This window comes from Carcharhinus amblyrhynchos, chromosome 11, assembly GCF_965287045.1.
Source record: "Carcharhinus amblyrhynchos chromosome 11, sCarAmb.v2.hapA, whole genome shotgun sequence".
NCBI lineage: Eukaryota > Metazoa > Chordata > Chondrichthyes > Carcharhiniformes > Carcharhinidae > Carcharhinus > Carcharhinus amblyrhynchos.
Genome location: NC_137334.1, coordinates 58,253,484 through 58,325,572, shown reverse-complemented (window position 1 = coordinate 58,325,572; position 72,089 = coordinate 58,253,484). Strand labels below are relative to the sequence as shown.

Here is a 72,089-nt window from a genome sequence, read left to right as displayed (position 1 = left end):
ATTAAAGTTTCCATAGATAATTTGTAGATCCAATAGGTGTTGTTTCTCATCAGCAATGAGAATAAAACGTGATAAGAATTCCAGATAATGCAAATGAAATCACTTGAAAATTAAATAAAAGAGGGGAACAATGTTCCCAATCTCCACTGCGTGAGAATGGGGCGGAAGTGTTCCTGAAATTATGGTGCTCAATTTATCACCTTACTTTCAATCCTAGGGAGGGAAGTTAATGGCCTAGAGGTATTATCGCTAGACTATTAATCCAGAAACCCAACTAATGTTCCGTGGACCCGAGTTTGAATCCCGCCACAGCAGATGGTGGAATTTGAATTCAATAAAAAATATCTGGAATAAAGAACTTACTGATGACCATAAAACCATTGTTGATTGTCGGAAAAACCATTTGGTTCGCTAATGTCCTTTAGGGAAGGAAATCTGCCTAGTTCCGGCCTACATTGGACTCCAGAGCCACAGCAATGTGATTGTGTCTCAGCTCCCTCAGGCAACTAGGGATGGGCAATAAATGCTGGTCAGCCAGCAACGCCATGTCCCACGAATGAATAAAAAGTGTTACGATAGCCAACATCTTCAGCCGGTCCTTGAAAGGGGCAGCCAGAGCACCTACCTGTTTCAGACATGACACTTAAGACATGCAAACCAGGGTCCTCTGATATATGTAGGATCCCAACACAATTTTCAGAGCCCACAAGTAGAACATGTGTTGCACACACTCTGCCCTTTGGTACCAGGCCTGCTATGCCCTTGAAGGAATTGATGGAGGCCTCTAGCTTCCAAAATCACAGCAATAAAATTTCAAAAAGATTTTCATTGGAGCGGGGAGGAGCATGAATAAAGCTTTTCAAATTTTTATGTGGCTTACCCCTTACCAAAATTCAATGGAAGATATAAAAGGAGGTCTCTTGTAATCATTGTATTAAATAAAGCAGGCAGAGGGAGACTTACCTGAAATTCCAGATGCAATGCTGAGTGACTTCCACCTCAGCTCTGAGCAAACATTAATCAGAGGAAATTCACACTCGAGAGTGTTCAAAATTTTGTAAAACAGAAACTGGTTGGCTGGGAAGTTTGATGAACAGATCTAAAAAATCCAGGAAATTTTTGCCCTGTAACTCACTTACAAACAGAATCCTGTCATCTTCTGTCCCAACAGTTGAGTTGTGACCAGGTTTCCTGCATACTTCGGCATTAATGTGAAAAGCATTTCCAGATCCTTAACTGGCAAGTATATCTAAATATGTAAATATTAATATAACATGTTTTCCACCGCAGTTTTTGCTACAAAGGCAACATAACTTACAAGCATAATCTCAAAGAGCTATGTGTAGCATTTTACTGGGAGGTGAGCATCACTGATAAAATCTTGAGGATCCATGTTGGATCAGCTCCCAAATGTTAGTCATAAGTAAGGCTTACATTGAAACTGCAATGAAGTTACTGTGAAATTCCGCTAGTCCTGCCATTGGGGAATTTTACCAAGGGCAGACAAGAATGTGATAACCCACCTGCCCCAAGAGGACAAGCTCCCAATTTAAATATTTAAAGACCCAATTATGGACCATCTTCCTATGCCATCAGCACTTTGCTGAAGTTAATCAACTGGACTGCTGGACTAAAACGTTACCAGCTAAATGTAGATGGACTCCCATTGGTGGTCTTTGTATGTATGGGGAGGGGTGGCGGCGAGGGGGAGATTTTTAAAGCAAACAGGGAGCTGCAGGCAAGGAAGGTGCCAAGGCCCCGGAATTAGAAAAAAAACACTTCCTTGCCGACCTTCTGTAAGCTGAAGGGTTCCCACCAGCTTCAGTGATGGCCACCATTCCTGATGTTGCTGCTGACATTGCAGTGAACATAAAAACTAGGAGCAGGAGTAGGTCATTTGGCCCCTCAAGTCTGCTCTGCCATTCAATAAGATCATGGCTCATCTTTTTGTGGACTCAGCTCCACTTACCTGCCTGCTCACCAAAACCCTTAATTCCTTTATTGTTCAAAAATTTATTTATCCTTGCCTTAAGAGCATTCAACAAGGTAACGTCAACTGCTTCACTGGGCAGGGAATTCCATAGAATCACAACCCTTTGTGTGAATAAGTTCCTCCTCAACTCAGTCCTAAATCTGCTTCCCCTTATTTTGAGGCTCTGCCCCCTAATTCTAGTTTCACCCGTCAGTGTAAACAATTACTTCCCTGTTTCTATCTTATCTATTTCCTTCATAATCTTATATGTTTCTATAAGAACTCTCCTCATTCTTCTGAATTCCAGTGAGTATAGTCCGAGTCTATTCAGTCTTTCGTCATAAGCCAGCCCTCTCAACTCCGGAATCAACTGACTGAATCTCTTCTGCACGCCCTCCAGTGCCACTATATCCTTTCTCAAGTAAGGAGACCAAAACTGTACACAATGTTCTAGGTGTGGCTTCACCTGCACCTTACATAGCTGCAATATAACATCGCTGTTTATAAATTCCAGTAATGAAGGACAAAATTCCAGTTGTCTTTTTAATTATCTGCTGCATCTGCAAGCTAATTTTTTTGTGATCCATGCACAAGGACACCCAGATCCCTCTGCACAGCAGCATGCTACAATTTTTTACCATTTCAATAATAGTCCATTCCTACCAAAATGGATGACCTCACCTTTACCAATATTGTACTCCATCTGCCAGATCCTTGCCGACTCAATTAGACTGTCTCTATCCCTTTGCAGACTTTCAGCATCCTCTGCACACTTTGCTCTGCCACTCATCTTAGTGTCATCTGCAAATTTTGACACACAATTCTTGGTCCCAACTCCAAATCATCGATGTAAATTGTAAACAACTGCAGTTTCAACACTGATCCCTGAGGCGCACCACTAGTCACTGATCAACTAGGAAAACACCCATTTACTCTCATTCTTTGCTTTCTATTCATTAACCAATCGTCTATCTGGGCTAATACATTACCCGTAACACTGTGCATTTTTGTCTTATGCAGCAGCCGTGGGTGTGGCACCTTGTCAAATTCAGATACACCACATCCACAGGTTCTTCATTGTCCACTGTGCATGTGATGTTCTCAAAGAATCCCACCAAATTAGTCAAATATGACCTGCCCTTCATGAACCCATGCTGTTCTTTCCAATGGGACAATTTATATCCATATGTCTCGCTATTTCTTCCTTGATGATAGATTCAAGCATTTTCCCTATTACAGAAATTAAGCTAACCAGCCTACAGTTACCCGCCTTTTGTCTACCTCCTTTTTCAAATAGTGGCGTCATATTTGTTGTTTTCTAAACTGCGTGAAGTACCCCAGAGTCCAGCAAGTTTTGGTAAATTACCACTAGTGCATTTGCTATTTCCCTCACCATCTCTTTTAGTAGCCTGAGTTACATTCCATCACAGCCAAGAGACATGTTTATCTTTAGCCCCATTAGCTTGCCCAACACTACCTGTTTCATGATAATGATAGTTTCTAGGTGCTCACCTGCCATAACCTGCTTGTCATCAATTTTTGGCATGTTATTTGCGCCTTCCACTGTGAAGGCTGATACAAAATACCTGTTCAATGCCTTAACCATTTAGTCATTTCCAGTTATTACATCCGTCTTCTCATCCTCTAAAAGACCAATGTTTACTTTAGCCATTCTTTCTCGTTTTAAATATTTGAAGAAACTTTTGCTATCTGTTTTTATATTCTGAGGTAGTTTATCCTCATAATTCATCTGCTAGCCTTCTGCGGATGCGCGGCCATTCTGAATCGGACAATACCCCAGTGGCCTAAGGCAGCTACCTATGAAATCCTTTCACGGGCACCATCAAGGCCTTCTGTGCCCATTGGGCCCTTCAGGAGCTGGGGTGCATTATTGCGTTTTAGGTTGATGCATTAAGTTGCCTTTACACTTTGGTTTGGGCGTTTTTGTTCGTTTTGCTGGCTGCCCTTCTTGCTTTGTCCCTGAGTTTGATTGATTTAGCTTATTGGTTTTGCACTAAAAGAAATGTTATGAAATCTGGAGGGAAGGCTTACCAGCTTCCCTGCATGCCAGTGACGCACACATCTCGCCAACATCGGGCTGTCCACCTGATGCGTAAAATTCTGGGATGTTCTTTTGGTGTAAAATGTATACCAACATTTTGCAGTATCTATTCCCTTCTTTTTGATCCCATGACATCACCTACCATTCTCTTGCTGAAGGAGAGGACAGACAACCAACTGCCATGGCTCTACCAGTGTTATCAGTGAGAGTCCACCAGGAGGTGTATGAGAATGAGTGTAGGAGATTTGTCAGGGCCTTACCCTCTTCTCAGTGTTTCTCTGACAGCCTGTCTACGGGCAGGTACTCCATACGAGGGGAATCGTAGATTGGAATCAATCCACAGAAGTTTGTGAGGCTATTTCTGATTAAAACTCTCCATATTCAGTGTTTAAAAGTTTGTTTTCCTTTAATGCCAAATCCTAGTTAATAATTTTGTTTGTGTAAAAGCAGATTGTGCAGCCTTTGGCAAATGGACACTCTGGAATTGGTCAGAATAACATTGTGAAGGAAACCTGGAATTGAATATTATAAAATTCAGAACTTTTACTTTTGCAGCTTTAGGATTACATAAACTCGCTTACCTGATGTTCTGCAGCTGCATCCCTTTTCCTTCTAGGACATAGAACAGTACAGCACAGGAACAGGCCCTTCAGCCCACGATGTTGTGCCAACATGATGCCAAATTAAACTAATCCCTTCTGCCTGCCCTAGGTCCATATTCCTCTATCCTTGCATATTCATGTGCTGATCTAAAAGCCCCTTAAACGCCCCTATTCTATCTGCCTGCACCACCACAATTGGCAGCGCATTTCAGACATCTATCACTCTCTGTGTAAAAAACTTGCCCCTCACATCTCCTTTGAACTTTCTTCCTCTCACCTTCAGTGCATATTCCCTTTTCTTCCCAGTCTTCTAAACTGTATTTCTTTGCACGCTTCTTTTTAAGCCTCCCCCTCTCCTTCACAATCATCTTCCCTTTCTTCTCCATTGTCAGTCTCCTTTTCTGATTTCACTCTAAGTTTCTGTTTTCCAGCCTTTCATTTAACTGTTGTTTTACAGTTGCTGTGCACTTTCTTGTATTTCCAACCATGAGCCACACTCTGTCTATGAGATCTCGCAGCTTCACACATGTCCTTCCTCCCTACTTGGAGCCCAGGCTCTCCGATGCTGACCTTTACACCCAAATATTCTCTTTGCTCATCTCTAATGTCACTGCTGCAGTTCAGTCTTCCCGGGGTCCTAAAGGCTTCACCATATGACCAAAACTCAGAGGAGCACAGAAGCCTTCCTCACAGTTAATTACCGCTAACTGATTAGAAGTGCTAAATATTTGATCTGCATCTGTGAAGACTTTACTCACATTAACAGAGTAATTTGCATAGCACTGTAGTTATGGTGTGAGAAGGCAGGCAGATAATTTGATCTTAAATGACCATCGACTAAAATTATACGATGAAATATTTTCCTTGAATTGGATCTCTTTCATAAAGCTAATTTAATAACTTGTCCATATTGTATGTAATTGGAATTAGTTTCCATATCAAAAATATTTTGGACTATTAATTTGAGTCCCTGGAAATGAAGAATACTGCTGGACAGTGGGATGACATGATCTTTTGCTGGCCAACTAATTAATTATGCATTTGCTAGGAGCTCAGCGGTAATGGCAAAGCGGGCAGGAAGTTGCTCCCCATCCCCTTCCCCACCTGCTGTCACCTCATGGGGTCGAAGGTCACGCTACCATATTGAAAAGGCACGTTGACAGACATTCACTCAATGTAGGCCAAGGGCTCTGCATTGCTCCACCAGACTCCTTGCAGCTGTAGCTTGTACTGGAGAAGCTGGCAGATGTGAATAACCACATGCTGGGATATATGAGGTTGTCTCTGGCATTGCCTTTGATGATGTGGAGATGCCGGCGTTGGACTGGGGTAAACACAGTATGAAGTCTGACAACACCAGGTTTAAGTCCAACCGATTTATTTGATAGTAAACTCGCAAACTTTCACTCATTGCCTTTCACTCATCTCTAGATAAGAGTGCTGGCGATACGCCCAATATTTGCCATTGCAGTGGTCCATGTTTGTCAGCATCTTGACGTTTTGGAGGCTCCTCTGTCTCTTGCTGCTCAGGCCCTTGCTCCTTCTGGCTCTGTGGCATTTGCAATCAGCCCCCCTTCTCCTGGGTGGGAATTATTACCAAGGTAGGGTTGCCTGCAGTGTGCATCAACAACATCTCAGTGAACATGTGAACCAATTGAAGTAAGCGTGTCCTTTACAGATTTCCTTCCGTCTCATAGTCAGCAGGCCAGTCGGCCAGCCTTTGCCTGGCCACTATCTAGAAATGGCATTCCTGCCTCATCTCTCCCAGGTAAAGGGCATCCTGGAGTGTGAGAGATGGTTGTTCCTCTGTTCTTGCATGACTATGTATGGAGACATTGCTTCTCTTCGACCAAGGTGATGAATGCTACGTACTAGAAGCCTGCCTCTGATGGAATTCCGCTTGCCTCCTCTACTCTTGAGACTCTATAGCGAGACCATTGCCATGGCAGCATAGAAAGATTAATCAGCCATAACATTCACCCAGGAGAATAGCGGTTGTGACCAGCAACCATGTCCTTAAGGCATCCTCCTCCCCATCCTGCCTCTGACAGCAGTCAATGGAAAATTTCACAGTATAAACAGCAATTCCACATCTTTCTGGAATCTCAAAGTTATAAGGTACATGAGTCAGGAACAAACCTGCTGCAGTGTGGGCTTCACCAGAGAGAGAACAAAAAGAAGCATGGTCATATCCAGCTGCCTTATAATTATTAGGATGTCCCTTTACTCCTTGAACTGCATCCACTTGAAAAAAGCCTCCTCCCACTTCGAGGGGGTCTCACTGACTGACTAACACTGCGCTCAAGGCCAGTTTGCTTTCTTTCTGCCTCCCTGTTACCCACTGATTTTGTCCTATCATAGTTGGCCCAGTTAGAATCACCATTCCTCTCCCCTCTGTCATGTTTGAACCTCCCCCATAACTCTGGACCCTATCACTATCTGCCTCCTCATGTCTTCCCTCTCCTTACAGCCAACACCCATGACCAACCTTGTCCAGATCCTGCTCCCTCATGTTATCCTAGCCACTTGTCCCACTCAGTAACCCCATATGCTCCTGAGACCTTCATCTACCAGACCCTCACCCTGGACTTGTTATCTGACTCCTTCCTCTGACTGCAACAGTTCCTTCCTAACACCACTGACACTACCCTCTAAGAGAGCACCCCCCTCCCCCTCCCCCACCCCCACTCCCCTCCATGGTAAGTCTGCTTTCTGGCTGTTCAGTTTTCACTTCATCTTTCTGCCCTATCTGACCCACAACCTTGGCACAGTGTTTGCTACCAGCAGCCAGAAGAATTTAGTTGAAGGCCCCAAGAAGGCGAAAGCAACATTCACTGACTTCAAGATTGTGGAAGAAGCGATGGTCACCAGGGGCGAGGCACTAATACATAATCATAAAACTGAACATTTTAAATTCTTGCTGGAGGGAAACTATATTTGGGATTAAGACTCTATGGCCTTTCAATTAGCATGCAGGAGATGCTACCGAATGCTGATGGGATTCCTAAAATTGTTCATTGGGCAACTTGACCCACCTTTAATCTGCCAAAGTTGGGAGAACAGACTTCCAAACTAATTTTCCAGTGGTGGGCAATGGGCTTTTTAATAGTGCCGAATCAAGTACTCCCGCCCACCACAATTCCCAGCATTGGCAGGAGGAGAAAACTGCTCCTGATATTTTTAAGAACCAGCTTCATGTGATGTGATAAATCCCAATATTTGCAAGGCAGCAAAATGTTTTCCACTTGAAAATGTAACTGGTCATTATTTTATTCACCGTAAGTTATGGAATCACAGAATCTGTACAGTGCAGTGGCTGCACCGACTTGTTGAAAGAACATTCTACCTAATCCCACCCCATTGCCTTATCCCCATAACATTGCACATTATTTCTTTTCAGATAGAAATCCAATTCCCTTTTGAACGCCTCAATCAAACCTGCCTCCACCACCCTCTCAAGGAAGTTTGTTTCAGACTCTTCCACCCTCTGGGTGAAAAAATATCCTTCACATCACTTTTACTCCTTTTGCCCATTACGTTGAATCTGTGCCCTCTAGTTCTTGATGCTCTCTTGAGTCGGAACAGTTTCTTACTATTTATCCTGGTCATATCCCTTAGCATCTTGAATACCTCTATGGAGTCTCCTCTCAGCCTTCTTTGCTTTAAGGAAAACAGACCCGATTTATCCTCATAGCTGCAGTTGTTTATCCCTGGAATAACTGTTTATCGTTAAATTGTCATTTTTTTATAATGGCAGTACATACATGTATACTAAAAAACCCAACTGTAGGATAGTAGTTCTCATCAGAACTACATAAATTCCTGAACTACTTTTCTGACAGTTATACCCATCACATTTAGATCCAGAGGACTTTAAATAAAGATTCCACACAATATATTTCTTACATTTATTGCCCCAGAATTAACGGAATAATTTATATTTTCTTTGCGGTTTCTAATAGATGTATTTTTTTTCCTTTTAGCTGCACGATTGCTAAAATAAATTCCCTTTAGTGTGATATAATGGTTAGCATTTTGTCCTGCCAAGATATATAGTAGGATTTTAAATTCATCTGCTCATTTTCCACGAATGAATGAAACCTACTGCCCACTAAAAGATCAGTGTAGTGGCATGCCTTGTCTTTAACAATGACATGATTCATCAAAAAAAGTGTGAGTGCTTTACTACCGCTCTGTGAATACACAACAAGAGGCAACCAGTGACAAAAATGCTTGGATTTATTTAAAACAACATATTAAAATGACTTCCCTCCGTTTTGGACTGAAACCCTATAGCCAAAAATGATAGCAGCAGTGACCATTTGGGGACTGCCAAACGAATAAAGAAAGTATTGCCTGTTGTTATTGTTTTTCCTACTGTACTGTCTAAAGAAAGCTAAGTTATCATAATTAACACATGTTAATTGAGGTTATGTTTATTAGTAATTAGATTTTGGGAGCAATTTTAATTCCTGTTTATGCTGACCGCATAGGCATTTGACCTGCAGTAAACAGCATACGAAGGTTCTTATTCTGCAGAATATCTTTTCCATCAAACCGTATGAAGGGGTTACTTCGCCAATTTGCTGTCATGCATTGGCTGCTTCAGCGCTTGTGGTTTTTCTATCGAGTGCAGTGAGAAAGGCTCTGGTTTGCAGCAGTCTTTAATGTAGAAGAACCTTTGCACTAATGAGTGGTTTGTCTAGTGTTCTTAACCTTATCAGCAGCGCCTGAAGTGATAAAGGCCTCACCATTATGTGCTGAAAGATGTTGATAATTCTCAATCTCGATATAGGAAGAGAGTTTTTTTTTACCACCATTCAGAATACATGGTTAAACTAAGCAAGACTGCTCGCAATTACTATGCCAGTCTCTGTTCTATGAAGTGGACAGCTACAGGCAATATAGAGAAGTAGGCAGGCGGGGGCCTCTTGTCATGACAAGAATTATTGCCTGGTGCCTAACAGAATAAGGGCCACTTACAGTGTCACGACTTCTGTCCTGAAAAATGGAAAAATCTAAGAATTGACAGGAAAGAAAGGAATGACTCTTCTGGTGTCTCACAGCTAATAACGACCACATGAAGTAGACTTGCATGTTGGAATGTGAAATGAAGGAGTTTGCATCTCTTCCTGAAGGAGACAGGGGGGAAAAGTGGCCAAGACAACAGGGCACTCCGAGTGCTGGTCTCAACAGGGTTATGGAATGAGGAACAGTGGACATCATTGTCCCTGTGTGCCAGAAGCAGATCCAAAGGCAGCAATAAAAATGATCAGCTGAATGGTTAAAGATGGCCGAGTGTTTGAAGAGATGAAGATGTAATTTTGTCCCAGTTCCCAGAGGATCTGAATTAAATATGACTACAGGGCTTAATCAAATAGCTAGCCACCAAACAACAGCCGAGGCTGCATTTTTTATTCCTAGCATGCTTTCTCCAGTTACATTACTTATGCAGAGGTTTGTCAGCAGCGTGCATTATTAGTGCTTTAGAGATAAAACTTTAAGTGTGCTCCCAATTAGCACAACAGTGACCATGTACAGTGCCTGTGCTTAATGCCTGCTCTCAGAGAGAAGCTAGTTATGAAGGTCTGAGAAAATGAAACAGCTTAAGCATTCATTTTGAGTGGAGAGACAGCTCCTATTAACATTTAACAGCATTTGTGCAACTCTGTGCGGAGGTTATGATGCAAATGAGGAAGAATTAAAAGTGGCCAGGGGTTTGTCATTGATGGATTGCAGTCTGGCGGTGTTCACACTTCTGTTGTGTCCATCATAAGCGATTACTGTGTAATTAAACCTTATTTCTCTACTCTCCAGTGCATAATTACTTTGTGAATGTAACCATCATCTAAAAGCTACCAAAATGCTTTAGCATTTAGTCTTGCAGTCATTTCTACCCAGTGTCAGATATAGCCATCAGACAGTGCAAAGGAACTGTCACTTTTAATAAGAGGCAAAAAATTAAATGAAACAGTATGCTTATTACAGAAAAATTAGGCTTTCAAGTGGTAGAGTCCTTTTGTAATTTGCATAATTTATTCTTTTTTGCAGCAGCAAGCTTCGGGCAATTTTCCTCACATTTAAATAGATCGCACATTTAAGGCTACTTAAGTAAAATTATCACTTTGCATATTTTAATTGTTGAGAAGAAAGTGAATAGAAAGGTCTGCGGCATGGACTTTGAGTCGGTCAGATGAACGGCTGTCTGATTTCTGAGCTCAGCGCTGTTCCACTACAGATAACCCTGCAGTTCACAGACATCCACATGCATTTCATCAGCATGCAAATACAGCTTGAAGGAGTGTAACAAGTGGATCTTTGATATTTACAAACTAGCCACTAATAACCGGAATGTAATTTGCCTGACACAAGCACAGATTCTGTTATCTCAGCTCCGTGGACGCCCATAGGTGCTTTAATTTTTTTTTAGATTGCACCTTCCCGTGAATACTGTGGCTGCCTGAAAGTAATACTGTGTGTGTGTATACATTTTACGAGAATTCCTTACAGCTGAGTATGCTGCTTGTGAGCATGGCCTGAAGGCCAGGAATTCCAGGCCTCTGAAGCTGCGAGTAGCCTTGCTTTCAGCTAGGACTAAAGGAGCAGGAAGTGTGGAGGTTCCAGAAAGGGAGCAGAGGAAAAATACGTGGCTTCTCATCAGCAGGACAGGAAAAGAAATACAGATGTCCCTGATTTTGATGATAACAGAGCAGTCAACATTGCAAGGCCAATAATGCGCCTTTCCGAACTGCAAAATGACTAACTAGACTTTGCATAAAATTGTTTGCCGATTAAGAAATGCGCCAATAAATACTGGAGTATGCAAACGGTTTTTGACGTGGGGTTTTTTTGTGAGTGCCAGACAGTGCTGTTGGGCAGTTTTTTAAAAAAAAAACCTGCAGCAAATCATTAATTAATTACAATTTAATGAACCCGAAACAGCCACTGAAAGAACCTTCAGAAGTTTATCAAAAATGAAGTGCATGTTAATGGCCTGAGCACCAGCCAAAGACTCAATTGTGTCTTAGTAATGTCACATGCTGATGCGTGCCCTCACACCAGAAAATTATCACCCTATTATACAACTGAATCTAGATCTAATCCTGTATTTCTGGTTTATTGTGAATCAGATTTTTATTTTTTTAAATGCCTTCTGACGACTGGAAGACTTTTCATTTTCCAGCAGCGATGCTGTTCTTTCACTGTACTTCAGATTGAATGAAGCTTGGAAGAGTGTGATTCTGTTCCTGACATAACGTAATAAGTATTCTGGGACGTAAATTCAGAATTCCAGAGGATTTGCCTTAGGAAGAAACAGGGGTCACGAAAATGAAGGTATTTGTAGAGCCAAATCTAAAATAAAATCAAATGCTGATTCCACCGGCCAACAGAGCAGTCTCCCTGCCTCACCAGGGAATACAGACACATACTCACCTCTACACTGGCAGGGATCAGATGCAGACACATTCCCCCCTCCCCCAGGCTGATCAGCATTCCAATGTCACCAGGGAACATGGATGCATGCTTGCCACTAGATTTCCAGGGACTGAATGCACACAAGATGTCCTGGGAAAACTTGTGTATTTTTGTCACTGGATTTTCAAGAATTAAATACTCTCCTGGATACCCAGTGCCCTTGAAAGACATTTATGCTTTAGCTTGAAAGCCTGAAACCGCTATCTCAGTGGGCTAAAACAAAAAGACACTATTAATGGAAATAAACATTTGTTTATAAACTAAAATAATAAGTGAACTTTGCTGCATTTGGATCTGGACATGAAACAGCAGCTGCTCATCCATCATTTGTCCTACTAAGTAGGAATCTAATGGTTGGACACACAGAAGGATGCCCATCTGTACATGTGCCATACCATTTATTAAAGGGATAGGCTAACTAAACACAAATGAGCTGAGCATATGGGTCATTTCAGGGTTCGAATTTGGTTCACCTCTCATTCACTTTAAAGTAAGTTTCAGATCATATGAAACAGGGTTCGAGAGCTACCGTACTGTCTGCCAATAGCAATCCGTGGATGTGTAAGTACACAAACAAGTGAACACTCTTCCTTTAGAAATAAATGTGAAGTCAGGTGACAAGAGGGAACACAAAAATGATCTGAGGAAATGCAAACCTTTAGATATATTTGGAAAAGGTGGAGAAAGTTGTTCAGTCTTCCAAAGGGCTAACTCTTCTCATTTTCATTGCATCACGCTGTCTTTTGTGTGTGCGCAAAGTAAATTGAATTCCACAACCTTTCATAGTCAGAATTTTATTTGAGGTATGCTTGTTCTTTTCTGTTTCCATATTTAGTAGCATAGCCATATACAACAAATTGTACAATAGAGAAAACTTTTCATAAAAATATCTGCCTTGAACCACAAATTTTCTTTTAATGGTAACTACTTAAACTAGTTATTCTATATGAAAATTTACTCCAATAATTTCCCTGTGGTAGCAAGTAATTATGAAAAGAAAGATTCTATGTGGCTAGATAATATAATAGGATTCAGCACTGAATTTCCAGACTACAGTGCCTTACTACTTCCTAGGACTGAGATGCAGAGGTTTACAATGATACTGCACCAATGAGGACAAAATGCATTGCAACAATTTCAGGAACTCAGTCAAGACCTCCAATGTAATTGTAAAGGAGTTTCCAATGCACATACATTCAACCATATAATGATCCCATCACATCAGCAACTGAAAAAACAGTTTAAACCAGAAATGTTTCATTTACACAAATAATGTTCACAAACGATGTGAATTTATCATTGATCTTTTCTTCTTCATTAATGATATTGTGCAGCCTAAAAGATGGGAACGTCTTTACAATGTAGTAAAGACAAATTTGGTTTCAGCAGACAGAAAATAATATATGCATATATTTTAAAACCTGCTGAAAATATTTATACTTTATGATACTGTATAGGACTTTTATGTCAATACAAGTTTTTTTTTAAATGTTAATCTGTGGATCAAGTTCTCATTAAATTTTAGTACAATCCTTAATTGTTCATTTGTTGGGCCAGAATTAAATAATGACACTAATTATTTGTAGCATTTATTGCTACATAAAAAGGCGTATACAGTAACAAACAACCTACAGAAATGGTCTGGTCATGAGTAACATTTTCCAGTCCAACAATATCACCAGTAGGTGTGCATTATCTACACGGCCACACTTTCCTAATGCTTCTATCATTTAAGTTGATAATACTGTTCAGTGTAATGACAGTCTTTCTGAGGTAGACTGTTCCAAGTTCAAGGACAAGTCTTTTTATTTTACAAATGCATGACATTCAAAAAGGACATAAAATAATAAATACTACATGTACAATATGTAGCAATGAGGTAGAAATGGTTACAAAGAATGCAACAATGTTTGAATTTACAACAGATGTAGGATAAAAGAAAATTCTGAGTGGCTAAAACTGCAAATAATTTTTTTAAGCTCTTTCACAATAGTAGCTTTATGATGTTAAAACAGGAATGATTGTGCTCAAAACACTCGAGTAGGACCATTTTAAATGCTGAACATTCTGTTCTATCATTTCATTTTTCTCAGTCCCGCAGCATGGCTGACCCAAACTGCCTACATTGTAGCTATCATAAGGACTCAGATGTGCCATCCTTCCATTTTAAATTGAACTGCCTTTAACAATGCTGTGTATTGTGCTACACTACTAGTGTTACATTTAAGAACGGGGAAGAATTTAGAATGACAGGCAATGACTGTGTGCTGTAACAGAAACAGCTGATTAGGATTGGGGAAGGAGGTAGAATGTGCCATTGTAATTAAATGCTGCCTATCTCTGTGCTATAAGGTGTTTGTGTAAAATTTAACAATGACTCAAAAAACATAATACAGACTTTCGTTGCCTGACACACTCCAGCATCTCTGGCTGAATGACCTCCAGCACAACATTAAACCTATTTACACTTCAAGAGCATGAGTGCTGACTAAAGAGCTTTCACAAATAAAACTAATTTCGCTTTCTGTTAATTAGTTTAGACGGTCAGAATTTAAATTACTGTTAGAAATACTGGGCTGTTAAGAAAATTCTGGAAACAAATAAATTCTACCCACGTAAGCTGGCCCTTTATTGCTCATAAATCAAAAAAAAGAATGTTTGAAACAAGATAAAATATGAAATTTATTTTGGGGCAAAACAAATTATATTTTCCACCAACAAGCCACAAACTTTGGTTTCCATGTTGCATTCACAACAAATGATAAGTACAGATGTGGAAAACCCAAATGGTAATTTTATCTTTTTAATAGCTGCAGTCTGATGGCATGCATTGGTTGAAATGCTGTGAAATGTTTAATTTTTAAAGCCTATTTTGACACAACATGGATGCACAATGTCACATTTAGGTGGCACATTAGGGTGGAATGACCCACAGCGCTGATGTCTGTAATTACACTTCACTCCAAAATAATCCAAGTTAAAGAAAATATTACAACCCATTATTGGTCTTCCAATTGATGGGTTAGCTGGAATTATTGAATTAAGTTTCACTTCATCATTTCCAATAAATGCATCAAGATTGAAATAAAAATCCAGTTTGAAAGCAGACACCAAAATTAATGGCTAACCTAAAGACAACAAAAAGGGTCAGCACAGTGCATTGGCAAACTTTAAGAGAAATATTGATTTTAGACTGTAGCTTGTTAAAAAAAACCGTGAGAAGGATACTCCAAAATTCTAATTAAAATGAGCTTTCTCCACAAAAATAATACATGGGGCAAAACCTAACTTCTTTATCTTCTAGTTTGGCGTTTTCAGTGCAGATTATTTTTTTAAAAAAATGCTTTTAAACTTACATTATTTAATGGCAACACAAAGTACCAGTGCTTTGCAACAGTTCTTTAACTGTATAAAATAAAGAATTGGAAAAAAAACAATACATTCAGCAGCGAGCGAGACTGTTTTGCTCATGCAGTCACAAGCTTTGGGGCAGCTGCAGCCTAAGCTACTCCTGTTCAGAGACATTACCCAACATCAATCAGCTGTCAAAAACAAAAAGTTGCACATAAAGCATTAAAGGATAAAAAGAAAGACAACACAGGAGGGGTGATAAAAATGCCACACATGCCAGCTAATAGTTGTTCCAGAAAGAACACTCCACAGAATGTATGGCTGAAGGAGGGAAAAAACGTGAAGCTCACTTGAGGGAAAATTAGCAGCTCACAGAAACTTGTTCTGCAGGTTAGCATACCAAAGTGTAATCTGACTTCAAAAAACCCTCTAATAATCTGCTTTCAGAGAGAATATAACAAAACTGAGGTAGAACAGAAAGCAGGACACACTTCCTCCTTGGGCACATCTATGAGGAATGGTAGTTAAATTAATCTGAGACTGAACACAAAAAAAAGTTTTTTTTCAGTGTATTGAAAATCTTGCACTCATTTCCATGCTTAGCTACTGCTTATCCAGCAGCTAGCCAACTGCCTGCCACATGTAGTAGCTCTGTGACCCATGACCTTCCAACTTTGACATATAATGAACCCTTCCCCACCCCCATCTCAATAACCTAGAAGCTACAACTGTAACCAGTCGGCAGTGGCTTGAAGGTCAACAGTCATAGTTCACAGCTAAGTGTGCCTTTCAGATAGTAGTGAACCACCAAATAAAGAATATGAAAAATTATTTCCCCAAATACTTAATTATTAAAGTGGCTTTCAATTGACATGTGCACCTCCTGACTGGGTACTGCAGCTACTGTAAGATCACAAACATTATTGTCAGTTGCTAAAGTTCACTACGATAAAGAGGAGCTTGGGCTGAATTTACCCCCAAGTTGGAAAGCAAACACTTTCACAATAAGGATTCATCCTTCTGTTTAAGCCTGAAACAGCTAAACAGTGTAAAAGGTTCTGACGGACCACTTCAGAATAAACCTGGATACATTCAAAGTCATCTCCTCGCTATTTTTTTTTGAGGTAAACATACAGTAATATTAGTAATGAGAAACCCAGCCTATGACTCTCAGCAGTACATAGTGCTTTCAACACATTCCTTTGAGGTACAAATCACAATCACTTTCCTGAGTATTTGCGGACAGAACATTAAAAGAACTGAACTGCTAAAATTAAGGTCCAGATTATCAATACCCTGCTTTAACTGTTCCCAGGTGATACTGCAGAACAGACAGGATTGAGGAATACTGTTGTCCTAAGAATGGCAAAAGCTGGCTAGCCACCTCCTATTACAACCGTTCATTTCTCAATAAACATTTAGTTCAAAACTGTTTAAAGTTAAAGCTCTTGTATTAGCACATGCCACCTACTGAATTGTGAGGCAAACAAAAAAATAAAGCACCACTTCAGGCACTTGACAGCAACTGAATCTCAAGAACAGCAGAATGGAATCAACACAGAGGGTTCCTGTCCTTTGAAAACAACCCACTTTTCTCTGCACCTTGGTGAGCGTCGTCTTGTTTGAGCAGAACTAAGCATCAACATAAGCTTTTCCATATACAGCTTACGTTTGAGTAGCTCTGACATTTTGCGCTCTTCCTTCAAGTTTACCCTGACTCTCAGTCATATGCCAAGGTCACTGTTGTCTCCTTAGTACCTTTTTCAACTGTAATACTACTGAAAAAGGGGTTTCTAATCCCTATGTACCACATTACTGTGACCAATGATCACTGCGTATTCACAGGTTTATCATTGGCTGCAGCCAAACATTTTGTTCCATTCAACATACACGTCCAGCTCTTTCTGGGAAATGCTCGGCTGGATCTTGCAAAAAGCATTATCGAAGTCCTGGTAAGTGATTGGCCTTAACTGATTAGGCATGATGGCTGAAAGGTCTGTGCCCTGCATGGCATGGAGAGGGCCTACTACTGCTTCCTGACACAGTCGAACCACATCCAAGCCAGAGAAGCTCTCAGTACGCTGCACAATCAGTGCAATCTCCTTGTCACTGAGGCAGTAGTTGTGCTGTGAGAGCAAGTGTATTACCATCTGGTGCCTTGCTGTACTGTCAGGTAATGGGATTAAAAGTCGTTTCATAAAGTATCTGCGGCCCGCTTCATCTATTTCTTCTGGTTTACTGGTGGCGCAAATTACCACAACCTGATCCTCCACAGAGGTCACCGAAGTGTCCAGCTGCATGAGGAGCTCTGTTTTAATACGACTGATGGGACTGGGCTCTTCATTCACTTGTGACGAAAGAAGCAAATCAACTTCGCTGATGAAAATGACCGAGGGCTGACGACAGCGCGCCACAAGGAAAGAAGCCTGAATGATTTTGTCCCCTTCCCCCAGCCACTTTGAAATAAGTGCTGAGCCATTGATTCTGAAGAAGGTGGCGCCCAGTTGACTAGCTATGCACCTGCCCAGTAGCGTTTTGCCTGTTCCTCGAGGACCAAAGAAAAGGATGCTTCTAGGTAGAGCGTTGAGTCCGGTGAAAACATCAGGCCTCAGTATGGGCCATAAAACCTCCTCCTTTATAGCTGCCTTGGCCATTTCAAGGCCCGCTATGTCACTCCAGTCTATTGGAGGCCCTTGGTTGATAATTTCATTGGTTACAAGTTCTATGAGGTGTGAGTCAGTGTTCTTTAGCTGTTCATCAGCCGGCCGGTTAGACGAGGTAGCTGCACGAATGCCTGGGCCTTGGATTGGATGTGGGAGGAGCTGTCTATGCTCATCACTACGTTCATTCATTACCGGCGAGGTGAATTTGCCAAAAGATTCGGTGGATCTTGATGGTCCCAAGGAATTTTTACTAGCACTGTATGAAGGTGGTGTGAGGGCCCTGTTTGACTGGCTGCTGAATTTTCTTTGCTGGTCAGTGACTATCAGCTGCTTTGTTGGTTTAAATGCTAGAGATGCCGACTCAGCACTCCTGTCAAAGCCATTTCCTCTGTTTGAGTTTGAAATGCTATTATCTGGCATTCTGTACATAGGGCTCTGCGCAGTCCGCTGTTGTCCATAACTGTAATTTCCATAGCTCGGGTCCATTTCACCCTGCCCGGCCATGTAGAAAGCTTTTCTTTTCAGGGAATTGGCTGAACTGTTACTAAGTGGCGATGGGGCGATGGGTGGCAAGCCATGGGTCTGATAACTGTAACCTGCCACAGTGGTCGGAGGGAGAGGAGTTGGAGCAGCAATGCCTGACGGCAGATAAGCAGAGGGAGGTGGGGCTGCACCAGGGCTGTACCCGGGGCCGACGGGTGTCTGGGGGGGGTAGCCGGCCGAAGGATAATTATACACAGTGCCAGAAATGTTGGAGGAGCCGGTACTATAGCCTGGGACTAAGGAAGGAGGCGGGGGAGGTGGGGGAGGAGGTGGTGGGGGCTGCAGAAGGCCAGAACTGTGCAAAGGTGATGGATGAGGTGATGGAAGTGCTGGAGCTGGCTGGCTGCTGTAACTCGAATGCAGATAAGAGCCGTTGTAAGCTGTGGCATATTCCTGAGATGCACCGACCGGTGGGAGCCCAGAATGGAGGCTACCACAGGTACTGCTGGAATAACTTGGTTCTGGCAGGTTGCTGGCTACCCCAGGAGAGCTCCCTATGTTGCCAGAAGCATCTGTCGGTGGAAGGGTCGTGGTCACCCCTGATTTGCTTGCAGTAATGACATCCGGAACACAGCTCATAGCGTACACACCTTCAGAGTTCACTGACGATTGCCAAGGCTCGCCTTCATTTTTCCGTCCATTCACCAGTCCCGGCGGACCCTCTGAGTAGCTGCTTAAGATGGATCGCTCACTGGGACCTTCCAAAATTCCAGAGTATTTCTCTGCATACTTTTTCAGCAGGTTCGAGGCAGTCAGTGCAGAGATATCATCGTTGGCCCAGGCGTACTGATAGGTGCGTTGCAGATGGCCTCTGAACACGTCGGCTTTGTGGGCTGGCGAACGCGTGGTGGAGGAGATGTCAAAGTGCTGTTCCGGCCACTGGCTCAGAGGCTGGGCATGCTCCGGCGTCCACTGCATCTTCAAGCCTGCAAAAGATAATATTGTAATCTATTAAAAACCGACACCTTGAACACCGGATAACCTCGCGTGGCACTGAATGTTTTACATGAATTTCACACCGCGACTTAATGGAGCTGATTTTGTCAACAATAATGCCTCGCTAAGAATTTGAATTTTTATTTATCTTAAATCTTATTTACTTAAGCTAAAGCTTAGTAATCACATTTCTGCATGCACGGCAAAACCACAGAGGAGGTCTAACTGGGAGAAACTTCTTTCTAAGCACCATCCACCTTGCAACGAAGACTAAAAATCAAGAGCGTCCAGTCATGCCACCGGCTTCCATCCTTCACCACAGGCTCGATGATTGGCAGGTACTTGGAGATGAAGGTCAGCAGTACAAGTACACGAACTGCGTGACTGAAACCAAATCTCAATTGAAAAAAAAGTTACATCTCTTCAGGAGGGATTTAACAAAGGAATAAAATATTTTTATGGTAACCTTCATCAACTTCTGCCTAGACGGGAAGGAATTATATGACGGAACTGGGTGGGGACTAGCGCACCTTTTAATTTCACCTAGCTTTAGATTATTTTGTGCCTGCACAAACCACCTTCATCTATTTTTTTTGTGATACATTTAAACCACAGCACTACAGGTATCATTAGCCAATGATTTTTGTGTTGTCCAAGTTAATCGTGATCATTCTAATAAAAACACATAACCCTTTGTGGCACGCTGCAATGCAAGGCTAACGTTATATTTGTCTTTTTAATTTATATTAAAAAAAACACATTACTCCATCTTACAACGGTCTCTGTTACTGAACAGCAATCAGAGATGCTGCATTTGCTGCTTGCTTCTCAATACAGTTTCCGTTTTCTTTTTAATATAAAATATGAGACACAGCTGACATATTACTTCTAGGATACCTTTCTGATTTTATACTGAACACCTAGTTAGCGTGGTATAATGCACCCTGTGCAGAACAATATGACACAGACATTTCAGGTCATTCTATAATCCAACTCTCATCTGAGTGGTCTGAGACAGTTTCAAATCTGCTTCACAGAGTGCAGCAAAGCAATCTCCCAGGCAGCGCTCCATCGCTTTCATCACACAAAGCCTACAACTCGGCATGAATTACAACTGGCCCTTTTGCTTCTTAGTCCTGTTGTCGAAGCTCTGAAAAAACAAGCGTCACTTGTCTGCCAGTCCTCTTTCTTTAGCAGCCTTCAGGGTACAAAAGGCACTGGGCAGCCTAATCCTGCCGTTCTCACACAAATTCAAACACTATTTATCAAGCTGAGCAGAGATATTTAAAGTTACATTATATCTTGTGGCAATCTGCAGCATGGTGTATGCCTCATTCTCCCAAATCTTCAAATACATAGACAGAGACTACCAAAAGCATCAGCTAACTCTGTCCAAGTCTTACCTGAGCATGGTACACATTAGTGTTACGGTGCAGCTGTATCAACAGGCTCCCTTAATCTCGATCATATTACAAAAAGTGATTTTTCACAAACACTCCAGTGCCCTCTGGCACAGATTCTGTGATAAGGGGGAGGCCCAGTTGAATTGAAGCATCTGTGGCACTGTTCCACTCTGAATTATTACTGTCTTTTTTTTAAACAGCTCCCACCCCCTTCCTCATCTCCTCCCCCTCTTTAGCTGTTCACAGCCTGGATGAGGCATCAGATGCGGCTGCTGTAGCCTTGCTCTACTAAACAAATGCAACATACTGTTTGCCTGGTAACAGAACAGCATGTCGATTCCCATCTGACACCCTCTTCGGCATTAGCAAACCATTGCACCAGACACTGGGAGCTAATTAACAGGATGATGCTTTACTAATTGTGTTAATTTACAGGGTTTAATTCAAAGAAAATCACAATATAGTTGGCACCTTTTGTCATGGTTCCAACTCCGCACTGAAGAAATGTATGAAAATGCAAAGACTGAAAATGCACGGAGCAGTAGGGAGGAAATAAAAGACCAGCAATTCAGGGAAGCAGGGTTGAAACAATATCAAAGCTGGCCATTAAAGTTACAGAAAGAAACATCCTGAAAATAAGGCATCCAAGTCAACATTTAACGTTTTCAACATAACCAATTTCATTTTATTCTCATCTTGAGGCTCAACAATTAAGGAAAAATTATTTACTTATGAGCTTGTCAGCAAAATTTGATATAAAATAATTTGTCAGCAACGTTCCTTGGACTTTAACGTGCGGCGGCCAAGGTTGGGGCGGGGGTGGGGGGACCTTTCCTGAAACAAATGTATAAACAAAGCTTCAATTTCAATTTTTGTCAAAATCTCTTGCACTTTCTCTGCAATTAGTACTTGTAATTAGATAATTAGAAACAGTCACAGTTCACTATTAGCCATGTTGCCTGACAAAATTTACTTTGGGATTCCTGTGGGCCACATCTCTTCAATAGATTGTCATTTTATCTTGTGGACTGACAAGCTTCTTTAAGTTTAATTCTGAATATTTAATAAATACCCACTTGGTTGGGTGTCTTGATTTTGGTTTATATAAGTGGGGGCTGCAGGATTTGGGTGAAGTATGTTTGCTAATAACTAATCAAAATTAAAGGTAGAGACACCCCCGCTCTTCTTCTTGCGCTGAAAATCACAGTATAGTTGACACCTTTGTCATAATCAGACTGAAGAAATGTACAAAAATGCACCTATTAATAGGGAGGAAATAACAGACTAGCATTTCAGAGAAGCAGGGCTGAAACAAGATCAATTTCCTGAAGGAAAGTGCTTGGCACCAAACCATATCAAAGTGTCAACATTTCTTCTGTGGCTAGGCTGAGCAGACAGGCCCCAAACCCACCTCACCCAGAGTGGGGATCAAACCCTGTGCTGTTGGCACTAATCTGATTTACACACTAGCCATGTAACCAACTGAGCTAACAGACCCCCAAGCCCACCTATACCTCAACTTTAATGAAGGATAACGTAACTGGAAAGTGCGTTCCTAGACTAATAGATTCTAATTTAAATTCAGGCAAAAGAGCTTTCTTTTTAAAAATCACACATTCACACCTTGCATTTGCAGATTACATTGCATCTTGGAGCAAATTACTTAATTTCGATTCTGTTTCATTTGCATAAAGAGGCCCCTCCAAGAATCACTGAAGCCTTTCCCTGTAAATGCGTGTTTATAGCAGGTACAGTTGCAATCCCACAACATCAAATGCTAAATGAAATGGAAACAGAAAATTAAAATGAAGCACAATGACTGACTTGAAACTATTCAACCAGAGCTTGAACCGTGGCTGACAGGCTTTGCCCATTCTCTGCGGATATGGACAAAGCACAACTGTTTGCAAGTCTGGCTTCACGGCAAACATTTCAAGTTATGGACACAAGTATTACCCATGTGCAAAAATTCTCTCCTCCACATCAGTGCGACTATAAACATTTAAACAAATAAAGGGGTAGCCAAGTGGTCTGTGGTGGAGGCACTGGTGGATTATTAATTTAGTGTCAGACTCTATTCTTGTCGCGTGCATACTCCCAAATCATCCCAAGACAGTCAACTGTTAGAATTGATTTCTGAGCTTCTGGCAGCATTAGAGCAGCCTCTCAGCTCATGTAAAAGAATCCAGAAACTAACTACTCATGTTGTGCTGCCTTCCGCACAGGAGGAGCAAAGTTCACACTGCAGCAGAAAAAAAATCTGAGGTTCGTTATCAGAAAGAGAACCCTAGTTATTGGTAGATTAGAGGGGGGATGGAGTGGGGGGTGGTGGGAAGTGGAGGTCCGAGTGAAACATCTGATCTTGCATTGAAAAAGAAACTGTCACCTCCATGTGCACCAGTCAACAGTAAGCAGGCTGTTTGTCCTTACTGCCTGAAACCGCTGAGGTTCCTTTTACAGCATATTACCAGCAATATCAAACACATGAACGTGCACAACAACAACAACAAAAAAAAAATCACATTTCAGTTGTTAGTTTGCAAGAGAACTGTGCTGAAAGTCTGCAGCAACATTTTTGCCACAGTTTTATTACGCAACATCCCAATAATGAAATAGTTTCTGACTGGCTCGAGGGCCTCGGCTCACATTCCACTGATTAGCACCTCAAAAGAGTCACAAAGAATGCACTTTTGTATAATTTAACAGCGCTTGGTGGTCGAGCCTACTGCACAATGATAAAAACCTACAACATTTTACAGCACATTCTTTATGCTTTGTATATGCCTATCTCCAGCAAAGCATGCAAAAAAATTAGCCACATAAAGTTAGCTTTTTTTTATCCTTTTCACTGTGATGGGCGATAAGAATTTTCTGAATTTGAGTAAGCAATGTTTAGAATTATTTTCTAGGATTAACAAGCCTCTTTCTTGCAAACTGAGAGTAATATTTTCACCACCCTGGCTCAGAGAGCAAACAACACAAAGCTGACCTTATTTAGTACTATTAATCTCTGTATTCTTTGCTGTTTTTAAGCAAACATGACTGTGCCTCCAGTATGTCCATCCAATTTCCCACCACGTAAATTGGACTGCCGTTTGCACAATTCGCTATTCATTATGGAACAGCTGAAAGGAAACACAGAGGTGGCTGTTCTCGTGATGCCTTGTAGCTGGATTCCACCACATCAAAAAAGAATTTTATGCTAGGGGAGCACTGTAATTGAAATTCATTCTCATCAGACTCATTACTGTTCTCATCGATTTACAATACTAAAGATGCTTATTAAGTAACTATGTCCAATAAACCACCATGCTAAAAAAAATGTAACAAGTTCTTAACAACCAATTTGCTCCATGATTATAAATGTTAAGCTGCTATGTAACCAACAGATTACAAAACAATGCTGCCACAAAACTGGAGATTCGTTCTCTGGGTTCACCTTTTAAATACTAAACCACACTTATTATGGAATCAGCACTGTTAGTTAAAAAGTGGAGATAATTGAGAATAGTACAAATAATTTAAAATATACTACAGCATAGATAAATTTAAAATAACATGTACTGGGTACGTACAGGAAAGTACAATATTGTTGTTTGAAACCAATATCCAACTTAGCCACTGCCTGCATAAGCACCCCAAGTGACCACCATCTTGGAAATATTAAAAGCAGTAATAATTATACTCTCCGCACTCTGATAGTGCGCAGATAAATAGGTCCAATCTGACCGAGCTAGGACAGACATCGGTCACATTCCAGCCACATTTTCCCACCAGTTGGGAAGTTTGTGTTTTAGATTGTGGGGCTTATAAATGGAGTTTCTCACGAGTGGAGGTAGAAATGACAGTGGCTCTGATGCAGCAATTAAATTGAAGTTATTGGTCAATCTGGCACAATTAATATCAAAACCACACAACACTGCATTTTGCTCGACATCTTCCACTTCATTTCATTGAATACAAGTTGCCCACTTTGAGCACAGTCTCAATAATGTGCGTTGAGCATGGTAAAATATCAAAATGACTGATTAATCCAAGCTTAACAAGGGAAACAGCCTGCATCCATCCTTAAGCACTCCTTTGCCAAAAAGAAACATTCACAAATTCACTGTACTTTGTGAGATTTTGTGTCAGATGTAAACTCGGTCAAGGTCCAGATTCACATGCATTTCTGCTGTGTGCATTGTTGGATGGAACTGGAATGGCCCCACAATGCATAGCCTTCTTGTACAGTAAGACTTTGAATACATCCAAATGAGCCCAACAGGCAAGCAGAGAAAACAGACAAACCTTTAGGACAAAAGAAGAAATGAAAAGAAACAAAATAATCACTTACTCTCACAAAACATTGGCACATTGCCGCTGTATTTATTGCACAGACAGATAGAATCATATTTCTACTGGATACTCTGGTAGGTACGGCTCATGCTAGATTCTGCTAATAAATCCACCGTCACAGGCACTCGGGAAGACAGCAGTGTGATGACCTCACGTTACCACACTGGCATCCCATGCTGCCTTGAGACATGCAGCATAGATCAAAGAAAGATTATGTTGTGATATGTTGAAACCGCATGTTACATTGCAGTGTGAAATCTGCAATTATTAAAATAATACAGGAAAGAGTATGGTGGATGGAGAGCAATAGTTTCAGCAGAATTAGGGAAAGGAAAGAACGTGACAATAATCCAAGGAGGCGCAGCATAACGAGCCTTAAAGAATGTTTATTCGTTATCTCAGGAAATTGTAACTCCTACTGGGATACAGTTTTATAGATGTCAGCAACATCCATTGCTTTGCCCAAGCAGTTATTCTTGATGTGCGATCGTGAACAGCAAATGTCACAAACTATTCAACCATAAAGGCCCCACAGCTAAACCTAATCCTGTCCTCACATGCACATTTTTTTCAGCACGGATCCCTGAGTAGCAATCAGGAACACTAGCTGATTTTTCCTTCTCTAGCCCAAGGATATTGAATCCAATTGCAGCACCTTAATGTCATCCCTGCTGAGATCAGCTAACTTAGCATATATCAGGAGACATGAGAAAGGATGACCAAAGTTTGTTCAAAGAGACAGGTGACGAAGACGCTCTTGATGATCAATATTTCTTCATTATAAGTTCACTAACTTCCAACCCACTTCTGATTCCATTCCATCCTCCCAGTTATTATGTTGTAATCTGATTTGACAATGCCACCTCTGTACCTGTACTCAAGGTATGTCTTCTCGCCACTGCAGTTGACAGGGTCCTTGTCAGTGTTCATTCTATCTTCTGTATGTCTACACCTAACCCATCCTAAAACTATAATGCGATTTCTCTTGTCCCTCACCTCCTATGCCGCCAACCTCACAGGTAATGAAAGGGATCTTCTGCCATATCCAATGTGATGCCACTAGCAAATATATCTTCCCCTTGCCTTCAACATTCTGAAAGAACTATTCAGTCACTCTTAAACACCCCTCCCCTTCCTTTCCGTACCAGTGCAGGGAAGGCCACATCTATCCTTTTACTTTTTATGAATTTTTTTTCATAGAATGTGGTGTTGTTAGCAGGGCCAGCCCTTGTTGCCCCTCTGCCAATTGCCCTTGAACTGAGTGGCTTGCTTGGCCATTTCATAGGTCAATTGAAAGTCAACCATATTGTTGTGTTAAATCTGGAGTTACATATAGGCCGGACAGACAGGGTAAAATTTCCTTCCCTAAAGGGCTTTAGTGAACCTGGTGGGCTTTTACCACAATCAATGATAGTTTCATGGTCACCATTACTGAGACTAGCTTTATGTTCCAGATTTATTAATAGAATTCAAATTTCCCCAGTTGCTATGGTGGGATTCGAATGCCTGTACCCAAAGCATTAGCATGACTTCTGGATTACTAGTCCAGTGACATTAGCATTATGCGATCATCTCCCAACTCCATTTATCTCCTTACTTCCCTTTGTCCAAGATCCTAAACACTCATTCCAGGTGAACATAAGAACATAAGAAATAGGAACAGGAGTAGGCCATCTAGCACCTCGAGTCTGCCCCTCCATTCAATAAGATCGTGGCTGATCTGATAGTCGTTCAGTTTCACTTATCTGCCTGCTCCCCATAACCTTTAATTCCCTTATTGATCAGAAATCCATCTACCTGTGACTTAAACATATTTAATGAGGTAGCCTCCACTGCTTCAACGGGCAGAGAATTCCAAAGATTCACCGTCTTCTGAGAGAAGTTCTTCCTCAATTCTGTTCTACATTGACTCCCCCTAATTTTGAGTCTGTGCTCTCTAGTTCTTGTTTCCTTTTTAAGTGGAAATAATCTCTCTGCCTCTACCCTGTCTAGCCCCTTCATTATCTTATATGTCTCTATAAGATCTCCTCTCAGCCTTCTAAACGCCAACGAGTACAGGCCCAATCTACTCAATCTCTCCTCATAAGCTCCGGTATCAACCTGGTGAACCTTCTCTGTACTCCCTCCAAGGCCATTATATCCTTTCGCAAATAAGGGGACCAAAATTGCACACAGTACTCTAGTTGCGGCCTCACCAGTACTTTGTACGATTGCAGCAAGACCTCCCTGCTTTTATACTCTGTCCCCCTCGCGATAAAGGCCAACATTCCATTTGCCTTCTTGATCACCTGTTGCACCTGCAGACTGAGTTTTTGCGATTCATGCACAAGGACCCCAGGTCCCTCTGCACACTAGCATGTTGTAATTTTTCACCATTTAAATAATAGTCCATTTTATTATTATTCCTTTCAAAGTGGATAACCTCACACTTGCCAACTTGAAGTTGCGATTTATTTGTACTTCTTTCAATTTAGTATGCTGTACACAAAATTCACAATGCAGTCTCCTCTACACTGGACTAAAGACAGATTTGGCGATCACTTTATGGAATATATTCATTCAGTCCACATGCCTGACCCTTAGCTTCCAGCTGCCTGTCCTTTTAATTCTCAACACCACTACCAGTCTCACCTCTCTGTGCCCAGCCTCCAGTGAAGCTCAAAACAAGCTCAAGAAACAGATCCTCATCTTTAGATGAGGCACTTTACAACATTCTGGACTCCGTTCAGCAATTTACAGTCTCTTTGTCCTTTTATTGGATGGCAATCATTGGGAATGATTCAGTTTTTCTCATTTACGCCTCCTCTCGATGACGTTTTGTTTCTTGTCCCATTCCCATCGCCATACCTGATAATTCCTTTTATAAATAAAACTCTCCTGCCTTTCACCCCATCATGAACCTTCCCTCTTGTTCTTTCCAACCCACCCCACTTTACCTGCTACCTGCTTCATACCTCCAGTTACACACAGACTATATGTATCAGTGCTGCCCAAGGATCCACCCTTGACATTCTCTCCCTTTTCACACTTAAGTGCTGCTCCTGAAGAACACTGTCCATCCACATGGGAAAAGCTTCACAGGTATGCTGATGACCAGCTCTCTCTACAGCTCTGGACTGGCCTGACCTGCCACAGTGGATGAGCGGCAATTTCCTCCAGCTAAACGGTCAAAAGATTGGACCTGTTGTCTTTGACCAACCAAGAACTCCCCCTATCATTCATTCATGACTCCATTCATTCCCTGGTCACTGACTGAGGATGTATTAGACCGCTCATCATCTCAGGATGGGATTTTCCAGCCCTTCCTGCCGGTGGAATCTTCTGGTCCTGCCCAAGGCCGCACAAAACCGTAGCCATTGGCAGGACTGGAAGATTCTGCCAGCAGCCAATGGCAAGCCGTCTTTGCAGCTGGTAAACATGCCTTTGGGGGCAGCCAGAAAATCCCACCCTCAATCTCTCTGAGGCTAATCTCTGACTGTCTACTTTCTTCATGAGTAAAGATTCCCTCCTTCTTTGTCCTGCCATTGTCTTCACCCTTAACTCACTTATTTGCTGCTGATACCTTCACCCTTAAAATTAGAACTTCCACTGCTCACTGGTCTGATCTCCCTTCCGAGCTTTAGCTCTTTCCTCTTCTGGTGAAAGGTCAGCGACCTTCTCTCTCCACACCAAGCTGTGTTTTTAAGCTTTTTTTAAATTTAAGATTGTCAGTATCTATAGCATTTTTCTCTCATTTGGAGAGACAAGAGCAACTAAAGAAAGGTAGAAGGTCAGACTTGTTCTTTTACACCTCTTGTCCTGACTGTTGGACATCTCAATACATTTTACAGCCAATGGAGTACTTTGGAAGTGTAATAACTGTTGTGATATGGAAACGTTGTAATGTTAAGGGAAGGAATACTAGAGAGAGAGGGCTAGCCTTTTGAAGGCATGACCGAACACTGGGGCAAACGGAAGTGTCAGGTACAAGATTGGAGAGTCACAGGAGTGCAGGTTCGAGGCAATTGTTGAGCTGGAGGCAAGAGTAAAATCACTAAAGGATTTTAAACTGAAGGATGAAAAGAATCAGGGTGGCTCAAAACTAGAGTAAACCACTGAAGACAAAGGTGATGGGATTTGGTACAAGGTGGGTAAGAGCTGAAAAGATCTGAAGGCTATCGGAAGGGAGATCTGCCAAGTGAGCAGGGAATGGTACCAGATTACGAATGAAGATTTCAGCAGCAAGTGGATTGAATTAAGGGTGGACATGATGGCAGTTCGACTAAGTGGGCAAACTTAATGATGAAGAGAACTAAAGGACACAACCCCAGAGACTGAGGACAAAGTTTTCCATTTCCCCCCGCCATGCCCCTTGGCGGGTTTTCCTGTCATTAAGGTGGCTCACCATTGCCACTAGTGGGATCTCAGTGGGGATTTACATTCCTCACTGTTTGGGGTCAACTTCAGTGAGACTGGAAGATCCCACCAGTGGGAAAGGCTGGAGAATCCTGCCCTGAGATTACAAGCAGTCTGATACAAGCTCAGTGATCAAGGAATAGATGGAGGAATGAGAAAGTGAAAGGAGTTTGGGCTGGGGCCAAAGACAACACGTCCAAGGACGGCACGGTGGCACAGCAGTAAGCACTGCTGCCTCACACTGCCAGGGACCTGGATTCGGTTCCAGCCTCCGGTCACGTTCTGTGTGGAGTTTGCACACTGTCCCCATGTCTCCATGGGTTTCCTCCAGGTGCTCTGGTTTCCACCAAAGATGTACGGGTTAGGTTGATTGGCCATGCTAAATTAACCCTCCTGTCGGGGTGGAGGGGGATTAGCAGGACAAATATACGGGGTTACAGGGTTAGGGTGGGATTGTGGTCAGTGCAGACTTGATGGCCAAATGGCCTCATTCTGCACTACAGGGATTTTATGATTCTACTATTTAGCTGGGAGAAATTACTACTCATCCATAATAGCAGGTCAGACAAGCAGCCTGGCAGTGGAGAGGCATGGCCAAACACCATCTACATACACGCAGAAGCTGATCCCATGTGTATGGATGAATGATGTTCCCAGAGAGCACCAAATAGGTGAGTGTGAGAGAAGAGGAACAAATGATACATATATTCTACCTACAACCAGGAGAGTCAAACCAATTGCTACAAATTGGACAATGTGGAAGCAGGCACTTTGGAAACATTTAAGGGGCATCTGAATAGATACGTGAATAGAGAGGGAATATGGACCGAATAAGGGCAGGTTATATTTTAGTTTAGTGAGGGCATCGTGATCGGCACAGGCTTGGAGGGCCAAAAGGCCCATTCTCGCGCTGTACTTTTATTTGTTCTTGAGAAAGATTTTGGAGGATGGTGTAAACAATTCTGTCAAAGGCTGCGGAGGACAAGAAGGGATACTATACCATGGTCACAGTCACGGAGAATGATATTTGCAACATTGATTCAGGCCATTTTCACGTTGTGAAAAGGGCAGATACCTACCTGACTATAGGTTGCTAAAGGCGTTGTTGAAAAATTGAATATAGGTGTGAGAGCCAATAACACATTCATGGACTTTGAATCGGAAAATCAGCGTACATTTTATTTGCTTTTGGGAGATGGGTAACATTGGCAATTCGATATTTATTGGCATTAGACTAATTTTCTTTCATGAAAGTCATTAATCAATCTCTTGGGCTTCATTATAATCAGGCAGCTTTCATAATTTTTTTTTCCTGCTACTATTCTGGAAATACCCAGGTTTATTGGACTCAAGTTCATAACTTGCCATGATGGGATTCAGAATCAGGACCTCTGGATTACTATTCCAGTACCATAATCACCAAGCTACCTTACGAGGTTGGACAGGAGGTAATAGTTTGCAGGGGGCAGAGGGGTCAAGGTTGAATTTGAATTGAGGAATGTTAACAGCAGTTTTGAAATAGAGGGGAATTGTATTATTTGATAGGAGAGGGGATTAAGGGTTATGGGGAGAGGGCGGGAAAGTGGAACTGAGCAGCGACAGATCAGCCATGATCTTATTGAATGGCGGGGCAGGCTCGAAGGGCTGGATGGCCTACCCCTGCTCCTATTTCTTATGTTCTTATGTTCTTATGTATCGAAAAACAGAGTACAATTTACAACGTCCTCCAGCATGTGGACCAGAAAGAGAAGCTCAAAGATCATGGGTTTAGCAGGAATGGCATCATAGAACCTTACAGTGCAGAAAGAGGCCCTTCGAGTCTGCACCAAACACAATCCCACCCAGGCCCTATCCCCATATCCCTACATATTATTCCCACTAATCCCTCTAACCTACGCACCCCTGGACACTAATGGGCAGTGTCTTAGCATGGCCAATCAACCTAACCTGCACATCTTTGGACTGTGGGAGGAAACCCACGCAGACACAAGGAGAATGTGCAAACTCCACACAGACAGTGACCCGAGCCGGGAATCGAACCCAGGACCCTGGAGCTGTGAAGCAGCAGTGCTAACCACTGTGCCTTTCTCAAGGGAGAAAGAGGTAGGTCTCACAGGTGAGGGAGACTTCTAAGAATATGAGTGGGGGGGATGTTGGGGGGAATAAATAATGAGAGAGAGAGAGAGAGAAGAGATTCAGGTGCAGGTTAAATAAGAATTGGGGGGAAATTTGGTGAGATGTGACTAGGGAATGTGGAAGCAGAGGTGGCTAAACAGATAATGTCCACCTAGATGAAGAAACTCAATAGTCCTCAAAGCTGACTTTTATTGTACTTGGACACTTACATCTTACAGCAGCTGAAATGAATCCATTTCAATAATCACAGATGTTTCCTGTAGGAATGGCTGCTGCTTTATCTTTCCACTACCTTTTGTCACATTTTATTATATTAATGAAGAGCTCAGACAGAAAAAAAAGACCAATTCTGTATTCACATGGAAACCAACTGAAATTACAAATACTGATGTGCCTTTGGAAATGACAGTTGATTTCTTATGAATGAAAGCAGTAGCAGGAAAACATATTTGGAAACAGCCCTGATTCAAAGCTGTTTTCACTAAGTTGGTTTCACGTCACCATCAAGTGACAGAGTAACTGGTGTCCATTTTGATGGCATCTTCTGAGACATTCTAGTCTAGATTCTAATAAGTTATTGCCTATGATATTTCCAGATGATTTCTGTGCAAATTAATTGACTGATACAATTTCACTCAGTTTACCTGGAAAAATTACTGTTGTCAGTCCATTTTTAAACTTTGTTTTATGTCAACAATTACATAGGCAACCAGTTACAAATGGTAATAAATGGAACAACGGCACTGTATGAAATTAGACCCAGAAAGTTTTGTTAATAATTTTTCAGTCACTAGATGTAGTATCACTGGCTGGGCCAGCATTTATTGCCCAACCCTAATTGCCCTTGAGAAAGTGATGGTGAGCTGCCTTCTTGAGCAGTCCATATGGTGTAGGTTCATCCACAGTGCTATCATGAAGAGAATTCCAGGATTTGACCCAGTGACAGTGAAGGAACTTCTGACCTTCTGATGGAAGGAAGGTCTTTGATGAAGCAGCTGAATATCGTTGAGATTTGGACACTACCCTGAGGAACTCTTGCAGTGATATCTTGGATCTGAGATGACTGGATTCCAACAACCACAGCCATCTTCCTTTGTGCTAGGTATGATGCAACCAGTGGAGAGTCAAATGCTGTCTTCGTGTCAAGAGTAGTCATTCTCATCTCATCTCTGGCATTCAGCCCTTTTGTCCATGTTTGAACTAAAGTTATAGTGAGGTCAGGAACTGAGCAGTCCTCATGCAGCCCAAACTGAGCTTCCGTGAGCAGGTTATTACTGAGAAGTGTCACTTGACAGCACCACCAATAAACCCTTCCTGTATTATCACTTTACTTACGATCGACCGTAAACTGGGGCAGTAATTGGTCAGGTTGTATTTTTTGGGAAACATCTACAGGACGTACCTAGACAACTTTCCACATTGCTAGTAGATGTCAGTGTTGTGTTTGGAAGGAACAGCTTGGCACAGCAAGTTCTGGAGCATAGTTCTTTAGTACTATAGCCAGAATATTGTCAGAGTCTATAGCCCTTGTAGTGACCCAGTGCCTTCAGCCATTTCTTAATATTCTTTTTGAAGTGAATCCAATTGGCTGATGGCTAGCATCTGTGATGCTGGGGCACTCTGGAGGAGGCCGAGATGGATCATCCACTTGGCACTTGTGGCTATAGATAGTCGCAAATGCTTCTGCCTTATCTTTCACTCCAATGTACTGGGCTCTGCCATCGTTGAGGACGTGGATATTTGCGGAGCCTTCTCCTCCAGTGAATTGTTTAATTATCCGCCAACATTCACAACTGGATGTGGGAGGCCTGCAGAACCGAGTTCTGATCCACTGGTTGTGGGATCATTTAGCTCTGTCTATGACTTGTTGCTTATGTTGCTTGGCATGCAAATAGTCCTTCATTAGGTGGCTTCACCAGGTTGACGCCTCATTTGTAGATATAGCTGGTGCTCCGGGCATGCCCTCCTGCTGTCCTCATTGAATCACACAGTTGATCGCCTAGTTTGGTGGCAATGGTAAAGTGAAGGATATGCCAATCCATGAGGTTACAGATTGTACAATTCTGATGATGGCCCACAGAGCCTCCTGGATGCCCAGTCCTGAATTACTTAATCTGTTCAAAATCTATTCCACTTAGCACGGTGGTAAAGCCACACAACAAGATAGAGGGTATCAATGTGTGTGAAGATGGGACTCCATCTCCACAAGATCTGTGCAGTGGTCACTCCTACTGATACTATCATGGACAGATGCATCTGCAGCAGACAGGCTGGTGAGTTTGAGGTCTAGCTTTTCCATCTTGTTGGTTCTTTCACTACCTGCCCTAGACCCAGTCCAGCAACAAAGTCCTTTTGGACTAGGCCAAGTGGATCTGTAGTGGTGCCATTATGTCACTCTTAGTGATGGACATTAATTTTCCCACCCCGAGTGCAGTCTTTGCCCTTGCCAGCCTCAGTGCTTCTTCTAGGTCGTGTTCAACATGGAGAAGCACTGATCCATCAGTTGTTGAAGGAAGGATACATGGTAATCAGCAGGAGGTTTTTTTGCCTATGTTTGACTCCAGACCACAGAAAGTCTCTTGGCATCAGGTCAATGTCAAGGACTCCCAGGGCAACTCCCTCCCGAATTGAACAACATATTTCAAGTTTTGATAAAACAAATTCTATTGTACCTTTTTACTGTACAATAGTTTCTCGATCCTTCTTTAGTGGATAAAATTACAGATATTAACACAAAAGTGGTTTATAAATAGTTTGGGCACTGCCTATTTCAGAAAGATTGACATTTTCTTGTCAATTTTATGTTTCAGTCAATGGGGATGAGTCAGTTATTTCACAAAGCAAAAAATAGCAATGGAGTAATTTAAAATTTTAAAATCCTTCAAATTCCAACTCACAAAAAATCTCTAAACAATCCAAAATGTTTTATCGTCATCAGCTATAGAACACAAATATGTATAACTTCTAATCTCTTCCTCCTACATCTTTTAAACATTAAAAATACTTATTCCTTTGCAATACTTTTCTGCAAAAGCACATCCATGCTCTAGGTAGTTGGTGTGAAGTCTGAGTTATAAGTGTGCAAAATTGGTCAATTTCAGAGCACAGTAATATTCACATTTTACTCCATTTAGGTTATTTGTATTCATGTTGACATGCTGCTTTAAAAATGGCAATGTCCAGATACACCAAACCTTCCATATAGCCCCTCTACCATTTTTTAAAAACAATCCTGCTGTTAGCTTCGCAATGTCATTGTGAATGGGTGGATAGAGCCACACTGACAGAAGTATTTTATATGCACTGGGCAATCTCCCATGGTATTGCACACAGAAAGTCAAAACCAAGTACAGTTTTCAGGTGAAGTGGGTTAAGAGGTCAGGGCATAACTGTACCAGGGCTCACAGCTGTAATCCAGTCTTTATTTTAAAAGTCATACATTCTGTCGCAATTTTTATACTTCCATTATAAATCATTTTCTCCATATCTTAAATGGGAACTGCTCATGTAAACTTGTCATGCTACACATACACACTTTAAAAAAATCCATTTAGAATGAGGAAAGAAGCTGCTGGACTATCATCCACTTTATTTATGCCCTTTTCTCCATCTCTTCATTTTGGTCTCATGGGAATTAGATTCAAATCTGTTTCAAAAGGTGTGCATAATTAACGTTGACCTTATTGCCAACAAAATACAGGTAAGACATGTATTTAGCTTCTGAATGCTTTGAAGATTGAAGCAACATTAAATGAATAGAGGCTTTCTTTCTCAGATGCCAGTTCCTATCTCACTCATCTTTTTTCACTTTTGTTTATAAACACAAAGGCTACCATAGTTGCATAGTCAGTCATGTGGCTGAGGTTTACAGACCCCCACCAGCATAGTTAAAGGTAGGGGCAGGTGTGGCACATTGAATAAAGCTGCTGACCAGTCCACTGCATTCACTCTCACCCCCAACCTGTTCCCTGAATTAAGGAAGGGTAGGTAAGGCATCAGGCAACCAGCTTGCCCTTAGGCCTACTGAGGCCTCTAAGTGGTTAATCAGCTGCCACTTCTGCCTCCTCCTCAATATTGTTGGCCTGTGACGGCAAGTGAGCAACCCAGTTTGCAGTGTTGGCTGGCAGGCATGAAGGGGGTTTCCTTCTTTGAGGTGGGTTCCCTGACCCCAAGATTGTACCCCACCTTTAAACCTCCCCCCTTGTCCTATCTGACATGACCACTAATAGCACTACCCACACATCACCTTCTCCCTGTTCCCCCATATCTCTCCTATCCTATCTAACATGATCCCTAATAGGACCACCCACCAATCACTCATCCACACCTCTCCTGCACCCCCTCTCCCCAAGTTGCCACCAGCTGGGATCTGCAACCATGCATGCCCAAATATCCCCAGACTTACCTTAAATACCATAACCATCTTTAGTTTTTTTTGTGGGGATTGATTACTCTCCCAGTTGTGGCTACTCTCTCCTGGCACTGCTGAAACTACAGAGCTTCTGACCAATCAGATTGGCCAGCAGCTCTCCAGGATGGGACCGCTTTCCTGATTTGGGGATGTGAAGGGGATGGGGGGTGGTGGGGAGTTCCCACTCTTAAGGCCACTCCTTGTATAACATCATTGAGGGCAGCTGGATTTTATGTCAGTGAAATGAACTTTTAGATGGGGTGGGGGGGGGGGGGGGGGGCAGAGGCATGCAATTTGCACCCACTCCTCTAAAAATATACCCTGTAATCTCACTGAATGGTGGAACAGGCTTAGCTCGAGGGGCTGAATGATTAATACTGCCCCTATGTTGGTGTAATCAGAAGACAGTAATATCTCTCTCTCTCTCACAACTCACATTTGAAAATTGTCCTTTTGATTGCCTTGAAATATTTTTATTGAAATAGAAGCGAGCATGAAACCATCTTTTTTTAGCAGTTGAGTGGTCAGGTGTATCTGTGACCCCAGTCAGTGGAAGAACATCCAGGTTATTCCAGAGCACTGAGCTGAATCAGACACTGGCCTTGAGGGTCAGATCAGGAGATTTGGTTTTCTAACAGTCCAAGTATTATCACTATCATTATTACACACAACTGGATTGTACTTCATGGTACACTGTGGTGGGGGTGGTGGGGGGGGTGGTCTCAGAGCTGTCCCAGTGGTTAAAACTTCCTTCATCTTTCAGGACAAAAAGGTTCTTTGCACGTGAATTGCTGTAAGTGTGATAATGTGGCAAGATCAATGGGACATCGAGAACCTTCATGAAGAACAACATAACCAAATAGCTCCTTAATCAATCAATCATAGTATCCCTACAGTACAGAAGGAGACATTTGGCCCATCGAGCCTGCAATGACAACAATCCCAGGCTCCATCCCTGTAATCCCATGTATTTATCCTGCTAATCTCCCAGACACTAAGAAGTAATTAAACATGGCCAATCAACCTAACCTGCACATCTTTGGATTGTGGGAGGAATCCACAGCACCCAGAGGAAACCCATGCAGATATGGGGAGAACGTGCAAACTCTGCACAGACAGTCACCCAAGGCTAGAATCTAACCCAGGTCCCTGGTGCTGTGAAACAACAGTGCTAACCACTGATGCCACTGAGCTGCAAGTTTGAGGATTGAGGAAGAGGAAAAGAAAGATTTGATTTAAGAGTAGGGAAAAAGACAGAAGTTGAGGAAAGTCATTAAAAATGTAAAATTGCTAAGAACAATCTTCCACATTGCAGTATAAGACTTCAAGTTCTATTATTCCTTTTCTTGGCCAGTGAGAGTTTTGACCAACTGACCAGTGGTGAGGGTACTTGCCCTTGGCATCTAATTAAGTACAGTGAATGGACCCTGAGCCTTCCAGCAGTGACAGCCAGTTGTGGAAGCTTCTAATATAGGTAAGTGAGACAGCACACCTCGTGATAGAGATGCCCTTTCAGGCTGTTTGAACAGGTTAAAACCAACACTGGCCACAGCTGTTAGAACACTACTTTCAAAAGAAAACTGGCTGCAACGGTGACCACCTCATAGGCATGACACTGTGAGGATGGGGTAGTTAAAAATGCTACGTGGAGCATTGGCCCAAAATGTTGCTTCCAATCATCATCTGGGATTCAGCCCCAAAGCGGTGGTGGGGGAATTGGGGCAACTGCGTTCCTAACTGGCTACCCAGTGCTTGTGGTTGGGTAAATCTCATTATGCACTCTACCTCTCCAAACATCCATTTCTAAAATAACCTGGAAGGGAGTGAAGGGTGGGGTGGGGACATTGTAGCAAACTAACAAGCTGTCCAGTGCTGGGAAATTGCAGGCCTGCCCACATCTGGTCCAGCCTCCACGTCACTTGAAAAATTCAACCCTGTGACTTTACTGATACAATGTAAATTGAAGATGTATAGAGCAGCACGGTTAGAGGTGGTGCCTTGCAGTGCCAGAGACTGGGTTTGATTCCCAACTTTGGACACTGTCTGTGCAGAGTCTGCCTGTTCTCCCCGCATCTGCGTGAATTTCCTCCGGGTGTTCCAATTTCTTCCCACAGTCTGAAAGATGTGCTGGTTAGGTGCATTGGCTATGCTAAATTCTCCCTCAGTGTACCCAAACAGGCGCTAGAGTGCGGCAACTAGGTGATTTTCACTGTAACTTCATTGCAGTGTTAATGTAAACCTACTTGTGATACTAACAAATAAGCTTTAACTTTATAACCTCTGTTGGATAGCAGCCTCTTGGATTGTAGATGTAGTCGAGACTGATTCTCTTCTGTTGAGAAAATCAGCAAGCATCAGCTAAACAGCTCTAGCTATCTGAAAACTGAGCAAATCATCTCCAAATGATGAAGATGCAAATAATAAAAAAAAATTCTACACTTCCTCATTGTGTTCAGGGTATCTTGACATCCCAAACTTAGTCCTTAAAAATGTGAGATTCACTGAAATATATTGCTGAACCCTGGTTTGGGGCTGTGCCAGACAACGGACTCACACAGCATACTAGAGCTCAATTTTAGGTTTCATTTTAAATCCTCATCCTCCTACTCAAAAGAAATATGCGGACAAGTAGAGGACCTCCTCCAGTGAGGCTGAGACTGCGGCTATAGGTAACAAGCCACACAGAACACGCAGCTGCTGCCACGGAGGCTACATGTTCTTTCTGGTGAAACTGTTGCTTCCAATGCAGATAATTACGATTGAACAAACATAGCCGGTCCCAGTTGTGAAGATTCCGTACTACAATTAGCCAAAATTTCGTGATGTTGGATTGATTCACAATGTTTTAAACAAAGCATCGTCTGAACACAAGTTGTGAATTTTGTTGTTACGTTGCAATTTTGTTAAAATGTTAACATGTAATTTTAAAAATGCCCATCATTTCCTTCTTTCCAATAGCATATCACTTTATAAAACGAAGATCCAAAAATACAAATGGCTTTTTAGTGAAGCCTTAAAAGAACTCCAGGTGAAGGAAGGAGTGCTGGAACCAAGTCTGTTACTTTGCGACAGCTGAGGCAATGAATAAGATAAAGGAGAAAAGTTCAGTACTGTATTAGCGACACAAATCTGTTTTGAATTACTTGTTATTAGATTTGATAAAATTTAGCATCAGAGTAATTTATGTTTTCAGAATTAAATCAAACATAATAAAGTCAATTACTGAAATTAAAGAGGTGGGCAACTGAATTTTAGGAAAAAAAACCACTGAAATCAGAAATCTTATTGTAAACACCATGGCAAATTTTGTTATTAAGAACTATAAGTTGAGTAAGTAAAATAATCTGGAAATGAGGTAAGAAAATATTTGTGAGGTTCATTTGTTTAAATAAAAAGTCTAATTGGGTCATTCCATCAACAATGAGTTCTGGGGCAGGATTTTCCATACCAGCTCTGAACTTCAGGCAGAAATCAGAATCCTTCACTATGTGGGGAACAGTCACTGTGATTTTTCCCTGCACAGCAAACTGATGTAGTGAGAGTGGGCTGGTTATCCAGTTAGGATGGTGGGCAGGCTCTGGAAGCTGGAGGGTCAAAGGTCCTCCAGTTTGAAAGCAGCAGTTAAGTGAGAAAGAGAGAGAGGGGGGACTTCAGGATGGAACCTTCTCCTCAACTTTTTAAAATTTAAAATGAAAAACAATTGGTCTTTGCAGCCAGATTAATATTGTGGCCAGGAACTGGGGAGAAGGAGATGCAGAGTCCCTCTGCAGGGTAGCCTGGGGCTTCTGCTACATCAAGGCAGGCAGGGAAGCCCTCTAAACCTGCCTGAAGAACCGCCAGTCTGCTCCTGCGAGGCCAACTCGAGGCAGCTATATTGTTGCCCATTGCCTGTGGGGACCTAGAGGCCAACTGCAAAATCCCAGTCAGCCTTTCTTCAACAGGCCTTACTGGCTCTTCCACTGAGACAACTGGCTACCCATTCACAAGCAATGGCAAGGGACGCAATGGAGCTGGGGAACTGGCATGCAATCAACAGTGCCAAATTATGTGCCCATTCAGCTTTGTTCCTAGCCTTTACTCTTAGTCTATGTCTTGGGGGATTCATGGAGAAGATTAAGTTCTTCTTTATTGGATGAGAGTGAAAATAAGAGGACAACTCAACAACGGAGTTTAAACACACCTTCCAACAGCAAAGTACAGAACAGCATTGACTGAGTTCTGAAAACAAGTGGCCTACTAATAATTCCTGCCTCAAATAGGGGAGACAGTGGCACAGTGGTATTGTCACTTGACTAGAAATCCAGAAACCAAGGTAATGCTCTGGAGATCTGGGTTTGAATCCCACCACAGCAGATGGTGGAATTTCATAACTCTAAAAAATACTTGGAATTAAAAGTCTAACCATTGTCGACTGTTATTAAACCCATCTGCCATCTTAATCTGGGGATGGGACTTAACATGCAACTCCAGACTCTCAGCAATGTGATTGACTTTTAAATGTCCTAGAAAACCAGTCAGTTGTACTCAACAGCTACAAACTGAACAAAAAAGAAATGAAATGAAATCAGAACGGACCAACTGGCATCGACCTAGGCACCGGAAATGACAATGCCAAACCCAGCCCTGTCAATCCAGCAAAGACTTCCTTACTAACATGTGGGGGCTAATGTTAAAATTGGGAGAGCTGTGCCACAGACTAGTTAAGCAACATCAAGCCTGACATAATCATACCTTACAGATAATGTCCCAGACACTACCATCACCTTTCCTGGGTACGTCCCCTATGACAAGGAGCCCGAACAAAACTTGTGTCAATGGGAATCCGGGGAAAACACTCTGCTGATTGGAGTCATACTTGGCACAAAGGAAGATGGCTTTGGTGATTGGAGGTCAATTATCTCAGCTCCAGGACATCACTGCAGGAATTCCTGAGGGTAATGTCCTAGGTCCAACCATCTTGAACTGCTTCATCAATTATCTTTCTTCTATTGTAAGTCAAAAGGGAGGATGTTTGCTGATAATTGCACAATGTTCAGTTACATTTGAGGCTCCTCAGATACTGGAGCTGTCTGTGTTCAAACACAGCAAACTAGACAATATCCAGGCATTGGCTGATAAATGGCAAGTAGCCTTCAGATAACACAACTGCCAGGCAATGACTATCTTCAGCAAAAGACCATTGTCCCTTGACATTCAATGGCATTACCACACAATATCCCCCATTATCAACAGCCACTGACCAGAAATGTAACTGGACTAGCCATATAAATACTGTGGCTACCAGAGCAGGTCAAAAGCTAGGAATTCCGCAGCATGTAATTCACCTCCTGACTCCCCAAAGCCTATCCATCAATATTCTCCACCTGCATGAGTGCAGCACTAACAACATACAAAAATCCTGACACCATTCAGGACAAAGCCCGCCTGATTTCTACCTTTTCCACAAACATTCACTCCCTTCACCACTGAAATAACAGTAGCAGCCATGTGTACCATCTCCAAGATGAACTGCAGGAACTCACCAAGGTTTTCTGGGCAGCACCTTCAAAACACATGACCACAACCATCTAGAAAGACAAGAGTAGCAGATATCTAGGAACACCACCACTTGGTGCTTCCCCTCCAGGTTATTCACTATCCTGACTTGAAATCCTGGAATTCCCTCCCTAGCAGCACTGTGGTTGTACCTACAGGTCAGCAACTACAGCAATTCAAGGTGACAGCTCACCACAACAGTCTGAAGGACAACAGGGATGGGTACTAAATGCTGGTCTAACCAGCGACATCCCATAAATGAAATTTAAAAATAATGATGTAGGGCAAATGGAAAAGCAGAGAAAGAATAAGATCAATAAAAGACTTATTCTGACATGCCACCTTGGGCCAATGCTTGGTGAAATGTTCAGGGAAATATAAAGCTTTAAACCTATCGCAGCTTAGTACGGCTTCTGCTCTGTCCAATACCGCAAGAAAATACAAAGGTTCATAAATGAAGCTCAGTCCATCACTCAAACCAGCCTCTCATCCATTGACACTATCTACACTTCCCGCTGCCTTGGCAAAGCAGCCAGCATAATCAAGGATCCCGGTCATACTCCCTTCCACCTTCTTCCATCAGGAAAAAGATACAGAAGTCTGAGATCACGTCCCAATTGACTCAAAAACAGCTTGTTCCCTGCTGCCATCAGACTTTTGAATGAACCTCTCTCTCATTAAGCTGATCTTTCTCTATACCTAGCCAAGACTGTAACACTACATTCTGCGCTCACTTTTTCCTTCTCTATGAACGGTATGCTTTGTCAGTATAGTGCCCAAGAAACAATACTTTTCACTGCATACTAATAAATGTGACAATAAATAAATCAAATAAAAAACATAACGATATAATTCCAGAAAATATGCTATCAAAACTAAGCGATTGTACAATATCTATGCACGATCCTCCTCCGATTCAGCTGACCTTGAATTTTTGACATGCAACAAAGAATAAATGCTATCCTATTTCCTGTTCCATGATTTTGTTTTGGCATCTGTATCTATCCTTCAATCTCTGCTGGGTTCACTTCTGAGCTTGCCAGCACAAAATCTAGGAAACACTGAAGGTGACTAAGTGAAAGCAGATGAATAAATGAGATGGGATTCCCAAAATGCAATCTAGGTCTGCAACAGACTCTCTTTTCAATATTAATAAATTCAACCTAGAACACAAGATGAAAGAACTAAGACAAAAGCCTCACATCCCACAGATATTACTCGACTAAAAGAATGTAGAGATTAATATCTGTTTGGACAGGTACCAGCTGAGGATTGGGTGCTTTTTCTGAAATGTATCTGTCCATTAACTATTGGCGGGCTATTTCTAAATGAAAATCACCCATTTGTTTGGACAGGTATAATGAGAACATTACCTGTCTCAATCTGAAATCTACCTGTCAAGGACTGGCACACAGGTTACTCTTAAAGCGCTGCTCTGTTTTATTAAATGGTATATTCCCAGAGGGGTTTTGCTGCAGACTGGATTTAGCTTCTGAGTAAATAATCTTGTGTAAATGCTACCAGAGTCGTAACAGGATTCAATAAAACTCATCTCCCCTGGATGCAGTTTGATTTGGAAGTGAGTCATGAACCAGAACTGGCTATAAAAACAGTAGCTTAACATGAGTTCTCAGCAATGGGAGATGCCAATGATTTTTCATCACTTTTTCTTTGGTCATACTGTGCACCTGTGCAATATATTGTCCAAAGTCTTACCGACCAAGTTGAGAGAGAGAGAGAGAGAGAGAGAGATATACAGCAAGGAAGTAGTCCCTTCGGCCCAACTCGCTTGTGCTGACCAGGTTTCTTAAACTGAACGAGTTCCATTTGCCTGCTTTTGGCCCATATCCTGCTAAACCTTTCCCATCCGTGTACCTGTTTGAATGTATTTTAACTATAATTGTACCCGCCTCTACCACCTCCTCTGGCAGCTCATTCCATATACGCACCACCCTCTGTGTGAAAAAGTTGTTCCTCAGGTCCCTTTTGAATCTTTCTCCTCTCACCTTCAACTGATGTCGAGTTTTAGACTCCCCTACCCTGGGGAAAAGTTATTCACCTTATCTACACCCCTCATGATTTTATTCACCACTATAAAGTGATTCCTCACCCTCCTACACTTCAGGGAAAATAGTTCCAGCCTATCTAATCTCTTCTTATAATTTAAACCTTTCAATCCCAGTAATGTTCTTGTAAATCTTTTTTGCACCCTTTCCAGTTTAATCACATCCTTCCTATAACAGGACAGCCAGAATTGTACACAGTGCTCCAAACACAGCCTTATCAATGTCTTGTATGGTTGTGACATAACATCCCAACTCCCACACTCAATATTCTTGACCGATGAAGGCAAATGTGCCAAAAGGCTTCTTCAAGTTGAAACCTTCTTTTCTATGGCAGGACAGTGCATGTAAAATTCAAGCATTTGTTTGTGAAAGCTAACCTGAATTCCACAGACTAACAGATGTGACTACCTAAATCATTTGAGAACATAACCTCCAAATTTCTAGTCAATCTCTAGGAAATACAGATGCTTACTCACATTTAGCAGGGACTGTATGCAGACAGTATCTTACTATTAAGTCCTGAATATAGACGTCGCACTCTTCCCCAGAAACAATTAGGTCAGCAACTCAAAACAGTACATTTCCTCAACCACTGCTGCTGGACCACGAGAGATTGTTTTTCCCCATGCCTGGATCCATCATCAAAATGTACTCACAGCTACTTTTGCTGTTGTAATTTCAGCCAAAGACAGCTGGCATTTGCTCCTTGACAAGACAGACAGAACTAATTTTGGCACTATGCGTTCCCATAGAAAAACCTATCTTTGCTCTTCCTAAACGTTGACAAGTTATTCCATTTTCATTTCCCATACATGTCATTTAAAATTATTTCAACAGAAAATTAAGGCGGGACATATGAAAAAGGCTGCGGGCATGTGCTTTTACAAGGGTATCTAATACATGGGCGCAGTCAATATATGGATGAAAGCTTACCTACACTTCTTGCTACCTTGGCAAAGCAGCCAGCATAATTAAGGACCCCACACACTCCGGACATTCTCTCTTCCATCGGGAAAAAGATAGATAAGTCTGAGGTCACGTACCAACCAACTCGAGAACAGCTTCTTCCCTGCTGCTGTCAGATTTTTGAATGGATTTACCTTGCATTAAGTTGATCTTTCTCTACACCCTAGCTGTGACTGTAACACTACATTCTGAACTTTTTTGTTTCCTTCTCTACGAACGGTATGTTTTGACTGTATAGCGCACAAGAAGCAATACTTTTCACTGTACATTACAAAAATTAATTAAATCAAATCACGTATTGTCCTGAAACATTGGACAGAATTTTCATTCTGGGGTGAAGGCAGCTTTAGGGGTAGACGTGCTGACAATTTCTAGCCAGAATACCAGTCTGCTGACATGTCCCCACCTCCAGCTATTTTCTGGGAGCTGGTCCACCCCAGTGTGACTAAACCGGCAGATAGAATTATGATGGCCTCCTGATGGCAGGCCGGAGTTGGCAAGGGGCCAGAGATGCAATCTGGAAAGCTGCCCTGCATGGATTTGCAGGCCTGGGAACACCAAAGCCATGGCCACAAGTCTTTCTGAGGAGGGGGTGCCTGCTTTGATGGCTTGGCAACAATGGACATAATACAATTTTTATCATTTACAAATCTTCAGAGGGCACTTTCACCTTGAGGTTCTTCACCTCCACTGGCAGCACCCACCTAATCCACTAAGGTTGCCTGCTACCCGAGGGCTCCCACTCGCCCCCATCCGCCCACCACAAACTGCCTGACATGACTAATTGGACTCCCAGAATTTCTAGAGGTAATCTCTTATTTGGCCACCTCCTCCAAAAACTCCGTTGGTGTCTTGCCACAGTTACATTAGGCTTCTCAACCCAGGTCAAAACCTTGGAATGGAAGCTCAGTTGGCTAATAATGTTTCTTCCTCTACAGATGCTGCCAGAGCTGCTGAGTATTTCCAGCAATTCTGCTCTTAAACGCAAAATAAAGACCACACACTATATGCTAATTTTATTTTCAGGATAATGAAGGAGCAATGGTATAATTGGGGATGGTATTTTAACCCCCAGCAACCCCCTCCCCATTCAGCCATAGCCATTTCATAAAATTAATACAGACTATTTGTTTAAATTGTGCATGTTAGGATTTTTTTTTCCATTGCCAAACAAACCCATCTACACATAATAAACTAAAGAGGCATGAAATATCTCGCAGAATGAGAGAATCTACAAAGGGTTAAATAGCTTTCCAAAAGTGCTTAAATCTGCGATAATTCATACCTTTATTGTGATTAGATTACACCTAATCGGTCTTATTTTTTCCTACAAAAAAAATTGTCAATCAAAATCTTTTTGAAGAGGCTGACTGCATCAGTAACAAAGAAAAGTGCCTATGTATTAAAATATATAGAACAGTATGCAATTGTGGTTAGTTTAGTCGTGTTGTCAATCAATCAGAATTACATTGTGACAAGGCATAATCTGCTAATGGTATAAACATATACTGTATTTGTGTTACTGCACAAGCTGTTGAATGGAGACAAAAGTCTAACAGCATTACTATTTAAGGCTTTAGCAAGCTTCATCTTTCCACGTACTGCACCGCACTCACTGCTTGCTTCGTAAAATTAGGAATCATCAATGCTTTTGATATACTTATGATTTGTTTCTCTGCCTGTCAATTACTATATCACGTGGCTTCAAAAACCCTGTAATTGGCAAATGTTTGCGCAGCAGGTCATACCAAGCTTCTTCCCTGGATAAAGACAGTTCCCTTGCTAAAGAGCTTCTCAGCTCTGTTCCTGATTACAGATTCTGAACTGCAAAGATCAGTGTCACAATGATTGTGGCAGGTCTATGCAAAAGTTAATGCTTCATAAATACATCACACAGCTCTGCACAAAATATGTTCTACATAAGCTTAAAAGCATTTACCAACAATGTTGGAGCTTTGTTAGTAAATTACTGGCTTCATTTAAAATAGGGAAAACTCGGTCTGTTGCTGCACTCCTTTATATTTTAATAAAGTAAAATGCAATTACTCTGTTTCATCTCAGGCATTTTACAGACATACACGACTCCCTTCATTAACAGATTCCAATGTTTCTATCTTTGGCATAGTGGCATGATGGTTAGCACTGCTGCCTCGCAGGGCCAGGGGCCCAGGTTCGGTTCCCAGCTTAGGTCACTGGCTATGTCCAGTTTGCACATTCTCCCAGTGTCTGCATGGGTTTCTTCCAGGAGCTCCGGTTTCCTCCCACAGTTCAAAGATGTGCCACTTAGGTTGATTTGCCAAGCTAAATTGACTCGTGTCAGTGGGACTAGCAGAGTGAGTATGTCAGGTTACGGGGATAGAACCTGGGTGGGAGATTGTTGTCTGTGTAGGTTTGATGGGTCGAATGGCACCTTCTGCATCATTAGGATTCTATGATTCTCTAGTAGTTCGATAAAATCAACCCATGAAGGTTGATTTTAACTTGGAGAATGTTGGGAGAGGGTGGGTGCAGACTGGAGTAACCCCCATGGAAACTTCAGTACGAGGACTGGGACACTAACTCCAGGCCATGCCAGTGCTAGGAGGGAATTCCTTGCAGTGTAAATGGAGAGAAGGAAAATTTAAGTACACGTTTTGGCCTGTTCTGACTTCACCTCTGATTGCCATTATTTGCTGCTGTCAGTTTTAGTAATATTAACTTCAGACAAAGAACACAATGGGATCAGCCACCTGATTCACAGTCTGCATCATCTTCCTATCCATCCAAATCAATGGATGACAATCCACCCCGGAGTTCTGTCAATGTAGTGTCCAAGTATTAGTTCCTCAGCCAGCAGCACCAAAGCAACCGACGAACTACTCACTCACATGGCACTGTGGTTAGCACTACTGCTTCACAGCTCCAGGGACCTAGGTTAGATTCCAGCCTTGGATAAAATCATAAAAACCATACAGTGCAGAAAGAGGCCATTTGGCCCATTGAGTCTGCACCAACCACAATCCCACCCATGCCCAACCCAAAATCCCTACATATTTTACCCATAATTGACGCATCTCAGTGCACTAAGGGGCAATTTTAGCATGGCCAATCAATCTAACCTGCATATCTTTGGACTGTTGGAGGAAACCGGAGCACCCGGAGGAGACTCACGCAGACAAGAGGAAAATGTGCGAACTCCACACAGACAAAATTTGCTTATTCTTCCTGTCTTTACATGGGTTTCCTCTGGTTGCTCCAGTTTCCACCCATAATCCAAAGCTGTGCAGGTTAAGTGCTAAATTGACCCTTAGTATCCAAAGATATGTGGGTTCCAGGAATCAGTGAGGTAAATACGTGGGGTCGTGGGGATAGGGCAAGAGGATGGAGCTGGGTGGGATGCTCAGTCAGAGAGTTGGTGCAGATTCGATGAGCTGAATAACATCCTTTTGCACCATAGGGAGTGTATGCTTCTATGATCTGTGTTGCGGAATCTTTCTGTGTGCAAAGTGGCTACCTGTGTAACAACACTGTACTTTAATGGGATTGTTTGGGATGTTTCCTAGAAGTATGTTAAGTTGTTGTGTAAGCAAATAATTTCCTTTCCACTTCTACGGTTGTTTAACATAAATACCAACTCATTTTTAATTCTGTTTGTATTTACTTTTGTAACTTTGGTGATAGAATTTTTGTCCAGCACTCAAAAGGTTTTTTTAAAATCACAAAGGAACACATATTCCACTTATGAATTAGAAGTTGACTGCCAAAAGCAATGTTAATTCCATTCTACTTTGAGTCTGCCATAGAAAGTATGTGGCATAGCGGTTAGCACGGCTGCCTCACAGCACCAGGGACCCGTGTTCAATTTCAGCCTTGGGTCACTGTCCGCGTGCAGTTTCTTCCAGTGTCTGCATGGGTTTCTTCTGGTTGCTCTGGTTTCCTCCTACACTCCAAAGATGGGCAGAATAGGTTGATTGGCCATGCCAAAATTGCCCATTAATGTCCCAAGAAATGTGGGGATAAATATGTGGGGTTAAGGGGATAGGCTCTGGGAAGATGAGTCAGTGCAGATCAATGGGCCGAATGGCCTGCTTCTGCACTGTACAGATTCTATGTTCAATGAAGCTTAAGTTCATTCAAATATGGGACGCACATTTTCGTGTATAAGAATGGGATTTTATTTGCACCTGAAACTTGGTATAAACTTTAAACAGATAAAACATAGGATTATGGTCAGTCAAACTATAAGTGCAGGTTGTACAATAAAATTTTGTAATTTCAATTCATCTGCATCTCTTTGCTGAATCGAAATACCTTGGCACGTATGAAATATATTGATAAAAAAATCCAAAAAACAGCAGTTATTAATAAAGCACCACAACAGAAAGTAATTTCATCACTGACATTGAATGAGTTTCACACTTCAGAAAAAAGAGGGGGAGGCAAAGAAATGAAAGCTGGAACAAATTTACAAACTTACGTCTATCAGCAAGCTATTCAGCATGTAATACTCAGCTTTGTTAACTTGCAACACTTCCCACCTACCCAGTTCTTCAGCGTTAACAACACACATCTGGCACTCTGCAAATGGCAACTAAACTGACAGTATTATTGTAAATATTAAATAATTACAATATTTTGATTGACCAGTTAATACTGCAGACTGCATAATTGTTCTTATTTGGTATAACTTTGGAATATCACAGAAGACAATACAGCATTGTATTTTTAAAAGTGACTTTAAACGGTCACTTCATTCGACATCTTTAATTGTTTTCACAGGCCTTGTCATAAATTCTAAGCAGATTCATTAAAAATCTATAAAAATGTACTACCCCCTGTATTTAGATTTATTATGAACAGAAATGGGTTACTGGAAAATTGTGCACGAATTTACAAGACATTTGTAAGAGGAACACAGAAGCCACTGTTTGACTTTTTATAGTTTTGACCTGTAGCCGAAACAATTTAGCAAAATGGAATGCCAGCATCTTTAATAATAATGCTCTGTCAGTGATTGATTATAACATACTCAGTTCAAAATCAGATCTGAAGCTTATTCTTCATTTGCTGAGATTTTCCCTGCAACTTTTCACAGCTGATGTGATGCACACACAAAAACTCTAAACCAGAGTCCAAAGGAATTTCCACAAACATCTGCAAGCGTTCCTGATTCTTCCTTAGTGTTGAGCTGGAAGCACATCAACAAGAGGAACTTGTTGCAATGAGCTGATTTGTTCATGTGCATTCCAGTGCTGTAAATAGGATGATGGGGAAATAGCAGGCAAGTCATCTGGTCAATGTTCTAGTTCTCCAGAGATTGCACACAATGATAAGACTTCACCTTTTGGAACTTTCTGCAATTTTCATGTCAAATGCAGATCATTTAAATTGATAGCAGTAGAATACAGTTATTAAAACTAATGGTAAAAAGGCAAATGTGTGAGAACACATTATGAAACTTTGTCGCTCACGATATGCTGTCAATGGCTAAAGTGGAATAATCACAGATCTTTTTTATATACAGCAGGTACCAGGAAATAACATGTTTCTTTAACAAATCATTGCAGAGATGTTTGTAAACCAATGCTACTTTATAATTCAGGAACATAAGTACTTCGATTGCAATTGTTGTACAAAACATGTAAAAAAAATTATGTCTGAAAAAAATGAATATGCATTCCGATTTCCTATTCACTATTGGAATTAGCACCAGCTAACGGTGAACAATTGAATGTTTGTTCTCGGTCTCATATACTGCTTTAAATGTCAGAGCTTTGAATTGATCAGTACTACCATTTTAATCATTTCACAGCAAGTGACAAATAGATCTGGCACATTCGAAAGCTGCAGATGCTTAATGCTCCAGTAAAATGGATATAGTTCAGACCTTATCTGGGCTATTTTGTGTCAGATTCTTTCCACCACCAAAATTGAGGGGATATGTAATCTGGTAATTTTCTTTACCAAGTCCACTCAAAGTACTTTTTGACATTGCAATCTCTTCCCAAGATGGGATCAAATTCAAAACTTCAAAATCAACCTAGCGCTTTTATAAAATAACACTAATTTCAATTGCATCACTGAAAGTCCATAAGGATTTGAATACCACAAGAAAACAGGGCCGACAGTCCAAGAAAGATTAAATGTCAAGAATTAAAGCTGAAGAACTCCTGCAGCAAATCTGATATTTAACAAGCACTTAATGTGTGTTCATTTGTGTTGGATAGAAGGTGAAGGTTTCTAAAATGATTCTGAAAGAAAAGAAGCATCATGAATTGATGAGAGATGAAACTATACAAAAGTCATTTAACAGTGAGAAATATATAAATTGGTAATGCCATGAACTATCTTTCCTTTCAACGTGCATCAAACACACCAAACTGTAATATCTACTGGGAAATTGTGGGCCACATTAATGTAAGAGCATGTAACAAGTCTGCAATTATGCTATCCACTAAAAAATTGATTTATACTTCAGAGTAAACATGACAAAGAGCAGGGAGGTTTTTTTTAGGAAACGGACAACTAATGAATGACACTAGATTGAATGACTTACATGCTTTGTAGGCACACATGGGCATGAAGTCCAGACTCCAATTAGTATATTTTCCACATACCCCTATTCTCAAGTCATGTTCCATCGAGATCCAGTCAGCATGATACAGTTTGAGATTACAGAATATAATGGGTGTTTGAAACAGAGGGGAAAATCAGTGATTTTGTTTTATTTTGAACGAACAGTTTTCAGGGGGATTTGGTTTTGAAGCCAATAACTTAAATTTAAGATCAAGCAACTCATTATTCCATTTAAAACCACAGCACACAAACATCACAATTGAAATGGGGGAAACACATTGAAATTTATTTATGAATAATTCACTTCCCTGTTTAATGTACTGTACTCATAATTCATCTATTGTTAAACAGCAAATTCCACAAAGCTGTGTATTTTTTTCAAAAGAATCTGTTCACTACATGTGTGTTCTCCTATACTAAGCAATTACGCAGGCCTAACTATGAGAGGGAAAATGAATGTGTTCCTTATTCTATAAAACAGAGCATCCAAAAGATGACTAGTATCTTGTTTCTGTGCTCCTTGTCATTCTCAAAGACACATCTATTGCTGTTTGACAGAGAAACGGCATTAGTAAAAATTTCTACTGCAATTCCTTTCTGTGACTGAAAGATTTCTAGTCTGCTCCCTTTCAGGAATGTAGACATTTTCATGTAAAGAAAACCATAATTACTTGGCAAGACTAGCCTAAAACGTCCATTTATGAATAATAATTTACATCATGGAGTACATTTGCTTTCTTTGCATATTGCTGTTGACCAGATCAGCAAGACTAAAAAGACTTTAAATTAAACCTCAGGGAAATGCTATGTAGGTATGTGTCAGGCAATGTACAATAGACTACTATACAGAAATATAAAGATCATTTCTTTGACAAGAACAATAGCAAATTAGCTGAAAATTCATTAGTAATCTTTTATCTAATATAGTCTATCTACTGGTGACTTAGAAACATGACATTCAGAAATGTCCGTTGCTAACAGTTTTTAGTAATTACATTATAAAGCCAATAGAAATAAGCTTTCAAAGCAATATGCTTAACAAATAAATATCCCATTTTTTCTTTAATTATAAGACTCTGTTTTAGTATTTGAGACATTAACAATATGCCAATATTAACACAGTGACTTGATTAACATCTTTGCCTGCACTGCTGACGGAATCATCAACTAATTTAAAAATCCATTAAGAATCTATAATTTCATATGGACTAAAACAAATACATGAAATTCTATTTAGAATTGTTGCGTATGAATGTTAAAAGATTTGCTAATATATATATTTTCCATATGGGATATTTTACTTGCCTCTGTGGGTGTCTGTTCACAAGTATATCACATACGCATTCTGAATGTTGTAGGATTTAGTAAATACAACAGTTATGTAAAATTTGTTTCATTAACAACCCACAAAATACAAACTTCATTTTATTTAATACTTCATAATTTTCTGAAACACAGTTCTGCCTATATGTTAAACAAAGTTGCTGGAAAGAGCAGACATATTTCAGAAAGACAAGTTTTGCTGTAAGGTTGTTAGCACAAGTTATATATATATTTGAATCAAAGCTGCCCAATCACTATCCGTCATAGCTGCGTCGTCCATCAGTGCTCTAATGGGCTGTGTAGGAAGAGTGGACAAGAGTTTGGACAACTGATCCCAAGAAGAAAGTTTCCAATCCTGGATTGCTGTCAGGAAAGATGTTGCCCAGAAAGGTGTTTTCCCACAAAGGGATGATGGGAAATTAGAGGACATAAGAAAATTAGGGTCATGGGAGCAGCGCACCTGACTACCTTCTTTTTAAAATCATAGAATCCCTGCAGCACAAAAGGAGGCTGTTTGGCTCATCGAGTCTATACCTACAACAATCCTACCCAGGCCCTATTCCCGTAACCCCACACATTCATCCTGCTAATCCTCCTGACACTAAGAAGCAATCTAGCATGGCCAATCCACCGAACCCGCACATCTTTGGATTGTGGGAGGAAACTGGAGCACCCAGAGGAAACCCAGGCAGACATGGGGAGAACGTGCAAACTCCATACAGACAGCAACTGAGGTCAGAATTGAACCCAGGCCCCCAGCATTGTGAGGCAGCAGTGCTAAGCACTGTGCTACCATGCCACTATGCCACGCCAAGTCACAGCCATAGTCCCAGAGAAACAAAATAAAGAAATGTGAAAACATTTCAATTGTATGGGAGGGCGGGGGGAGGGGGAAGGGGTGAGCAGGGATGCAACATTACCCTTCGTTCTCCTCTCTCCACTGCACAGAAATCAAAGACAACATCTAAAATGCATGACTTGTACTCAGTTTAAAGTAAACAATAGATAGTAGTTCCAATCCCCCAGTGTCACTGCAATGATGGTTTGCTTGACAGGTTAGACTATGAGCAGACCAAAATGAAAGCTAGGGCTTTAAAAATGAAAGTTTGCTGAATTAAATTTAAAGAGCCTGTCCTAGCATCAGAATTCCTTTTGAAAATTGCACAATTAAGAGAACTATTATTGACCATAACATGAGTTATTCTGAAATGTTTAAAAAGGATAGCTGATGATTTCTCAAAGTTGATGAGTCAGTGTCTGAAAGCAAGGGAAGGATAAAAAGGAAGAAACAGCAAAAGGGATTAAAGATAGGGATAAATATGATTAATGAGCATAAGGAGAAAATAAAGAGAAGAGAATGAAGGCAAACTAGTTACAGGGTGAAATGGAAAAGAGACAATGGATTGAAATCAGTCCACACTCATTGCATGATACAGACTCATAGCAAACCGACAACCTGTTTTACTCTGTGCCTGATTTCCTTTTCATTGCAAAACAGGCTGCCAATTTACTATGAGCTCATTACGTGCTACTGGTGTAGACCAATTTCACTCATTGAGACTGAGAAAAAGACAGTAACAATTGGAAGTATAAATGTTGCCTTTAATCTTTGATTGGTATTTTTCCTGTGCACGCACACAACAGAAATATGGAATTTTCATTGGTTTGTATCAGAAGAAATAAAAATTAAACATACTGGGATTGGAAAAAGAAAATAAAAAGTTGATTTACAGGAAAATTTTGACCATACTTTGGATGCATCATGATTTTCAGAAATTAAATAGTTTCACAAAAGCAAAATAGCTTCGAGATATTTTTTGCTGTTGTTAATATTTCTTGGGACAAGTATTATTTATTTCAGCAGCTCAAATGCACACCATGGAGTTCAATATTGAGTTTTTTTTAATTAAGATGTGTGTGTTTACAAAGAAAACTATAAAGCATAAGAACTTAAAACAGCAAACCTTTATCAAAAGCTCAATTTTGAATACTAAACGACATGTCAAACTGCAGAAGATCATTCATCTGCTGCCATTCATCAGTGGATTTTACTTAAATTTTAATGAAAAATCAGTAATTAGTGGGGGACTAGATATACAATTGTATGCTAAAGATAAAGCAAATATTTACGTCATAAATTTAAATAAGGCACTTTAGAAGTCATATCGTCCCGCAACAGCATAATTTAAGAACTACATTGTCTATGGTGCACCCTTCAACCTGAATTACAGAGATAAATCCAAACATACTTGCAATGTTTTAAATTTCAGTTTCAACATAACGTTGCGATATTTGGTTAAAATCAGAAGAACTGCAGGATATGGTTTCCCATACTGCTGTGTGGTGCAAAAAGGCAAACGTTGCCACTCTAAACAAAAAAAAGGTCTAAATGTGGAATCAGGTTTTCCTTAAGAAGTTCTTTTAAAAAAAAATTGAGAAGGAATGACTCTGAACATTGCCCTGAACTGAATGCCTTCTAATATATTAGGTGGGCATGCTCAGGTTCCTGTTAGGATTTTCAAAGTTAAGTCCTAGAGGCTCAATTCTAATCAGTGTTCAGCTGTCTTCAGTTGGCATAGCCCTTTGAAACTGAATGAGATACGCCAACTTAAAGCAGCTGATCACTGATTAAAGTCCAGCCTGTGGGACTTAAAGGATCTTAAATGTTAAGTTGTTTGCAGCAAAATTCAAGTCACACCTAACAGGAAAATACAGAATTAAAATTTTCCCACAAGGAAATTGCTGATTGCTTATGTCAAAGAACAAAGAACAAAGAACAACCCAGCACGGGAAACAGGCCCTTCGGCCCAACAAGCCCGTGCCGCCGCATCACCCTACACCTATTCTACCCTGCATGTCTACGAATGGGACCCTACTCAGTCAGATTCAGGGAAGAAATAGTGTCAATTTGGTGGAAACCGATTAGCCTAAGAGCACATCTTTGGGGTGTGGGAGGAAACCGGAGCGCCCGGAGGAAACCCACGCAACCACAGGGAGAATGCGCAAACTCCCACAGACACAGGCCCAAATCCATGTATCTGCACAGCTAGCAGTGCTAGTCACTGAGCTGTTGCGGCGCCCGTCTATCGGTCCAGGATCAAGCACACACACCGACATGAAGTACTAGGCCACTCCTGGACTTCCAAGAGCAGCCCACGCACGACCCACCGTGTGCATGCCCCTCGCTTGACACGAGGTGGACCTCCACCTGTGGAATAAAGACAAAAAATATTAATCATACAGCCTGCCCTTCCGATGTCCTGCACTCATTCCTTCAACCTGATTTAATATGGGATACATTTAACAACAGTATATCGAAAGATTATCGTGGTTTTCTCCCCCCCCCATGATTGCAAGAATTAACCCTGCAGAGGCGATGTGGAAGCAAACTGGCAGTCAATTCGTGGAACAGTGCTTTTATCAGAGCGGTGGAAGATTACATGGCTCTACTGGTGGTGATATAAGCAGAATTCAGAAACTAATAAAAATGTGCTTTATTACACAAATGCTTAATGTGCTAACTTATAAGCTATGGTTACTTTGAGTCCCACCAGAACATAAGTTTAAAGTAATGATTAAATCAAAATACCCAACGGGTTCTGTGGATTAAAATAAATAAACTGCAAGTGACAAGTACATCTTATAAATTCCCAGTCCACAAGAAAATATCATTCATGTGTTCTGACTCCTGCAGCTGTTTATATTTTAGGTAAACTGACGAGTGAACTTAACTCTGACTTAAAGGCAATAAAAAGAGCAGTAAATCTAATGCAAGAAAAAAGGGTAGGGATGAAAATTCAAGTCCGGGGATTGGAAAATAAATTGAGATAAAGTTATGTCAAAAAAAAAGGTAAGGCTAGTCATCTCCCTCAATTTGTGCAGAAACTTGAACAATAAGGAAAGAATCAAAGCTGCAACTGGTGACCTTGGTACAGTGAAAATGTTAGAATGCAGTCGAGGCAGAAACATAAGCCACTGAAAATAAATCAGATCTACCATATATAAAAATGCAACATCTCCAATGTCAGGCAGATCTGTAATGCATTTTCTGTGAGCTTCTTACCTTTCCAACCCTCAAAAGAAATCCTATCACAGCCATGCTCTGCAACACTTGTCCTTGCAGGGCTCACTTCAGTTGAAGTCCAATGGCAGCCAATATTAAAAGCTGAATCAAAACTAAAATGACTTAGGTATCCAACCGCAGAGCTATGTGTATCATTCTTTTCTCCTATAACACCTTCTGCTATTCTGTGGCATTTGGAAGAACATAAAAAAGATAAATGCCACATGGAGTAGAATTTACCTTGGAACACAACATTCTACATGAACAGATTATCCTTGGGCCAAAACAGGATGCACAGTTTAAGAAAAGCTATGTTATATTAGAAGGAGCAATTGTTAGCAGTTTTGCTCCATCTCCTTAACTCAGTCACTTTTTAGTTCCCCCCCCCATACAATGCACATGAAGCCAATAAGGAGGTCACCCATTTAAATACGTCTGTTAATCTTGCTCCATAACTGGCCATTGGACTGTGTGCAGGAATGATCACAGGGACTCACTCCCCAGCTTTCCCTTTATCACCCAGATGAAACCCTTTGGCCTCAACCCAATGCTTTTCCCAGTAATCCAGTCAAGATCAGGACTGGCCCTATAATGAACAGCAGACATGAACCATAACCTTGCCATCCATGGTACATCACATTGGTACACTACACAGTCATATCACCTCTGCCATACAACTATTAGGTTGTTATGTGGCTATTCATTCCAGCACATTAAAATTCTAGCTGCGATTACAAACACTAGTTTAAAATTGAACTTCTGATTACAAAATACTCTTGTGTTCAATAACTATGCAAATCAGCATTCCATATTGCAGTTTCAAAGAAAGTTGGGCAATTTTTGTTTCAAAATTTGCTTCACACCTCAATGCCACATATGGTTTAAATTAAGCACTGTTAACCCTTTCATAAACATTTTTGATAAAGTAGAAGCTTACATTTCAGTACTGGTCATTGGATTACGTTGACTACTAAGTACATTCATTAATTACTGATAACTATTTTATGTTGCTGTTTAAAATACTCAATTAATTGCATCTGGTGAATATTTTGAACTTAATTTTATACAGATGTGACCTTTCACTGACGGAACAAAAAAAATAAAGATAAATCAAACTGGGGATGCAACCACATTACCCAACCCCCATACACTGAATTAGATTATATAAACCTCACATGTTCACTGCAATCTATGTTCCTTATTGTGAAAATATTAAACCTTAATAATTCTGCTAATCAGGATAAACTGGCAGCAAAAGTGGTTATGACACCTGTGACAAGGCCATTTCACCCATGCATAAACAGTCCCATTTTCTCTAAATGGCAGGACTAATGGAATGCCACCATATCACAATCCTGTATATGTTGGTTGGTTTTAAGTGATTATTGTAGCAATAAAAAGATCATATCATAACACTCTGGTTTAAACAGAAACACAGGTCAATACTGGCTAACATACACTCTGTTGAAACCTGAATCAAGGTTTCTGCTGCTGAAGTAGAGGAGTAACAGGATTTGACTGCATCTTCTGTATAGAAACTGGATGTGATTAATAGCACTGCTTACAACGACACAGAAGAGGGTCGTCCCCTAATCCTAAACTCACCATGGTAAAGAGGAAAGCAGATGGGTCACAACTCGACATTTGCACTTGAATAAATGACAAGTCATAACATCCCAAAATAACCAATTATTCTTGTAGTTGAGCAAATAAAATTTGCTTTACAATTCTGCAGTTTAATCCATGCTTCAATATTACAATATCTAAGAATTGGATCCCCTTATTCATGGCAGTGTGTGTATATCGAGTTTCCCATTGCCACCATAAGACAGTTGAGCGGTGGAAATCCAAGCAGCTGTCTTTGTGAATATGGGCCTGATACACTAAACAGCGGCTACTGAAATAACATGAACTAAATCATTCTAGGTCTACTGCAATGGTAAAACATACCAGACAAGTTTTATCTTCTAGTAGTGACTACTGGTGAGACTTTGTAATGTTCACTTTGGAAAATGCATATAACACCTACCAGTTACATACAGTATTAATATGGAATCCTGCAGTATGCTAATGAATATGATAATGGTAAATATGCAGCTAATGCCTTGTTATTACAAAATGCAGAATATTTTAGTTTTTCTCACTCATTAATAATAATGCTCACATAAATAAACTAATAAAATGCAAACAAAAGTAGAAAAAATATTTCAGTCGTGAAATACGCTCAAACTTTTAATCCTTCAAAATACCAACTGCACTAATGCAAAGGCTATCAGATTTTGCATTTATAAATTGTTCATTCATGCTTTCTTTCTCGTTTACATAAAAATGTTTAAATTTTGTGTTTGTGAATTTGAGATAGATCGGTTTCAGATATGTAAGTTTGCTTTGATCTTGTAAAAACGACAATTATTACAAGCAAATACATGTAGAATTGATGCAAACAGGATGCTATTTAAACACAAACAGTCCAAAGAAACCAACTGGTGCAGAGTTATCAATGAATGATTTTTATAACTACCTTGAATGTCTTAAAGCTTTTGTAGTATAACAATTCTACACCTTTCTGCATATATTAACCATAAAATAAATTAGTGTTAAAATTAATCTGAATTCAAAACAAAACTGCATGCGCTTATAAAGCAGATAATGGAACCTATGTAATATATTATTTTTGAGTCAATTGTTGCAGAGAATAACAGCTAAAATGCACTTTATACAGCTATTAAAGATATGACCCTATTGCAGCTCTCTTTTGTGGTGCACTTTCTACATCGGCAAGGCTATTAATCAAATGGCAGGTTCAAATTGATGCGTTTTATATAGACAGCCCTGACCACACACTTTAATTGCCTAGTATTAAATAGTAATTAAGTTTCCAAGCTTTAAAGTTTAATTAAAAAATTAAGTGGATGTTACAGCCATTTATTGGTCTGAAGAAGTCTTTAGCAGCCACAGTACTCTTCGTCTGAATAGCGAAGATGCTGCAATTTGTTATCGACAGTCACTCAAATAAGAGGTCATTTCACAAGTCTGCTGTGAACAAAGGTGAACGAGGCAACTAATGAATGCTATGACCAAGAAGAACATAGACAATCTGGAGGCAAACAGTATTAAAGTTACTAAAAAGTAGCAGTGAGAGGACACACTTTCATGAAAGGAAGTACTGCTATTAAGCTCTTTACCCACAATCATATTGCTTTTATGTGCTGCACATTGGCCACCAGAACATTTTCCATTTACAACTGTAACGAAACCATGTTACAAAAATATAAAATGGCTTAATTCTATCAGTGATTAAATAGAGTTTGGCAACACATCACACTTATTATTACTTGCATTTATCCAGAGTAAAGCATCCCACTTTACACTACCAATCTAATGAAGAAAAATTAAACCTGCGATCCAAATTTTACATCATTCAAATGTGACTCAGTGAAATTATTCATGTCTAAAACTGCCTGTGCATTTTTTCTATTTCAAATCTAAAATTTGAACACAATTTAAAATCATAAAGCTCTGCCCTACTTAGCTTTGCAGGATCCAAGGCACTTATTTCACTTAAATGAGGTTTATATGTTAACCCACTTTTGCTCATGTTCTTTTTCTGCACACCACATTGTTCCTCTAATTTTATTTTATAGTCTGCATCCTCAAATTTTAAGAGTAAAAATTGTTTTATCAATTGTTACTAAAATTAAGCAAAACAAAAGATCAAGGTTAACAGACCTCCCTGATTATTTAATAATCCAATCCAGTGAGCAATAACCAAACCAACCTGGATGATCCAGGGTTCAATACCAGTCTATGCTAAATTAATTCCCCACCAAAGGTGCTAAAGCATTATATTGGCTACAGCACCTCAGGGTTAGGGAGGGAATAAAACAGCCATGGTTCAATCTTTTGATCCAATGACTCCTGTTGAAAGTGGGTGCATATGTGGATGTCGAAAAGCCTACCAACACATACGGTCAAGGCTCATATGTTAATAAACACTACCTTGGTAGGGTACTGGAGAGTAACTGATGCCTGTAAATACACACTCCAACCAAAAGTCAACGCTTTCCGGAGAGATGCGTAATGGAGAAAATTAGTGAGAAATCAGTGGGAACATAATCACAAACTAAATGTAGTGAAAGGGTGCTTCGTATAATAATGATTGAGGTATCATTAAAATAAAAAATATATGTTATTAGCTTTTATAAGGATTTGCAATGCAGAACTGCAGAATTTAAAACCAATTTTGATAAGGTTCACATCAGTAAATGCAAGTGTAGGAAAACCATCATTGCCAAATATTTTCATAAACCATCTGTGAATATGCACACAAGTACTACAAATAAATATGTTTTTACAGTCTCAGCTGGTAGATTTCTGTAATTAGACGACCTGATTTTCACCAGGACTAATGCACTTCACAAGGCAAAGAATTGTAATTGTGTTTTTCAGTTTCATATTGCAGCAAAGTAAAAAATCAATACCGTTTGTCTAGCCTGCAGTAAAAATGGAATCTCTTATTGAGTAATTAAACACCCATTATTGTCACAGACAGCAAAACAATGAATTTTAAAAGAGAACAAATTTTTGTAATGAAATACTGGAGTGACAAATTTGTTTCTAAAAACAGACGGACAATAAAATTCCTAAATGCTTTTGTTATCGAACATGGCAAAGGAACTGGAAGAGAAAAAAAAATGATCATGCAATAACAGTGTAACCTTGAACTAAAATCGCTTCTGCTGGAAATAAAATACAGGGTCCAGAATTTGAACATACTTTGAACTTTATCTGTGGATCACTGTCAGGATTTAAGGAAAGTAAAGGATCCTAGAAGAAGTGCAATTAATTTAAATAGACAGGAATTGTCTATTTAAATGCTACTTTGATGTTTTTGGACCAAATGAATTCACACTTTGTTGACTGATACCAAAGTGAATCGTCGTGGCCAAAAACACATCTGGCTCAGCATTTGGTTATTGAAGAAATTGCCCCATTATTTTACTGTGGCATCAGGTTTATTTTGCAATTCTTTCATGTACCTTTCCATATCTCATAAAAAAGTTAGTATTGCATACAATATTCGTATAAATACTGACTGCGTTACCAAAGCAATCTGTGGTCACTGCAACAAATCATTGATGTACTAATGCACTGGTCAGCAAGCAGACTTTCTACAAGCACACTTCTGGTCAATAGGCAGCTATTTCCAGTGCAGGGTGTCTCAGGCTGGAGTTAGAATCTGATTACATGGACCTTTTTCCGACATCCCCTAAACCTTCATGGCAGTTTACCAACATTTTCATCACATTTTTACAGACCAGAGAACTGATAAGCTCTCAGGTACCAAGGCTCCTGCAGTCAATGTCTGGCACACTGCCAAGTACGTAACCACACAATGCTTCAGGGCCTGGATGTATAAAGCATTCAGTGGACAGCAAAAAGATGGAACTGTGCAGAATGTTGGAATATAAACAACACAACCTGAAAGTCACACTGCTTGGATACAAGAATTTGCAAGTGTTTCCAAAGTTCATACCTCCTTATTCCCACTAAATATTTATGTTGTAAAGTTAGAACTGAAGGTGAGGTTTTTATTCTGCCGAGAACTTTATCTTGATTATTTTACCAAGTTACAACTGATCCGCACTGTAACTCTGCCAGAAACTGTAATCTGTTCAATTAAAATGTAAACACTGTAATGAAGACATCAGTTTTTAGGCAAATGCCTTTCTGTGCCACTTGGGATATGATAATTACTAGTGTAAATCTATGGATGCTCATGAATCCTCTACAAGTCCAGATTAAAAGCATTACCACTAAACCTCCCTTTTTTCCCCATTGGGGACTGGCTGTTCTAGCCAATTCCCAATTTGCACACAAACAATCCAGACCCCATTCTCTGCCATGAATTGATCATTTAAAAGAAAACTGTAAAGTAAGCAACTAACAAGTAACATACAAAATTCTGCTTCCATCTCCAATGTTATTTCACAATGCTGGTGCCTTAATTATTTGGCAAGAAATCTCCTTCTGCTTCCTCCTCCCTCACTGGAGTGAATACTTCACTGGTGAAATGTACTTTGAGCAACCGGAGCTGATGCTTCAAACAGAATCGCAGAGATTCCGCAGAAGGAAAAAAAAGGGAAAGCACTGTATTTGCGCTCAAACTTTTTCCTTTAATTTGTTTGTGCTGCATGCTGTCAGTCAGAACAAAAAAAAATTGACCAAGCAGACAATCTCAGCAGCTGAATGTTGATCATGTCAGGGAAGTGTGTCAAGGATTTGTGGTCCTTCATCTTTGCAGCAGAGCAAACACATCCCTCAGAGCAGCGACAGACAGCTGGTTTCACTTTATAATGTAGCCCAACCTAGATCTGTGCAAAAATTGTCAGCACTCACAGAAACAACACAAAGAAAACATATCCAGCTGCTGGAAGGGTGAACATCATGCATATTAGAAATGGGATTTGTTATATTTGCATGATGCTAGCTCCCCTGGGTCTCTTCTTTCTAATCTAAAGCACAAACACAACACTTAACATATTTGCTTACAGCTGACAAGCTGAGGTTGATGGTATTTTACTCCAGCAGTCTTACTTACAGATACTGTAAAATGCATTATGCTTGTAACTAGTACAGAACAAGAACATAGGAACGTACCTACTTAAATATTCATTATCTTTACTACTTAACTAATAAATAATCAAATACACACACACCTAAAAAAAATCAATTTCTTAACAAAGTTCAAAATAATTACATTCAAAGATGTGGTGACAGTTACAAGGGTGGCCAACTGTTTATATTTCTGTCTGGATGCAAGCTCTTCGTTTATTCTGTTCCACACAGAGATGCACAAACAATGTTTCAGAAGGTGCAATATCCTTACTGGTACTGACATTTCCATAAATCCAAACTTTGCTAACTAGGAATTTCTACATTCTTGTGCTCAGTTTTAGCCCCTATTCTGAAATGAATTGTGTGTTAATTAGGCGTTTTATTTAGTTGTCTAAACATATAGGAGTTGAATAATTCTGCCATGTCTGCAGATGGTCCATCTACACTCCTGAGTGTTTGCAACGCGGCAGTGACACGCAAAAGACTTTAGCAAAGTTCCCAGCACCTTTCCTCACACTGATTTAAATGCCACGTTTTGCATGCGGCTACCAGGGCTCCCTGTCCTGGATGTGGAAGGGGCTCGGGTGGGTGGGGTGGGCAACTGTCATCATCAATATGTGGAAATACACTTCACTGGTGTTTACGTGATGTAACTGGAGGACTACCATTCATTGACCACCTCCAGACAAAAAGCAAAATGACCCTGACACAGATTGGTGGATCAAGTGAAATTAGGAAGTTTTCTTACCGTGTCATTTCGACCAACATTACTAATAGATTAGAAGGATTCTTCTAAATGCCTCGTTAAAACAAACTCAGCGTAAAAATTAGATTTCACTATCATCTAACACATCTTCCATTTCTGACTTTCCAGCAATTAACTGGCGGAACATTTTTATATCCCCTGTCTAACTCAAAGCACTCTGGCTGCGTACACATCTGTGTCCACACACCACAAATTAAATGACATCCCAAATTCACATAAAATCCTTGGAAAAGAAGTAATCGCCCCGACTCAGCTCATACACCGTTTCATAAACTGCCACTGATTGACGCCTTCAAGTTATTTTTTGTTGGCAATGGCTTTTTTTAAAATCAATGGCGCAGACGGTATTAAAATAAATCCTAAATCATATGATTGTTAAGTACAAGCAAGCGCTGGCTAACCCGAACCTGCTGTTCGCTGCCGGCCGCTCGCTGTGAATTTCCTGCTAATGAATACCAATCGCAACACACACACACACACACACAAAAATCGCATTCCCGTCAAATACCAGCTTTCTCATCAGTTGTAAAGTGCCCCCGATTTAAAATTTATAAACCGCGATAGCCTCTCTCCACTGCATCCCGGGCACAGCGCTGCCAAATCCGCTATGAATATATATTATTACAGAGCTCTGGAATGAGCTGGGAAAGAACCTTTGAAGCTCCAAATTATCAACCGTGCACACATTCAACATATATTTTCTTTAAAAAAAAGAGGTGGTGGGGAGGGAGGGAGGTTGGAAAGAGGGGAGATAGGCTCTGGGATGCTTTGTAAAATGTAACAACAACAACAAAAACATACCATAAACACTCGCGCTACTGATCATTTCTCGCAATCGCACAATTGGATTCACATCCAGAATTCCGACGGTTAGGTTTTCATGTGCCACTTCTCCCCCCCCCCCCACTCTCCAACCGCCCCCCAAACACACACACACACACACACACCACCCGCTCTTAGCTATCAGATTTCATAGCTCAAAACGTGGGCTCTTTTTCTCAGGTATTCATTTAACCTACATGCATATAATTAGGAAGGTGGCGGGGGGGGGGGGCGGGTAGGGATTGAAGAGAGAGACATCAACAAAAAAAGATGAGAGGAACGGAGGGACAAGAGCGCACACACCACACACACAACATAAAATACAAACACATGATCACAAATTCAAGTCGCTGTCAATTTCACTCACTTCCATGGAAACTAACAAGAAGCTCCGGGGAGGACTGTAATAGGATCACTGTACTGTATATACCATTAGATTATACATCTCGCTCTCTCGCTCCACTGTTCCACAGCACAATCCGCCCACCATGCTTCCTTCCAGAGCCTCAGAAGAGGATGATGTGCTTTGCTTTATCCCTCCAAGCTCCCAACAGTGCTGCTTCAGCCTCGGCTCTGACACTTCTTTCTTTTCTTTGGGGGGGGGGTGGGGAGGGGGGTCGCCTTTTCTTTCTTTTTTTTGAAAATGTTAACAAGACACAACAACAACAACAACAAAAACAAAAACAATAAAATCACCGCCGCTAAGTTTTTTTTAAAAAAGGGGAAGGTCTGCCTTTTTTTTTATTATTTACACTACTCCCGCTCTGCTCCAGAAGTTGTTGCCCTCAGCGAAGCAGACAGCAAAGCGCTTTTCCCTCTTTCTCTCGCTATCTGCCCAAGCTCGACAGCAGAATAACTCCACTCAGCTCCAATGGGGAACAGAACATGCACATGGGAGGGGAGGGAGGGGGAGAGAGAGAAGGGGGGGGAGGTGGGGGAAGCTATAGTGATGTGGTGAACTCTTGAATTCTCACTACTGCAATTAACCCGCTTACTTTTAAGGGAGAAAAAAAGTGTCTGCCTGCCCTTTGTTTTTGCCCAGTGTGCAGAGTGATCTATTGAAGGGGGGAAGTCAGGCGCTGGGGTTAGCTCTCGCTCTCTCTCTCTCTCTCTCCCATGCCCTAATCTCCCTGCGATCGCTTCGATTTTACGGGATTACAGATGGAAATGTTGCTGCCCCAACCGGGGGAGGAGAGGAGGGGAGGGGAGAGGAGAGGAAGAGGGGGGGGGAGGAAGAATTACCAGCTCCTTACCTGGGGGATTGCTCAGAGGGCGGCCGCGGAAGTTGCAAGCATCGCCCGCTCTTTTACCGGTGAACGGGGGGAGCTCGGCTGAAGTGAGGTTGGAGAAGGATTTGAAATCATTCCAAGTTTTCAAACCATTCCGCTCGGAAGACTGCCATGTTGGAATTCGGACCCAAAAAAACAGCTGCCTGGGGCCGAGGAGAGAGACACACGCATGCGTCAGAGTGGGAGAGGCAATTTCAAACAAGCACAGTGAAACAACAGGGTATTCATTCATTCATTCATTCATTCAGCATTTTACTCTGATCAACTGCGGGAGAGTCGCTGCCTCTTAACAAGATCCCTTTGTTGCAACGTCTCGCATGCCGACTCTTTCTTGCTTCCTCCTTAGAGAGGGGTATCAGCCCCAACTTCTGGAGTGGGTCTTGAACCCAAAACTTCAGTCCTAATGATGACTGAGTTTTTCTCCCTTTACACCTTGTTGATTGAACGCGCACTGTTTAATGTTGATGCTCAGCCCCCCTCTCTGCACAAACACAACCAAGCACCGATCTTATTTAAATACATCGCTGAAGCAATGTACCGTCTGTCAATGCATCTTTGCATCTTGCCGGCACGTTAACGTGGCTCAGGTTTCGAATCGAGTGAGATTTTTTTATTGACAGATATCTTTAAGTTTTATTTTGACTTACAATCGTGAAACGTATCCGCTTGTCCTCCCCGTCCTTTGATAAAAGATAAATTAAAACAGAGGAAAAACACTGCAAATGCTGGAAATCTAATATAAAAATTGGATATGCTGGAAGCGGAAATAGTCAAAGTTGGTGAAAGGTAATTGTCCTGGAAGGTTAATTAGCCCTATTTCACTCTCCACAGTTGCTGCCTGATCTGATGATTATTTCCAACATGTTCTGCATACAGTGAAGCCGGAAGAACACCACAATGAAGGTGAAGACTGGAGAGTCAAACACTTGGGCGAATAACAAAAAATATCATTCTACAAACACTAAACGGTTACTAATTGCCATTAAGCCCAGAAAATTGAACTTTCTTCAGTTATTCTCCGAAGGTTCCGTTCATATAATATTTGTACTACAAGTAATACATCACATTAAATACTAACTATGGAGATTAAACAGAAAATTGTTAATATTTTAAATAAGAAATAAGAACAGAAAATGTTGTTGAAAATAATGTATTTCGAGCATTTTCATATTCAACAAGTTATTTAAAAGATGGTAAATTATCATGGCTTTTTAAAGTTCTTTTTAAATTACAATAATGTGCCTATAAAATTTACCAAGACGTTTGTAGGAAAAATGAAGCAAGCGCCATTTAATTCAAAAACGAAACATGCAAACCCATTGCCAACAATGCAATTAAAGTCCAGCTAGACTGAAATTGCAACTGTAATTGTTCCATACACGATACCCTTTAGTTCATTGTATAATGTACATTAATCAACGGGGCCAGATTGAGTAACACAGACATCAAATTCATAGGTGTATTTCATCAAGTTGAGTTCATGAGTTGAGTGTCACACCGGATGCATTATTTATACCATGAAACTGCAGAGAAATGTTTTCATTTGCACTGTAGTAAGCAAAGTTTTATTTAAAATGTAACATTTAAGTCTTCGACTTTCGCCCCGCCAGGGCTAGGACACTTTAAAATGAGAAGGAAAACTGCAAAAACGGGAAATCTGAAAGGGAAAACCTGCAGCAGTTCAAAAAGCATCTGTTAAAGAGTGAAAGCAAGTTTAACACCTTTGATGTGTACCTTGCCTCAGACTGAAGACCAAGGAATAAATAACCATTTTGGATTTTTTGAAAATATAAAGCGAATGAGACAAAAAATTGAGAGGGAATGGACAGAAGAATGTTCAAATAATGGAATAGATTGAAAAGACAAATGAAAAATCCGTATAGAAGAAAAACCTAGGAAATAAAGAGAGTGGAAAAGAAACCATTAATGGTGATAGATGTGACATTTAAACACATTTAATAAACATGGGTGCATCCACCACTTGTAAGCAAATAAAAATAATAATGTGGGTCGACAATGCTGCATCAGACAGAGTACATGTTCCATTCTCCTCCATAATGACAGACTCTCCCAGATTCAAGCATGCACTGTTGTGAAGAAAATGAAGCAGAGAGTGAAGATCTGAAGTTAGTAAAGACAGTGTTAATAGAGAATGTCTAGAGATAGATGCGGCACTGTTCTTAAGCTTTCCAATATACTTCATTATAAAGGTTAAAGATGCATGTCAGAATAAGAATGAGAAAGCTTCACAACCAATATCTCATATGTTGCTGAACACTCTGCATTCTTTCAGCACTAGGAAGAAGGTGATGGCCTAATGGTATTATCACTAGACTATTAATCCAGAAACTCAGCTAATGTCCTAGGGAACTGAATTCAAATCCCGCCATGGCAGCTGGTGAAATTTGAATTCAATAAAAAACATCTGGAATTGAGGATCTACTGATGATCAGGGAAAAACCCACTTGGTTCACTAATGTCCTTTAGGGAAGGAAGTCTGCTGTCTTTACCTGGTCTGGCCTACATTTGACTACAGAGTCACAGCAATGTGATTGATTCTCAATACTGCCCTTTGAACAAAGGCAACTAGGGATGGGCAATAAATGCTGGTCAATGACACTCATGTCCCATGAATTAACTTAAAAAATCTTTTTTTACTCACCCCCACCCTGGTATTTTCACATTCTTATGTTTCTACATGGTAGGTTTTAACACAGCAAAAGATGCCAGCTAGCTATCTGACAGTCCTAGATAGCGATTTGAGCCATATTGAGAGTAAAAACATGGGGCAAATGGATATCCTGTTGCACCTCAACAGCTATAATAATATGTAATAATCTCTGGGCAATCTTAGTGACCAACCAGGCTGGGTAAAAGACTGGTTGGCAGGCTTGAGCAGAGGAATATTGTAATCTTTAGGGGAGGGATAGGGTCCAGCCTGGGTGAGCCATGTTATTGTGGAGCTGAGAGAGCTCTCCCACTCCTCCTGGGTTGTCACTCCCACTTCTCCTGGGTCCACAAAACACAATTTTGCTGTTTATCCAGAAAGGCCTCTTCTGCTGTTTTGCTAAGGTTTACTGAGCAGACATTCATGGTTGGTATTCCACCAATTGGATAGTTAAATTGCACAGAAGTCCATACATAGTATCAGATACCGATTTGTATTAATGATGCTCCCACTTGACTCAGATGGTGACTTTAACCACTCAGCAGAACTTCCTGGGCAATATGATGCCAAGGTGAATTGGTGCACTAATCTGAACATTTTATTACGTAAGTTCAGTATTGTCCCATTCATCTGGGTGGTCAAAGTTAAAGTTGTCTATGTTATCTTACGTTTATATCACTTAACTGGTTTCTATAAAGCAATTTTCTTTAAGCACATTAACTTCCTCTCTGATATTGGTCTATCAGTCAGTTGTCTCCCCTACTCCTCAGAATTCACTCCCCCACCCCTTACCCTGATTCGTTCTACTTTGTGTTCTCAACAATACACACCCAAAAGGTCACAGTTTGTCTTTTCTCATTAGAGTTGCTGGTTAACATGCTAAGTAATTCCAGCATTTTCTGCTTTCTTTTAAGGGTGGCACTGTTACCTCACAGCAGCAGGGACCCAGGTTTGATTCCAGGCTTGGGTCACTGCCTGTGCAGAGTCTGAACTTTCTCCCCATGTCTGCATGGGTTTCCTCTGGGTGCCCTGGTTTCCTCCCACAGTCTGAAAGATGTGCTGGTTAGGTGCATTGACCATGATAAATTCTCCTTTAGTATACCTGAACAGGTGCCTGGGTGGAAACTAGGGGATTTTCACAGTAACTTTACTGCAATGTTACTGTAAGCCTACTTGTGATACTATTTAATACATTTGAAAAAGAACTTAAAACTGCTTTCTTCACATTCCAAAACCAGGTTGAAGAATCATTTGATACCACTATTGAAATGTTACTTCAATGTAAGGAGTGGTTTTATTACTTAAATATTAATGGAATATTAATAGAATACACATTTTTATAACCCTAAATAAAATGTCATCGAAGCTTCCCTGTTCTTTCTAATTACTTTCCTCAATTTGCCCTTTCTTATTTTTCTCCATCATTTATTTTATTATTTTGTTATTGCCTCTTACCTCATTTGTGTTATGTTTATTTTCTATTGTTAAACCTCTATCTATATTTATTCATTTTGCCCACTGTTTTCTATCTTTGCCAATTATTTCTTCATTCTTTCTTTCATGATCACCTGAATAAAAAAGTGGTTTGGTTGCCAGTTTAAATGGAACTCTTCCACCTCCTCAGCAACCCCCCACCCATCCCAATCAAATTATACTTTATTAAACTTAAACTGGCAGTGTCGTTAGAGTGGCAGCTTATTTTATGAGATTTCCACAAGTTGTTGGATGAGCTACTCACCAATGGTCCTGGAAATCTTCGGCAAAAAGATCCATAACACTTTCAGCACTGGGCAGATAATGTGTTTTAGCAGTCAGACACCTAACAAAGTCCTCTACTATGATCTGTGGCTTTAGCATATTATTATGGATCTTTGTAAATTCAGCAAAAATGTTATCATGTTAGTAAAACCACATATCTCGGTATTGCATGAAAGACAGACTTGCATTTAGATAGCACTTTCCATGACTCAAAGTACTTTATAGTCAATGAAGTACTGTTGTAATGTAAGAAACATGTTGCTCACAGCAAATTCCCACAAACTAACACTGATTAGACTATCTTTATTTGTGATGTTGATTGAGGGATAAATATTGGCCTGGACACTGGGAATAACTCCCCTTCTTTTTTTAATCAAAATAGTTTCATGGGAACTTTTACATCCACCCAAACTGCAGATGTCTCATCTGAAAGACTGCATCTCCAACAATGCGGTACTCCTTTGGTACTGCATTGAAATGTCAGCCTTGACTTCTGTGCTCAAGCCCTGGAATGGAACTTGAACTCAGACCTAGTGGGAGTGCTCCAAGTGAGTCATAGTATCACTGTCACAAATCAGAAGTCAATGTCAACTGCTTTGTATACAGCAGTGCACGCTATCCCAATCCCTGTTCAGCAATTTACAGGCTTTTGTTTTGTATTTTCATCATTATGAGTGTATATTGCACTGCAGCAACTCACCAAGGCTCCTTAAACAGCACATTCCAAACCTATGACTTCTACCACCAACAGGTACAAGGACTTCAGATGCAAGGGAAACACTACCACCTGCAAGTTCCCATCCAAGACACACCACGTTGACTGCAAACTATATCACTACTCCTTCACTATTGCTGGGTCAAACCCTGCAGCTCCCTCCCTAAGAAGTCTCACATCTCCACATCATGACTCCCTCCCTTACAGTATTGGGAGTGTACCTACAGCACATGAACTGCAATGGTCAAAGTAGCTAACTCAGCTCATCACCACCTTCTCAAGGACAATTAGGGCAACAAATGCCGTCCTAACCATAAATACTCACATCTCTTGAAAGAATAAAAAATAAATTAATACAGATTTTTGGACATCTTTCCCCAATTTCAAAATACAAAGTTAATATTAAAAGCTTGGTTATTCTTTGAGGTGGAACTTACAATATCTTTATTACAAAAAGATTCTATTTCATTCATATTTTGTAATCTTTCTAAGAAAGTGAGAAAGACATCAGCTTTCAATCAATCAGTAGCAATATCTTCTCTGTGCTTGCTTTTATTAAAATATTATGATCACATTAAACTTCACTCTTTATCAAGAACAGAGCATCAATTTTCAACAAGAACCCATTATTAGTGAAGAAAAAATAGCCATTACACA

General features: G+C 40.7%; 1 protein-coding gene across 1 annotated transcript; it reads right to left on the bottom strand.

Annotated features, from left to right (window-relative positions):
• Positions 1-12,925: 12,925 nt before the first annotated feature.
• fign (fidgetin) lies at positions 12,926-65,532 on the bottom strand. Its single transcript, XM_080199171.1, has 2 exons — positions 65,370-65,532; positions 12,926-19,595 (listed from the first exon to the last, which is right to left on the bottom strand). Exon 2 carries the CDS (start codon positions 19,585-19,587, stop codon positions 17,314-17,316), a length of 2,274 nt encoding a protein of 757 aa, XP_080055297.1. The 5' UTR covers positions 19,588-19,595; positions 65,370-65,532; the 3' UTR covers positions 12,926-17,313.
• Between the last annotated feature and the right edge of the window lie 6,557 nt (positions 65,533-72,089).

Bases quoted from the DNA above. Each gene is read 5' to 3' on its own strand.
- fign (XM_080199171.1), bottom strand. From the start codon at position 19,587: ATGCAGTGGACGCCGGAGCATGCCCAGCCTCTGAGCCAGTGGCCGGAA.